Source organism: Heloderma suspectum, chromosome W (genome assembly GCF_057233095.1).
Source record: "Heloderma suspectum isolate Gila_16-S chromosome W, 16-S_ref, whole genome shotgun sequence".
Classification (NCBI taxonomy): Eukaryota; Metazoa; Chordata; class Lepidosauria; order Squamata; family Helodermatidae; genus Heloderma; species Heloderma suspectum.
Window position 1 is genome coordinate 47,159,790 of NC_139475.1, and position 72,089 is coordinate 47,231,878.

The 72,089-nt window shown below is 48.0% G+C and overlaps 1 pseudogene; it reads right to left on the reverse strand.

Moving 5' to 3' along the window:
- Positions 1 to 3,244: 3,244 nt before the first annotated feature.
- Positions 3,245 to 59,244, reverse strand: LOC146333985 (calcium/calmodulin-dependent protein kinase type IV-like; annotated as a pseudogene).
- Between the last annotated feature and the right edge of the window lie 12,845 nt (positions 59,245 to 72,089).

Below are 72,089 nucleotides of genomic sequence, written 5' to 3' on the forward strand. Positions count from 1 at the left end.
CAGAAAATAGCTTTCTTGGGGCTTCCCTTGTGGACTTTATTAAATACGGGTTTTGAACAGGCAATGGAGACTATCAAGCAGCGCGTTGCAGATATTGAGAGACAAAGTGACCTCAATAGTGCCCCAGAATTCTATCTCAGGGAGGACTACAGATACATCGTAACAGCTGCACCCTATCTGGAACACCTGGAACTGCATAAACATAGAAGGGCATTTACCTTGGCCTGCCTAAATGGACTCCCCTCAGCAGTTTTGAAGGGACGGTACAAAAAGATTCCCTGGTCAGACCGCCTCTGCCCCTGTGGCATGCAACAGATAGAAACTACAGAGCACGTTTTGCTGTGGTGTATACCTTATAGAGATATTCGTGCCGCACTCATCTCCCCACTGATGAATCGCTTTCCGGGACGTACAGGACAACGATATGCCTCCATATTGCTGTCTGACACTAATTCGACATTTACATATAGTGTCGCCAAATTTTTTGCAGCCGTGATAGGTGTTCGAAGAAGGATGCTGAGGGAGGTCGGACTTACCTAGCTGGGTGAAAGACAAAGTCTGGGGAGTAATGCCATCCACCCAGTATGGCTGATATGCGTTACATTGGTACTACACTACGTTGAAGTGTCTATTAACTTGATTGGGGATATATGGCAGATAATTTTAATGTCCCTTTTTTGGGCTGGTCTTTGACCGTAATAAAGTTTCTTTCTTTCTTTCTTTCTTTCTTTCTTTCTTTCTTTCTTTCTTTCTCCCTTCCTTCCTGTCTGTCTATCTATCTATCTATCTATCTATCTATCTATCTATCTATCTATCGATCATCTATCTATCTATCTATCTATCTATCGATCATCTATCTATCTATCTATCTATCTATCTATCTATCGATCATCCATCTATCTATCTATCTATCTATCGATCATCCATCTATCTATCTATCTATCGATCATCTATCTATCTATCTATCTATCTATCGATCATCCATCTATCTATCTATCTATCTATCTATCTATCTATCGATCGTCTATCTATCTATCTATCTATCTATCTATCTATCTATCTATCGATCATCCATCCATCCATCCATCTATCTATCTATCTATCTATCTATCTATCTATCTATCTATCTATCTATCTATCTAATGCAGATAGGGAGACATTTTTCTCCCTTTCGAAATACTAGAACCCAACGGGATCCTCCCATGAAGCTGATTGGTGGAAGGTTCAGGACAGACAAGAGGAAGGGCTTCTTCACACAGCACAGAGTTAAACTGTGGAACTCGCTACCACAGGATGTCGTGATGACCACCCATTTGGATGGCTTTAAAAGGGGGTTGGACACATTCCTGGAGGAAAAGGCTATCACTGGCTACTAGTCCTGATGGCTATGTGTTACCTCCAGTAGCAGAGGCAGTGAGCCTAGGTGCACCAGTTGCTGGGGAACATGGGCGGGAGGGTGCTGTTTCACTCCTGCCCTGCGTGCGGGTTCCCAGTTGACAGCTGGCTGGCCTCTCTGTGAACAGAATGCTGGACTAGATGGACCCTGGGTCTGATCCAGCAGGGCTCTTCTGATGTTCTTATGATCTTAAGGGCAGATTTCAGTTGAACATGAGGAGGGATATCTTGAGGGAAAGAGTGATTTGACCATGGAACCAATTATCTAGGGCAAAATCCAACATGAGTCCTACTTAGAGTAAATCCATTGAAATGTACGGGACTTATGTTAGTCATGACTAACTTAAGTTCCATTTATTTCAATAGGTCTACTCTAAGTAGGACTTGCATTGGATTTTGCCTTTTGGGAGGAGGTGGGCTCTTCTTGGCTGGACATTCTTCAAATGGAGGCCCGGTAGCCATTTCTTGGGGAGTTCTGGGTTTCTTGTATAGAGCAGGGGGTTGGACTTGGGGTGGCCAGATGCAAAAAAGGACAGGATTGTCCATCTTTGCATCTGGCCACCCCAAGTTCTCCACAGCTATGCAGATGGGCAAAGCTATGGAGAAAGAAGCTTGATTGGTCCCTTGCATCTCAAAAGCTCTCCCCCACTCTGCCTCCAAAACTACAGGTAGGCTCCTTTCCTTTCCCCACATGTGCTCAAAACCATAAATTGGGCATTGTGTAGACAAGTGAAGACATGAGTGCCCCATGACAGGACCCGTACTGTCTAGTGCAGCATATGTCAAGCCTCTGATCACAAAACCAGAGGCACTCTTCCCACCTGCAGCTCCCCTCCTCGCAAAGGGAGGTGCCAGAGTCAGGCAGAGAAGATGGATAATGTTGCTCCATCTTGACTTGAATGCTCCAGCGACATCCAGTGTAGAGACGGAATGGAGTTATCTGATCGGAAGGAGCCATTCTTCACGCAAAGATACAACAGGGAGCCTTCTCTCAGGTCATTTCGCTGTGTCCCCGCCATGGAAGCGATGGAAGGATCATTGCATCTGGTGCACAGGCATGGTGGAATCCACCTGCCCTTGGAAGGAGACAAGGCATGGCCTGAGCAGGGGATCATTCAGAGAAGCAGCAGGCAATGTCCTCTGGTTTTTGATGCGGGGAAGGTGGAGGAATTTTGGGACTCCCAGGAGACTGTTGTTAATTAATTTATTCCTTCTGGCATGCTAGTGGTCTCTCAGGGGCAGAAAGAGCTTGGAAATGACTGTGTTCATGGAGTAGCAACTCATACCTCCAGAATAGACAGGATCTAAAGCTAAGGCTACATTCAGGGAATGGACCCTTTCCTGTGGGAGAGCCCGGAAAGCCACTCAGAACAGACAGCACTGGGGTAGATGAACCAAGGATCTGACCTGGTAGAAAATGCTTTTGATGTCGTGCAATGGTTGTATTCAGATTTCTTAAATGGCTCTGCCTTCCTTCTTCATGGGACTACCAGCACGGGATTTTCAAACAAGAAACAGTTTTGCTAACTGTTTCCTTAGCTACCAAGTGTGGGGTTTTGTTTTTCCTTTCTTAAATGTTCTGGAAAGACGACTTTAAAGAGGGGAGGATTACTCTGTGGAGCGGGACAAACTGCTCTTCAACACGCAGGAGTCTTTGTAAGCAAAGCTACACACTACAACATTGCTTCCTTGTAACATCGTCAGCTAGCTTTCAATATAGGTTGCTCCTTCGTCTGAATGCTCTCTCAATCCGGCAGGTGGCTTTCAGTATTATGATTATTATTTCACCTACCTCTGGTGAGGATAGACTCAGCCTCTGGAAAGAGCAAAGCACCCATCTTTAGAGGGGTTAACTTTTGCAGCTGGAGCCGTTGAGCATCACTGCCGGGGTAAAAGGACTCTTGTTTTGGAAGCTGTCGAGCTTTTCCACCTTGGCCGAAGGAGCCCTTGCGCAGGCGTCTCACATGCTGGACCTGGAGGGTTTCTTCTTGTAAAGTTCATCTTCAGGGACTGGAGTGCTCTCTGCTCCCTGAACCAAGCATGGTTCTTTGGAGGCAGCCTGGTGACGCCCATTTCTGGAACTGTTGTGGTGGCCATGGTTGCCGAGACGGCTGGAGGCCACCACGGCCTTCATCGCAGCCTGTGTGAAGCAAATTGAGAAGACGGGACATTTGTTAAAATATGTATTTCTCATTTTCATTAATTTCGCTCCCTCTAATTGCAAACTTGGGTGGTTGAGTGCCAATGGGAATGGAGCCAAAGCAGCAGCACCGAGAAACAGGAGGGAGACATCTGCATGCCAAGGTTTGCAGACGAATGAAAAAAAAAAAACCCTAAGGGGGCAAAAATCCAAAAAAGCTGGTTCAGTAGTCACAGGATGTTGAGTGCCAGTTAAAACAGAAAAATGGAAAAGGTGTCAGGTGGGGAGGGTGGAATTCCTTGCCTGAGTTCTTCACAGCAGCCTCCCTCAACCTGGTGCCCTCCAGATGTTCTGGAAGAGAACTGCAAACATTCCTGGCCATTGGCCATGCTGGCTGCAGCGGATGGGAGTCAAAATTCAACATCTGGAGGGCCCCAGGTTGGGAAAGGCTGACTTACATTATGGCTGGCTGGTGGGCACTTTGAATGGGAATGTTCCTGCTTGGTTGAACATAGCAGGAGTCACTGTTCAGAGCAAGACTCCTGATCTGGATGTCCAAATCCAGAACAGAGACTCTCGGAAAGACACAGTGGAGAGTCTCCTGAAGAGACCTGATCCTGTGCCCATATAAAGACACTCAAAACTTTCAAGTTCTGAGTCCAGCATATGGAAGCCATAGAGTTGCATTCCAGCTCCCATCAGCCCCAGACAGCATAACCAATGGTCAGGGAAGATGGGAGTTGTAGTCTGGATGGCACCAGCTTCCTTAATCCTGCTCTAAATTGGCCTAAAAAGGAAGAAGTAATGTAGCTTATAAAACAGCTCATATCAATGTTATTATATTATAATTGTTATAATTATAATATAATAAATTGATTAATTAATTGTTATAATTATAAGAGGAGGAGGACTATATCAATTAATTGTTAATTAATTATAATTAATTAACTGTTGATTAATCAATTGTTAATTAATTGTTATAATTAATTGTTATAATTGTTAACAATTAATTAACAATTAATTATAATTGTTAATTATTTAACTGTTAATTAATTATTTAACCGTTAATTAATTAATTATTTAATTAATTATTTAACTGTTAATTAATGAACAATTAATTATAACAATTATAATTGTTAACAATTAATTAACAATTAATTAATTGTTATAATTATAAGAGGAGGAGGACTATATCACTGTTATTATATTATAATTGTTATTATTAATACTAAGAGGAGGAGGACTATGTGAGCCACCTTGAGTGCCTTGCAAGAGGAGAAATTGGGATATAAATGGAGTAATAGTAATAATAATAACAATAATATAATGCCATTAGCCTTCTTCAACAAGAAGTGGCTGTAAAGCAGAGGGGAGGAACCTCTTTCAGCCCATGGGCTGAATTCCATTTTGGACAAGCTCGTAGAGGTCCTATTCCAGTGGTGGGTGTGGCCAAAGGTAAATGGGTGTGGCCAAAGCAAGGGGTGGAACAAAGGCAAAAGGGGTGCAGCTTTGCCTGGGCAATTATAGTGTTCCCTGGCTTTGGCTTCCCCACCCCAGCTCTGAATTCTGGCTCCCAGTTCTTACTCAGCAACAGAACCCTGACACAGGCTTGGTTTTCAGAATCGGAGCATGCATGCCCTCCCCAGCTCCAGCCCTGCCGCACATCCCTTTCAGCCATTACCTTCAGCTTCTGCCGGGCGTTGAACTCCTGCAGTTTCTTCTGCGCGCTGTCCATGTAAGCAAACTTGGCAGCTTTGCCGGTGACCCAAGGGTGCTCCAGCGTCTGTTGCACCATCAGCTTCTTCCGGGGATCCAAAACAATCAATTTCTGAACCTGCAAGGGCCGGACATGGAACAGCGTGACGAGGCTGAGCGGCCACGAATGGGCAACTTCTGGATGACCAAAATGGGCTCCGTGGCTGGAGAAACGTCTCTCCGGCCTCCAGCTAGAGGGAGAGGCACAGATTTAATTTGGACACCGCTGGGAGGCTTTAGCCTCAAGTGGTTCAACTGGGATTCAGCCAGGGTGGCTGGGTGTGAGGGTTACTCTTCAAGCTGGAGCAGAGCTAGGGTGGCTACTTGGGAACCAAAAGAGGACATGCATCACCCCCAAAGAGAGCAAAAAAGAGGACCGCTGTGCATCAACAGTGCAGATGCTAATGTATATGCATAGATGCAAATTTAGAGACAGTGATAACTTCCCAATTATCCCTTCCCGACCATCTGCTCCCATCGGTAGTACATGCCCTGGTCTCCTCTCGTCTAGACTACTGTAATGCACTCTACGTGGGGTTACCCTTGAAGACGGTTCGGAAGCTGCAGCTGGTACAGAACGCGGCGGCTCGCCTGATTAAAGGCAGCCGCCGGCGAGATCACATCACTCCAGTGCTGAAGGAGTTGCACTGGTTACCAGTTGTTTTCCGGGCCAAATTCAAGGTGTTGGTTTTGACCTTTAAAACCCTATATGGTTCCGGCCCAGCCCAGCTCAAGGAGCGCCTCCAGCAACACCAGACAGGCCGCTTAACAAAATCAGCCTCGGATGGCCTCCTCTCTGTCCCATCAGCCAGGACAGCTAGACTGGTGGGGACGAGGGAGAGGGCCTTCTCTGTGGTGGCCCCCACTCTGTGGAACTCCCTCCCTAGGGAACTCCGCCATGCCCCCTCTTTAATGAGCTTCCGTCGTGCATTAAAAACATGGCTGTTCAGGCAGGCATTTGGGGTGGGTTAGGGTATTTTAGAAAATGTTTTTACTGTAGAATTTTATTGTTTTAAACTGTTTTATTGTGTGTTGTACATCGCCCAGAGTGGCTGGGTGACCAGCCAGATGGGCGATTAATAAATTTAATAATAAATAAATAAATAAATAAATTTAAATACAAACACATCTCATCCTGGTGGGGAAAGTTTGGAGCCAGGAGACCAGTTGTGCCTTTGCTGTGGATGGGCGGCTTCAAGGCCCAGCTCGCCCTTCCAATGGGCCTTTATCTATAAACTGGACTTGGACTGGACAGCCTTTCAGAACAGTGAACGGTCCTCTGGCACCCCTTCAAACAGAGGACTGTCCTCTGCAAAAGAGGACACATGGCTACTTTTCTCAGAAGTCATTTTTTCTCAGAAAATGTCTGGGGTTTTTCTCTTTTTCACCCCCAAGAAAAAGATGCCGCTTGGCAGAATTCTCTCTGGGTTTTCTCCCCATTTGATTTTGTGGGGTGGGGTGGGTGGGTGGGGGGCTTCCATTTCCCTCTCTCTTCTCAGGATGCCCAGGAAGGAACTGTGCCAACCCCAGGGCATTGTGGAGGGTGCAAACTGGGAGCCGGGTGGACGGAACAGTTGCTGCTGCTGTTGCTGAAAACAAACATCAGAATTATGATTTGGGGGGCATCTAATACTCCACCCCTCCTTGGGGTTTGGCCAGGAACCAGCAGATACGAAATAAAACAAGATCTGGCAAAAGGGCAAGGGCGGAAACAAAGCACACACTAAAGCAACCTCTGAGTAGGGGTGTCAGAAAAACCTGCGACGGATTCAAATGAGTTTGGATTTTTACTGATGGATTCCTTAGCAGACCAGGTTTTTCGAAGTCATGCGGATTCTATGGTCTTCCGGACCATTTTTTCACTTGGGTGGGGGGTGGGGGGATTTGCACTAAGGCACATTAGTGCTCATGCTACAATGATCCCGCTTCAGTGATACAGTCAGAGACAGGGAGCATTTTGGAAGAGGGTTTAGCATCGGGTTATATTTCATTATCTGAACAGTGTTTCTCGACATAACTTGCAACCCAGGATACTTGTATTTTATATTTTGCCCAAGAACCATACGGATATTAACCCACCTCCAGGATGTCCTGTTGTATCAGGCAATACAGTTTTGGAACCACTTTCCCAGGATACCAATTTTTTTTTTGAAGCTTTTCATACCACAAACACATTCATGTATACATGATTCCTCTGATTCTATTAGCAAATTGGGGCAATTTACTAATGTAGATCCAAATGATATTCTGGTGACCATGGATATGAGGTCTTTGTATACGAACAGTCCTCAGGACCAGGCAGTGTTGATTATAAAAAAAAGACATTAGATAGAAGAACACATAGGCATCCTCCCACACATTTCATTTCTTCGTTGGCTGAGATCACACTTCAGAAGAATGATTTTTCCTTTAATCATAAATTGTACTGGCAAAGAAAAGGAGTAGCCGTGGGTTCTACAATGGGACCAGAAGTAGCTATGCTCTGTATAGGAGAATTTGAGATGAAATACTTTTGGAGAAAGCTGTCCAACAGTGAGATACGGAGGGCCACCTGAGCGTCCTCTCTGGCACTGTGGAGCCCGCTCTGCTCCCTGGTATATTAGGGAGCTATGGTCAATGAAACAGGCTGGACATTGGCTAGAACACAAAAGGCGCAAGACTTGAGTGAAGATGACTGAGCATGCTCTAGAGCGCATAATCATGTTTTCTGTGTGGTGGTGTGGGCAGCAAAGAGGCTTACTTTGCTGCCTCCATTGCATCCTCAAGTAGCCATCCAGCGGAGCTCTTTCGGGTGGTCCGGGGGCTGTTAACACTCTTCGACGTGGTTATGGGACTGAAGCAGCCTTGGTTGCCCTGATGGATGACTCCCCCATTTTCTACTATAACTTTGGCACAGACAATTCCCACATAGGGCTCCCAGCCTCTGAGGCTTATCTGGAGAGGCAGCCCTGATTGCAAGCAACTCCCATCTATTTAGCCTAGCCCAGGGAGAAGCAAAACTGGGGAACATGGGTGGGAGGGTGCTGTTGTGCTCATGCCCTGCTTGTGGGTTCCTGGTCGACAGCTGGTTGGCCACTGTGTGAACAGATTGCTGGACTAGATGGACCCTGGGTCTGATCCAGCAGGGCTCTTATGTTCTTAAAATCATAGAATCATAGAATAGTAGGGTTGGAAGGGGCCTACAAGGCCATCGAGTCCAACTAGGGATGGCAGAGAATTCCGCCACGGATTCCAGGGAGGCCGGATTCTTTAGAATCTGACCCCCTGGAATCCGTGGTGGAACGGCCTCCTGCCCCCCCACCCCCCACGGAATCCCCTCGGGACGGAACTTACCTGGGGCGGATGCGGCAGCGGCGGCGGCTCCGGCAGCTGGTCTCCTGGCTAGCCGCGGCCAAGCTGCTGTGGACGCCATTGGCGTCCTTGCAGCTGTGATAGGCTACATAAGTATTTACATAGCCTATCACGGATAACCCCCCCCCAAAAAAAAACCCAGCTTAGGAAAATGGCAGTGGCTACAGCGGCCGCCATTTGCGTTCCCTATTTTTCACCATTTTATCCCACGTAAATATTTACGTAGGCTATTACGGCGGAAAAAAAGGGGGAACTCAAATAGCGTAGTGGGAGCCATTTGCGATCCTTTTTTTTCCTCTGTTCTAGCCTACGTAAATATTTACGTAGGCTATTACGGCGAAAAAAAAAGGAACGGAAATAATGCCCACTACGCTATTTGCGTTCCTCTTTTTTTCGCCGTAATAGCCTACGTAAATATTTACATAGGCTAGAATGGCAAAAAATAGGGAATGCAAATGATGGCCTCCATAGCCGCTGCCATTTGCGCACGCTTTTTTTTTTTTTGGCTTGGCGTGATAGGCTATGTAAATACTTACGTAGCCTATCACGGCAGCCTGGCTGGACGCAAATGGCGGCCGCTACGGCAGCTGCCATTTGCGTCCGCAGCAGCCCGTCCACGGCCGGAACTCCGGCTGCGGATGGCCCTGGCCGGCTGCTCCGCGGAGCTGCTGTGGAGCGGAGCCAGCTGGGCAGGATTCCAGGGGGGAGGACCGGATCGCCTCCCCCCCCCCCATCGAGGATTCCGGGGGGAGGGACGGAGAGCCTCCCCCCCCCACGAATCACATCCACAAACAGGTAAGTCACTTTCGTACATCCCTAAGTCCAACCCCCTGCTCAACGCAGGAATCCAAGTCACAGCATCTTTGACAGGCGGCTGTCCAGCCTCGTCTTGAATGCCTCCAGTGTGCGAGAGCCCACCGCCTCCCTCCATAATGGGCTCCACTGTCGTATTGCTCTAACAGGCAGGAAGTTTTTCCTGATGTTCAGCTGGAATGTGGCTTTCTGGAACTTGAGCCCATGATTCCATGTCCTGCAAGCTGGGATGATGGAGAAGAGATCCTGGCCTTCCTCTCTGTGACAACCTTTCAAGTCCTTGAAGAGCACTATCCTATCTCCCTTCAGTCTTCTCTTCTCAAGGCCAAACATGCCCAGTTCTTTCAGTCTCTCTTCACAGGGCTTTGTTTCCAGTTCCCTGATCATCTTCATTGCCCTCCACTGAACCCTCTCCAGTTTGTCTGCATCCTTCTTAAAGTGTGGTGCCCAGAACTGGACACAGTACTCCAGATGAGGCCTAACCAGTGCTGAGTAGAGGGGGACTAGTACTTCCCGGGATTTGGAAGCCATGCTTCTATTGTTGTTGTTGTTCAGTCGTTCAGTCGTGTCCGACTCTTCGTGACCCCATGGACCATAGCACGCCAGGCCTTCCTGTCCTGCGCTCTCTCCCGGAGCGTGCTCAAGTTCATATTCATTGCATCCGTGATGCTATCTAGCCATCTCATCCTCTGCCGTCCCCTTCTCCTTTTGCCTTCAGTCTTTCCCAGCATCAGGGTCTTTTCCAGGGAGTTTTCTCTTCGCATTAGGTGGCCAAAATATTTCAGCTTCAGCTTCAGTATCTGTCCTTCCAATGAGCACTCAGGGTTGATTTCCTTTAGGATGGACTGATTTGACCTCCTTGCAGTCCAGGGGACTCGTAAGAGTCTTCTCCAGCACCACAGTTCGAAAGCATCAATTCTTCGGCGCTCAGCCTTCCTTATAGTCCAGCTCTCACAGCCATACATTACTACTGGGAAAACCATAGCTTTGATTAGACGGACCTTTGTCGGCAAGGTGATGTCTCTGCTTCTTACTATGCTGTCTAGGTTGGCCATAGCTTTCCTCCCAAGGAGCAAGCGTCTTTTAATTTCATGGCTACAGTCACCGTCTGCGGTGATCTTGGAGCCCAAGAAAGTAAAATCTGTCACTGCTTCCATTTCTTCCCCTTCTATATGCCAGGAAGTGAGGGGGCCAGATGCCATGATCTTCGTTTTTTTAATGTTGAGTTTCAAACCAGCTTTTGCACTCTCCTCTTTCACCCTCAACAAGAGGCTCTTGAGATCCTCTTCGCTTTCTGCCATTAGGGTGGTATCGTCTGCATATCGGAGGTTGTTGATAATTCTCCCAGCAATCTTAATTCCGACCTCTGATTCATCCAACCCGGCATTTCTCATGATGTACTCTGCATATAAGTTAAATAAGCAGGGTGACAATATGCAGCCTTGTCGTACTCCTTTCCCAATTTTGAACCACTCGGTTGTTCCATGTCTGGTTCTTACTGTTGCTTCTTGACCCTCGTACAGGTTTCTCAGGAGACAGGTAAGGTGGTCTGGTACTCCCATCTCTTTCAGAATTTGCCACAGTTTGTTGTGATCCACACAATCAAAGGCTTTAGCGTAGTCAATGAAGCAGAAATAGACGTTTTTCTGGAATTCTCTTGCTTTCTCCATGATGCAGCGAATGTTGGCGATTTGATCTCTAGTTCCTCTGCCTCTTCGAAACCCAGCTTGTACTTCCGGTAGTTCTCGGTTCGCATACTGCTGAAGCCTAGCTTGTAGGATTTTGAGCATCACCTTGCTGGCATGTGAAATGAGCGCAATTGTGCGGTAGTTTGAACACTCTTTGGCGTTGCCCTTCTTTGGAATTGGAATGTAAACTGACCTTTTCCAGTCTTGTGGCCACTGTTGAGTGTTCCAGATTTGTTGACATATTGAATGCAGCACTTTAACAGCATCATCTTTTAGGATTTTAAATAGTTCGGCTGGAATACTGTCATCTCCGCTAGCTTTGTTGTTACTAATGCTTCCTAAGGCCCACTTGACTTCACTCTCGAGGATGTCCGGCTCAAGTTCAATGACCGCACTATCATGGCTATCAGGGACATTCAGCTCTTTCCTGTATAGTTCTTCTGTGTATTCTTGCCACCTCTTCTTAATCTCATCAGCTTTTGTTAGGTCCCTGCCTTCTTTGTCCTTTATCATGCCCGTCTTTGCACAAAACGTTCCCTTGAGATCTCCAATTTTCTTGAAGAGATCTCTAGTCTTTCCCATTCTGTTGTTTTCCTCGATTTCTTTGCATTGTTCATTTAAGAAGGCCTTCTTGTCTCTCCTTGCTATTCTCTGGAACTCTGCGTTCAGTTGGGTATATCTTCCCCTTTCTCCCTTGCTTTTCGCTTCCCTTCTTTCGTGAGCTACTTGTAAAGCCTCATCAGACAGCCACTTTGCTTTCTTGCATTTCTTTTTCTTTGGGATGGATTCCCAAGATGTCGACGTTCAATCTTGCCATCTCATGTTTGACCACCTCCAGCTTACCTTGATTCACTGATCTGACATTCCAGGTTCCTAAACAATATTGTTCTTTACAGCATCGGATTTTCTTTTCACCGCCAGACACATCCACAGCTGAGTGTCCTTTCGGGTTTGGCCCAGCCGCTTCACTCTTTCTGGCGCTACTTGGAAATACCCTCTGCTCTTCCCCAGTAGCATATTGGACACCTTCCGACCTGAGGGGCTCATCTTCCGGCGTCATATCTTTTAGCCTTGTGATACGTTCCATGAGGTTTTCTTGGCAAGAATACTGGAGTGGGTTGCCATTTCCTTCTCCAGTGGACCACATTTTGTCAGAACTCTCTGCCATGACCTGTCCGTCTTGGGTGGCCCTGCACGGCATAGCTTATGGCTTCACTGAGTTACGCAAGCCCCTTCGCCACAACAAGGCAGTGATCCATGAAGGGGCATGCTTCTATTAATGCAGCCCAAAATAGCATTTGCCTTTTTTGCAGCCACATCACATTGTTGGCTCATATCGACAACAATTCCAAGATCTTTTCCGCTTGTAGTCTTGTTGAGCCAAGTATCCCCCGTCTTGGAACTGTGCATTTGGTTTCTTTTTCCTAGGTGCAGAACTTGGCATTGATCCCTATTCAATGTCATTCTGTTGTTTTCTGCCCAGCGCTCCAGTCTGTCAAGATCACTTTGACTTTTGTTTCTCTCTTCCAAGGTATTAGCTATCCCGCCCAATTTTGTGTCTTCTGCAAATTTGATTAGCTTTCCCTGCACCTCCTCCTCCAAGTCATTAATAAAAATGTTGGAGAGCACTGGGCTGAGCCCTGTGGTACCCCGCTCGTTCCCTCTTCCCAGTTGGAGAAGATCCCATTGAGAAGCACTCTTTGAGTCCGATTCTGTAGCCAACTGTGGATCCACCGGATCGTTGTTTCATCTCGCCCACTTGGAGCTAGTTTGCTAGTCAGGAGATCATGGGGCACTTTGTCGAAAGCTTTGCTGAAGTCGAGGTATATGATGTCCACAGCATTCCCACGGTCCACAAGGGAGGTGACCTGATCCAAAAATGAGATCAGATTCATCTGGCAGGATTTGTTCTTGACAAGTCCATGTTGGCTTTGAGGACTGGCCCCTTTAATAGAAAGACCATAAACACCCATGGACTAGATGGACCCTTGGTCTGATGGACTAGACCAGCGGTTCTCAACCTGTGGGTCGCAACCCCTTTGGGGGTCGAACGACCCTTTCACAGGGGTCGCCTTAGACCATCACTACGACAACTTGGAAGGGCTCAGCTGGGTGGGTTACAGCGAGCCCGGCGGCTCCGACGGGTCGCGCCGCGCGTCTCACCAGCGCGACGCTTACGATACGCTCAGCTCCGATGGTGAGTGGAGGAGGCGTCGGGCCGACGGCGAGCTGCCGCCCCCGAGGGGGCTTTTCTGCCCGCCCCCGCCGGCTTCTCTCTCCCTCCTCACCCCGCTCCCGTCTCGCCTCGCTCTCGTCTCTTCGCTACACAAAGGCGTCGCTGTTGTGCCCCGCTGCTCCGGGGTGAGCTTGGAGGGGCGCCAGGCGCTGGACGGGACCGGCGGGGTTTCGTGGCAGGCTTCGTGGGTAGGCTCCCTAACAGGCCCAGGGCTTGCCTCCGACCATGTGAAGAGTTCCGGAGACGGGCCTACCCAGGAGGCGAGAGAGGATAGGGATGGGGATGAGGATGAGGAGGTCGGTCTTGAGCCAACCCTTCGAGGTTAACCGTCAAAAGAAGCCCAATATCTTTGGGTAAAATCCAACTAAAGCCCTACTTAAGGTAGACGCATTGAAATGAATGGGACTGACGTTCATAGAATCATAGAATAGTCAGGTAGGAAGGGTCCTATAAGGCCATCGAGTCCAACCCCAAGGTAGTCATGACGGTTTTCAGTCCGGTTCATTTTAATGGGTCTGCTCTAAGAAGGGCTTTAGTTGGATTTTATCCAGAGTTGCCCAATTGCCCAGCTGTGGATTTTGAAGTTATTGCCTGGCTTCCCGCCCCTGTCTTGGCCTTTTACGTAAAGAGAGGAACGGTGTCTCTGAGCGTGTGCAGAGTTGCAGCTGTGAAGAGATGCAGAGTGGGCCTCTTGAGCATGTGCAAAGGTCTTGGGCATGTGCAAAATGGCCCTGTTGGAAGGGAACACTGGAGAGGCAGTCAAATGGGGTGAGTGGGCTATGGGTGTCATTAAGGCTGCAATTAAATGTGTGCTTATGTGGGAGTAAGCTTACTTGAGAGTAAGTCCCTATTGAACTGACAGCGGGGCTCACTTCCTGGGCAGGACCAAGGTATTTGGGTGCCTGAAGCAGAAAATCCAAACATAATTCTTCCTGCTACCAAATTCATGCTAACATGGGACCTGACCCACCAAGACATGCTCCTGCACAAGCCCCATTGAAAGGGCAAGTGCTTTCAGTGTGGGGCACACACAGGGGAACGCCCTGGTGGGTTGTGCGCCAGAGATCAGACCATCTGCCTCCAACTGCTGTGTGTGTTTTAGTTTATAAAGTTTTATAGTAACTTTCAGTTTTTTAAGGGAGCAATGACAGAAAGCAAATGGCAAGATGTGGGGTGAGGGAGTAAGGGAGAAGGAAAAGGAAAAGACCAGGAGGAAAACATAAAGATGCAGAGGGATAAAATCATACCATCAGAGTTGGAATGAACTCTGGTCCAGGGATGGGGAACTGTTCTGGCCCCATGGGCCGGTTTGCCTCCTGGGACAACCTCTGGGGGCAGGATGATGTTGGGGTGGGCTCACTCTCTCCTGAAGCCCCACCTCCTTTCTCCAAAGCCCCCACTCCTGACATCTTTAACTACTCAGAGACATTTTTTAAAAATATGATAAGCGATAAATAAATCTATGAAATAAATAATAAAGAAACAATCAAAGTCTCTTTTTCCATGTGTTGAGAATATGATGAGGTGCTTAGCCTTCCCCAATCTGGTGCCTTCCCAATGTGTTGCACAGCATCTCCCATCATCCCCAGCCAGCTTGGCCAACTGAACAGGCTGGGGATGCTAGGAGTTGTTGTTCAGCACATCAGGAAGGCAGCAGGTTGGGGAAAGTGGCCTAGATAGAAGGTGAGTCTCTTTCACCACAGAGGATGTCTTTCATCCTGCCGAGATCCCTAATCAAGCGGGGAGATACCTAATCAAGGAGGAGGCTCTTGGACTTCCCGACCCAAGTGTCTTATTTTCTGACCATCTTGAATTCCACCAGCTGAGTTCATGTCTGATCTGATGGGTTATGTAAGTTGTAGATGCTGTCTGCTCCTCTCCAGTCCAATACTCCAGTCCCAATTTGGGGTTGTTATATTAAGACTGTTACCCATGCTACACCATGCTTCAAGACAAAATTTCAGTTATTTGTAATTAGAAATAAATATTTCACAATATATAATTACATATTGTTTTTGTGATTAATCACTATGCTTTAATTATGTTCAATTTGTAACAATGAAAATACATCCTGCATATCAGATATTTACATTACGATTCATAACAGTAGCAAAATTACAGTTATGAAGTAGCAACGAAAATAATTTTATGGTTGGGGGTCACCACAACATGAGGAACTGTATTAAAGGGTCACGGCATTAGGAAGGTTGAGAACCACTGGACTAGATGGACCATCTTTGAACTAGATGGACCATCCATAGACTAAATGGACCATCTATGGACTAGATGGACCCTTGGTCTGATCCAGCAGGGCACTTCTTATGTTCTTAAAATAATGGCCCTATTAATAGAAAGACCATAAGCACCCATTACCCTCTCTTGGATACAGCTGCATGGATAGGGGAGTAACTGAAGCCCACTGTAACAGCCAAGATACTGCTCTTGGCTTAAAGATACAGGCTTCCATCCAGGAGTCCGGGCCAGTCAGTATAATACAAAGCTCTCATTAAGCAGTTGGTCTAAAGCACCTTCCAATCTTTATTCAGAACCACGAGGACTAGAATCTTATATTTTTTTCAGGAGAAGGACCGTAGCTCAGTGGTAGAGCCCGTGCTGTGCATGCAGGTTCCAAGTTCAGTTCCTGGTCTCTCCAGGCAGGGCAAGGTTAGACTCCCATTGGAAAACCCAGAGAGCTGCTGCCAGTCCGTGTTGGCAAGATCTGGTGGCTGGGAAGACGTGATGTCTGGGGAAGTGTTCTTGTGTGCATGCAGGAAGGCACGTGCATCAATGCAGAATGGCTTCCGCTTTTGGTAGGACGCAAAATAACTCACCAGATCCTTGGCGTTGAGAGACACTTCATCCCACCAAGGAGAGACGAACTTGTAGTCGCAGTTCAGGATCCGGCTGTACATGTATTGGTTTCCTCTTGGGTCGAAGAATGGTTCAAAACCACACAGCCTGAAAAAACCTGGAGGTTAAGTGGAGATGAACACACAGACACAGACAAATCCATTCAGGCAAATGTGTATCACAGCAATTCTCTAATTAACAAAAGACTCCAGTCAGCTGGAAATACTCAAGGAGTCTTCCCACTGCCTCACTGCATTTATTTATTTATTAATTATTAAATTTATTAATCGCCCATCTGGCTGGTCACCCAGCCACTCTGGGCGATGTACAACATACAATAAAAACAGTTTAAAACAATAAAATTCTACAATAAAAACATTTTCTAAAATACCCTAACCCACCCCAAATGCCTGCCTGAACAACAACATTTTTAATGCATGACGGAAGCTCATTAAAGAGGGGGCATGACGGAGTTCCCTAGGGAGGGAGTTCCACAGAGTGGGGGCCACCACAGAAAAGGCCCTCTCCCTCGTCCCCACCAGTCTAGCTGAGGCTGATCTTGTTAAGCGGCCTGTCTGGTGCTGCTGGAGGCGCTCCTTAAGATAGGCTGGGCCGGAACCATATAGGGTTTTAAAGGTCAAAACCACCACCTTGAATTTGGCCCGGAAAACAACTGGTAACCAGTGCAACTCCTTCAGCACTGGAGTGATGTGATCTCGCTGGCGGCTGCCTTTAATCAGGCGAGCTGCCGCGTTCTGTACCAGCTGCAGTTTCAGACCCGTCTTCAAGGGTAACCCCACGTAGAGCACATTACAGTAGTCTAAACGAGAGGAGACCAGGGCATGTACTACCGATGGGAGCAGATGGTCGGGAAGGAAGGGGCGCAGCCGCCGTATCAGATGGAGTTGATACAGCGCTGTCCGGCTCACAGCTGACACCTGAGCCTCCATGGACAGCTGGGAGTCCAAAATGACCCCCAGGCTGCAGACCTGGTCTTTCAAGGGTAGCCGTACCCCATTCAACACCAGGTCAACATCCCCCAGCCTCCTCTTGTCTCCCACCAAAAGTACCTCGGTCTTGGCAGGGTTCAGCTTCAGCTTATTCCTCCCCATCCAGCCACTCACCGTCTCCAGACATTTGGACAGGGATTCTACGGCCAACCTTGGTGAAGATTTAAACGAGAGGAAGAGCTGCGTGTCATCCGCATATTGATGACACCGCACCCCAAACCTCCTGATGATAGCCCCCAGTGGCTTCACATAGATGCTAAATAGCATCGGGGAGAGGATGGAACCCTGTGGCACCCCACAAGTGAGTGGCCACGGGTCCGAAACCTCCTCTCCCAGTGCTACCCTCTGGTACCTGCCGGAGAGGAAGGACCGGAACCACCGCAATACGGTGTCCCCAATGCCCAACCCCTCCAGGCGGTCCAGGAGGATACCGTGGTCAACGGTATCGAAAGCCGCTGAGAGGTCGAGGAGAACAAGGAAGGCGCATTCACCCCTATCCAGAGCCCTCCTCATATCATCTACCAAGGCGACCAAGGCCGTTTCTGTCCCATGCCCAAGCCTGAAGCCCGACTGAAATGGGTCTAGATAATCAGTTTCTTCCAAGTGTGCCTTCAACTGCACCGCCACCACCCGCTCAATCACCTTGCCCAAAAATGGCAGCTTCGAGACTGGGCGAAAGTTGTTCAGAACTTGAGGATCCAAGGAGGGCTTCTTTAAGAGCGGTCTTATCACTGCCTCCTTGAGGGCTGATGGCATCACTCCCTCCTCAAGGGAGGCGTTCACCATGAACTACTATTCTGGGTGTACCTCCTTCCAATCTGTCTCTTCTGGATCTTGTCACTGTATTGGGTGTGGTTTGATCATTCAGTCATTCCTGACGTAGTTCCCAGTTGTACCCCTGAATGAGTCGGTGGTCTAGGCGAGCCTCCTTCCAGCCAGCCTCCACAGTGGTCCTTTTTCTGCACAGATTTGAGCATTCAATTGCTCCCAATGCAACAAAAACAGCACAATTATCCATTGTCAGAGGAGGCTATTTAATGCCTCTCTGCATGAGTCACTACTCTGCTGTTGCATCCTTCCAAGCAGCCTCCACGGGGAGGATGGGTAAGTCCTCACGACTACAGTTCCCAGAGTCTGAGGACAGCAATACAACTTCCTCTGGTGGAGAGCTGATCCCAGTGGCCTTCCTGGAGACCTAGCTCCTAATGGGTGGAACCCTCGGGATACCTCCTGTAACTGAGCCCTTCCCCTGATCCATAAAACCCAGGATCCTCATCCCCTGAGGATGAGAAGTCAGGATCCTCGAACATGACACTTACACATGCAGGAGGGAATGCCTTTTCTGAGATGAGTCATCCCCCCTTCTTGCACATGCAAGGGGTAATGCCTCTTCTGAGATGAGGAGTCTCCCTCTCTCACATGCAAGAGGGAATGCCTCTTCTGCAGTGAGGCATTCTTCCACTTTTCTCATGCAAGAGGGAATGCCTCCTCTGAGATGAGGCATACTTCCACTTCTCTCACACAGAAAGGAATGCCAATTTGAAAACAATGCCTCCCAAGGCACACACATACCTCAGCTACAAGTAACTTTTTTAAAAAATAACCCACATTCAAATGTAATCCATTGGTTAATCAACAAAACTCATATGATTAATCAACTATGACCTCTTTAACCCTAAGTTAAATGCAATCCATGAATAGGCAGAATATCAATCAACTAAAGATCATTCAGATGCGCAAATGTTTCAGAGGTTGTAGGGCAGGGGTGGGGAATGTGTGGCCCTTCAAATCTTGTTGGACTACAAATCCCATTATCTTCAACCATCAACCATGCTAGCTGGGGCTGATGGGAGTTGGAGTCTCGCAACATCTGGGAGTTGGTGTCTAGCGACATTACTCTGCTTTAGGAGAAAGTATGTTTTCAAGTTCACAGTGCCTCTGCTTCTGCAACATAGCTTTAAAACACAAACACACACCATCTGCCACTTTCTGCTGTCTGTGGTACCAACCTCTTTTCAGTCAGAGAGAAAAAGTAGAATTTGCTTGCTGTAGAATGTTTACTGAAAAGCCTGGAGACTCCATTAATTAAACTTGGCTAGAGACGATGGGAAAAAAACTTCAGCAACAAAAACTAAAAAAAAAAAAAATCCCAATGCAAATCCAATATATTTTGATTGGCTGTGACCACCATCTGCTTCATTTAGGTTAATAATAATAATAATAATAATAATAATAATAATAATAATAATAATAATGGGAAAGGTCAAAGCTAGCTTTGAAACTGTTGCCCTGAGTCAACGCAGATGGAATGACCTGTTCTTACCCTCACTGTATCCGATATCCAAATTTTCCTGGGTTTCTAAACCTGCAATCCCGACTAAATTCCCAGCTTGTATACAGCTTCAGCATGTTGAATGGGGCTGGTTTCTGGAGGGTCTGCCGGTGCATCGTCTCAGCAAACAGGGATCCTGAGATCACGCCGGGAAACATCGATGTCTTTGCAGGGGAGAATGAGCAGGCATCAGAGAGACTTCGTTCCATCCTCTTCTGTGGTTTTAGCTCTGCAAATGCCCACCCTCCAGAAGCTTCCTGTGTTCCAATTTAAACCATCCCTTTATTCAGAACCGTGAGAACTAGACTCTTACTTTGCCTTTAAGAAAATTACTGTAGCTCAGTGGCAGAGGCCCTGCTTTGCCTGCAGAAGGTCCCAGGTTCAATCCCTGGCAGCATCTCCAGGTAGGGCTGGAAAAACCCCTGCTTGAATCCCTGGAGAGCCACTGCTGCCAGTTGGGAGTCGTCAATACAGGGCTGGATGGACCAAGGGTCTGACTCAGGATAAGACAGCTTCCTGGGTGTTCCCCACCCCACCCCACCCCACCCCACAGGATCATTTTCAGTTTCTGAGCCCAGCTGGGAGGAAATGATTTAAAAAGGCACTGGGTGGGGGCACATTTCTAGGGGAAGATTTTTTTGCTGGTGGTGGGGAGGGCTTTCTCAAGGCATCTAGTTGGCTCCTGCAGAAAGCAGGATTGTGGACTAGGCAGGTGAGGGGTGTCAAACTTCAGGCACATGGGACAAACCAGTCCTGCCTGGGTGCCAATTCTGGCCCTCAGGTGTTCCCCAGGTGGTACGTCCACTTTCCCTGCTGATTGTTTTGTGGCTTCCCGGCATTTGCACAGTTTGTCCCCATTCTAAAATGTTGAAATTTATTTTTATTTATGTATTTAAAACATTTCTATCCTGCCCTATATTATTAAGATCTCAGGGCAGCGTATAGATAAAATCAATTTGAGCGGTATAAAACAATAATTTAAACAGCTAAAAACATATTAAACAATTAAACAAGCTAATACCAGTCAAAATCTAAGACAATAAAACAGTTAAAACAATGTGCTAGGGAATGCATTTAGCCCTCAAAGGCTTTGGTAAAAAGCCATGTTTTTACCTGGTACCGAAATGAGACCAATGTCTCCACCAATCAGGCCTCCAAGGGAAGGGCCTTCCACAGCCGGGGGGCCACAATGGAGAAGGCCCTCTCCTACGTCCCACCATAGTGTATGTCTCATACTGGTGGGACACAGAGGAGGGCCCCCTCCAACAGATCTCAGTTCTTGGGCAGGCATATATAGGAAATGCCTCACTTAAGGCTTAGTTACCGGCAGGAAGAGCTTTAAGCTAAAAGATACCCTTGTGGTAGGCCTGATCCAGGCTAGATCTTCTTATGTTCATATGGCTGTGCCCCTCTGGCTTTTTTTGGCAACTAGATCAAAGCCCCCCCCCCCCCAAATTAATTATAAAGCCAAAATGTTTTCTGTCTTTGCTTAGTTGCAGTCCAACTCCATGAGCAGGGAAGGCTCCATTCTACTACTGTCAGCAGTGAAAAGAAAGGGAGTGGTGAAGGAACTAGGAAAAGGATCCCCAAATGTTTTGGGTTGGTGGTGGGAACAGTTGGAGTTGTGACAGAATGTCGTGGGTGCTCTCACAAAGTGGTTGCCATGGGGGCATTTTGCCTGTTCATAAAATGGTTGCCACAGTGGGCATGGCTGGTCATAGACACTTCTTTCTCAGAAGGCAAAGTGGTGAGACAAAATCAAAGTAACTTGCCCAAGAACTTAATGAGTTGGGGTTTGAGCAATGGACACAAATCAAGATAGTGCTGGAGGGCAGAATTTTGCTTTGCAGCATGCTAACTTCCCAGTTTGAAAAAGAACTGTAATTAAAATTAATCTCAAGAAATAAAATAGAAATCAGGAGGGGCAGGAAGCCTGGTGGATGCCAAGAGAGGTGTCTGTGGGCAAACTGGTGCCAACGGTCACTGTGTTGGGAGACCCCAGAACTCGGAGATGAAAGTCTAATTTAAGGGTGGTGGTGACTGGTAGAGAATTGGGAAATCAAACATGAAAAACACAGAGCAAAAGGCGATTTCTGCCTGGTCTGTTTGCAAGACACAGCTTGAAGGGAAGCAAGAGGCATGACAACAGGAGTCTGGTGTCACAGCATGTTAATGTTACTCACAAGATATACGTTTTGATATATATACACATATATATATATACACAAGATATATATACACAAGATATACAAGATATACGCCTACGGACCACATGTCCACTTCTGGGCCGTATGGCGAGCTGTGGAGAATTTCAGGCGCTGAAGGTGTTAAAGAAAACAAAACATGAAATGAAATGACAACCAAGTGGTGCAGACTGCTGATATACGTAGGATTGAATGCAATCCCTCCTACCCCCCACTCCCACCCTGTCTCTCACACTGTCTAGTCATAGAATCATAGAATAGCAGGGTTGGAAGGTGCCTATAAGACCATCGAGTCCAACCCCCTGCTCAACAGTCTGTCGAGTGCGACTTCTAACACAGGAAGACTCATCCCTGCATTTCAGATAACTGGCCGTTATCCTCCACGCTTTCATACCTGCCGCTCTTCGCCGGCGAGAGAAGCACAAGGAGTTGATGCTTCTGTTTGCCTTTGCAAGCTTGAGGATGCGGTGGCAAGCAATGGGGGCATATTCTTAATTTGCCACGTATGCCCGAGAGGGACTTTGAGGTAGAAAGGGGGTACGATTCGGAAAGGCGAGAGGTGCTTGGCTTCCAGGAGGGAATGTTGACCGTCTGAACGGCTTCACGTTGCTAGCTTGTGAGGTCAGACAGCTACCCAAGGCCTAGATCCCAGAGGCCAAATCTGGCCCAACCAGGATTTCTCAGACGGCTACGTCCCTTCCCTGGTCCCATCCCAACCACTGTTCTGCCTGCCCATCACTGGAATGCAGCCCCCAAGAACTTCTCTGAAACGGAATTGAGCCCTCCTGCTGAAAGAGGGTCAACACCCCTGGCAAACGGTGGCTCTCCAGATGTTTTGGCCTACAACTCCTGTGATGTCTCACCACTGGTTATGTTGGCTAAGGCTGATGGGAGTTGTAGGCCAGAACCTCTGGAGGAGAGGGTAGGACCTGAACCGACATGTTGAAATCACAAGGAAGAGGAGGCAGGATAAACGTTACAAAGCGCTTCCCGACGTACGAGCAATTTGGCAGTGGGAGGTGGTAGACTCTCCTTCGCTAGAGGTTTTAGCCTTCCAGGGATGCTGCAATAGCAGATTTCCTGCAGGGGGTTGGATTGGACGGCTTTTGAGATCCCCTTCCAACACTGATTCTACTGCTTGGTTTGTGATGTACATGTGAGCTTGGGTAAAACACTGCAACCCCCCACCCCCAAATCTTGACGTCCCCTATGTAGGACAGCATCAAGTTTCTTTTGGTGGGGTGCTTTCTCAGTGCACACATGTACCCGCCACATGTGAGAGGGGTGTGGGTGTGGTGAGAAGAAAGACAGACATGGACTGAGGGCACCGAGCAATGAAGCCCATCACTTACACTCCCCCACTGATTCCTTTTACACCCCACCAGTTCTCTTCTGCAAACTGTGGGCCCATCAACTGCATTGTGCTTACGCAAGGGAGATTTAGCACTTCCTAGAGGAAGCCCCGAAACAAGCAAAAATCAATGCTTCTTTGGGGAAGGAGGCAGGTCGTTGGAGCTCCCTTATGCACGCTCCGCTGACATGCCTCCTTCCTGAAATGAGCATTTCCGCTAGTTTTGGGTTATCCCAGACATGCTAAATCCCTGTTTTGCAAGCGATGGGTGCGCCTTGCACAAAGAAATTGGCGGGGCATAAGAGAATTGGCAGGGGGGTAAGCACCCCATTGGATTCTGACCCAAATCCAGAATTTTTCTTTTAAAATAAAACAGTTGGTAGTGTCCAATGTTAGTTCTACTGAGAGATGACCCATTGATATGAATGAGACTTAAGTTAGTCAAGACTAACTGAAGTCCCATTCATTTCAGTGGGTCTACTCCAAGTAAGATGAACATTGGATACTATCCTAGTGGAAGATTCCTAAGGCATTGATTTTGCTTTGGGAAGGAAGGCCCCAACTCCAACACACACAATGGGGAACCAGACAGAACACTCGAGGGTACTCTCAGGTTCTAGGGATGGCGCAGGTGTCCGTTTCCATTTGGGAATCCAGCAGAACTGCCCCTGCCCGCACCCCTGAGCCTTGCTCACTGAGCCCCTGCCGCTGCTTGCCCCCTGCCCCCACTCATCAAGCGGCCCGCACTCACCCCAGCAGCCTCATCAAGCTCTGCAGTCGCCATTTTTCAAAAAATAAAATGGCAATCGCAAAATGCGCATATCTGTGTATGTGTGAAAATGAGCATTTTCATGCATACACAAATATGCATATTTTTGCAATCACCATTTTATTTTTCAAAAAATGACGACCATGGAGATCGACAAGGCCACCAGGGTGAATGCGGGCTGCTTGCCGAGCGTGGGAGGGGCTCGAGCGCGGTCCAGGGACTGGTGAGTGGGGACAGGGGCTGGGCGGGTGCCTGGAGAAATGGGACAGGAGGGGGTTTGCACATTCCTATCAGGTTCATCACTGTTATTGACTGTTCACTGAAGACTGAGAAACATTTTGGTTTATTTTATAGGAGGCTCCCAAACTCGTGCCCTGAAGATGAGTTGGACTGCAATTCCCATCCTTCCCAGGCAGCATTCCCAATGGCTATTCCTAATTCAGACGAGCTGGGGACATACCCCAGAGGGCACATAGCACACTTGTTAATCCACCCTTTGTCCTACCTTCCTGGCGGATATGTGCAGGGGTGCTAGGTATCCCTCTCTCCTGAACCCAAGTCATCTTTAGCAACTGTACATTAAACTGGCTGTACTTTCCCGCATCCCTCTTTCACCCCCTTACCACAGTATCCCGGGGTGCCGCACACTGTCTTCATTGTATCCTGCTCGTCGATGATCTTAGATAATCCAAAATCACCTGGAACAAAGCAGACAGACATGGTGTGAGAGTGTGTGTGTCTTTAAGGCCATTTCTCTTCAACCCCATATAGCAGAGGTGCAGAACCTCAGGCCCAAGGAGCAAATCCAGCCTTCCTGGCATCCTGTTATGGCTCTCCAGGGTTCCCAAAATGGCCACGCACCCTTCTCCTGGCCTGATACCTTTCCCTGACCATGATGCGAAAAGACCAATGAGAGCTGGAGATTTCCAATGTTAGTTTCATGCTGTGCACATGCGCAGTGCTGTAGTGGTAAATCTTGATGTGCAGGATGTCATTGTGACATTGTGTATATATACACATGAAGCATAAGAACATCAGAAGAGCCCTGCTGGATCAGACCAAGGGTCCATTTAGTCCAGCATTCTGTTCACACAGTGGCCAACCAGCTGTCGACTGGGAACCCACAAGCAAAGAGCAGAAGTGCATAATGTGGTACCCAATTTATTAGGATCACCACGACTGCAGTACTATGCAGAGTTACCTGGGAATAAACTCCATTGAAATCGGTGTTGCTTACTCCTGACTGCATCAATTCCTTTTGTAAAACAAACACATCGAGCTTTAACCAAAGATCTCCAACCAGCTACAATGGCATGTTAGCTCTGCATATGAAAGGCAAACCATCTTGCAAAGAAGGGTTGCTGTTCAAACTGCTAGCATGAAGGGGGAACTTCATCAAATAAAAGGAAAGAAGCATCCAACCTCAGTTTGATTCTTTGCCTCATTCTTTAAGCCAGGGGAGTTGAACCTCAGGCTCGCAAGCCATATTCAGTTCAATTTAGCCCAAGTCCACCCTTCCAGGCTTCCACAGATGGCCACACTCCCTTTCATTGGCCCCACCCCTTCCTTCAACCACCAATCATTTGGCAGTTTCCCAGCTCTTGTGCATTTTTTCTCCTTTCTCCAAGGTTGAAATGCCACTCCTAAGGCTCAGTGACTGGCAGGAAGAGCTTGAAGCTGAAATATGTAGAGTTTTTGGTCATGCCCCTTTTGCCACTCCCACCACTAGAATGCGGCCCCCAAGAGCTTCTCCAAAATGGAATTTGGAGGTTCTGCACTCCTGCTAAGCAGCTTGGGTTCTGCATATGTGAAGGGAGGCCTGTTCCTATCTGAACTTGCCCATTCGTATCAGAGACCCTGGTCTGGGAGCTCTTTTTCGAGCTGTGGTGGGTGGTGCTCAGAGATGGGGACTTTGAAAGTAGGAGACTAAAGAGAAACGTCACACTTAGTATCTTTCAGGAAAAACGTTGCCCAGCCATACCAATTTTGAGAGGAGCATCTGGGGAGAGATCTGCATACAGGAGATTCTCAGGTTTGAGGTCACGGTGGACCACTCCATTCGCATGCAAGTACTGCAAGAAAACAGCGAGAGAAAAGCACATAAAAATTCCATGGTGCTTTTACTTAGGGTTGCTTCTACACTAACAATTCTGCCTGGAATTGCTATCCATTATTCACTCATATTTTACAGAAAATCCGGCCAGCATTGTTGCCAAATAGTTGCATTCTAGTGTTTAATAAATAAATAAATTTTCTGTGTTGTCTTCATACCTTTTCCCAGACGTGATTTGTGGCAGTTTGGATAGTTAAAATGCTACAGCTGTCCCAGCCTATCCAGTGTGAAGTAGAAAAACCTGTTGTGGTTTTTCAGAGCTACTGTGCCTTTAGCAAATAGCTTACTCCTTGCAATTTCTACTTCTAATTGCTTCCTGTTCAGGGTGGTTGTGTGTATTGTCCTGGCCATGGGCTTCAAACTCTTAATTTAGAGGTGCCAAGATAGTGATAAATCAGACTCAAAGGTTTACTTACAAGGAGTACTTTATTGGGTAACTTAAAGCACAGAGGCATACTCAGTGGTTGACAGCTTCTCTGAACCATGAGCCATTGGGTCAAATGGGTTTTATACCATACATGTCAGCTCAGCAATGAGCAGCATAACAGCAGCAAGCGCCCCTAGCGTGCATTCTCAGCATGGACTAACAGCACTTGGTTCCCAGCAAAGCCACCTGCAGCTTTAAGGTAAACAAACTCTGCTTCTCAGGCACATCAGTGATAAGACTGTTCTCCTCATTAGCTAGGAATGTCCTTGGTGCTGCTTCCCACCCTTTTGACTCATCTGGCTACATCAAGAGGCCGGTTAAGGGAAAACAGCAGCTCTCTGACCAAAGGCAGAGAGCATTATGGATCTAAGCCACTCTAAACTACTAATAGCTTGGTTCAGGCCTGGGGCCTTACATTGTGTCATCATTTATGAATTACACCTGAATTAGTTCCTGTTCATCGGGGCTAGTGGGTGGAGAGCTTTAATTTAGTTACTGATTTTCCCTCACTTTTTCCTTATTTAAAATAACCCTATTTTGTAATAGGGATGGAGGAGAAATCTGCCACAGACTCCAGTGAGGCCAGATTCTTTAGAATCCGGCCCCCCGGAGTCCGTGGTGGAATGGACTACTCCCCCCCCCCTGTGAACCCCAGTCGGGATGGACCCTACCTGGCTCCGGCTGGTCCAGATCTGTCGTCTTTGTTCCGCAGCCATCTGCTGCCAGGCTGCAGATGCAAATGGTGTCCGGCATAGCGGACGCCATTTGCGTCCCTGCCCTTGTCCATGATAGGCTATGTAAATGTTTACATAGCCTATCATGGTCAAGGGCAGGGACGCAAATGGCATCTGCTACGCCGGATGCCATTTGCGTGGCAGCGGATGGAAGTCCGGCTGTGGACGAGCCCAGCCCGTGGCTCCGCAGACTTGCCGCGGAGTGGAGCTGGACAGGGAGGATTCCAGGGGGAGGGACGGATCGCCTCCCCCCGGCAGACTCCTTCAACAGTCTGGTAAGTGGGTTTCGTACACCGCTATTTTGTAGTTAAAAACAAACAAAAACGAGAGATAATTAAACAGATCCATCTGCACAGACCAGGAATTAAGGGGCAATTCATCACTAATACTGTGTTGAACAGGAAGCAATTATAAGCAGAAGCAGTAAAGAGGAAGCTTCTAATTAAAGTTGCAGGGGACCTTTCCTAACAATGACTTACTTGGAAAATATTATAGGTGGGTCTCGGTCATGAGAAAGGGCATCGCTGGATAATATAGTGATAGGTTAAGTGCTGTTTTATTTCCACTTCCAAATGATTGAAGAAAAGCCTCAGGATCACTTAAATGTGCTAACACTGAATTAAGCTTTGATACCTGCAGTTAGACCCCTAAATGCTTTGTGACACAGCTGAACCAATTCATTGTAATGGGACTGAACTATGTAGGAAGGAATTCTGCTCTGTTCTAGAAGGCTTGACTGCAGAGAGCACTCAGTCATTTAGGATATTTCAGTAAAATCAGATCCAGCATGAATGGGTCAGGGCAATGGATTTTTAACACTGGAAAGAATTCAGATCCAGAGATCCAATGTCTGGGAACTGGCCAAATCTGCTTAATTCAGTAGATGCCAAACTTTGTTTTTTTTTACAAGAAGTCTCAGGAAATCCCCAAATCCCAGCAATTTCCTTCATCAACTCGGCTGTGGGTCACCTTAATCCTTGACTGTGGGGTAGTGTTTCCCTCCTGCCTGGAGAGGTGGACCCAAACTCCCTGTCTTCAGCAGAGGAAGTGATGGGCTACTTTCCTTTACTCTCTCACTGTTTTTTGTTTGTTTGTTTTTTAATAAAAACCCTCAGTTGACTTGGAAACCATCTTCCACTGACCTTCCATACACAGAAACTGTGACCCACTTCATATTCTGTCTGTGTTGGTGCTTTTATATTTATTTTAGTATTTTTTTTAAAGAACAACCCTCTCCCTTTTATCTCCTACTGTAATTTAGATCACAGGAAACAGCTCCCCCTCTCCCCCTAAAAAGACATTGCTGCAATTTCTTTCATGTCCACTTTGATTTTTAAGCTTCCTATTCCCCAGGGGCAATTTTCCCCATTAACCTGATGGCTGAGGCTCTTCTGTATAACCTTGCATATCTAGCCTGGAAACCCTGTGCATTGCAAAGAATTCTGGGATGTCCTCTAAGGAGCATACCTAGGGCAGGCCTGCACATCAGGAACACGACTCAGAGTTTCCTAAGTGTGTGTTTGCAGTGGAACGCTAATGTGTGGTGGGCGCAGCCACTTATGTGTTGCCAAAAGGGAGCGCACAGATCTGCATAACTTTTGCACATGATCACTTAAACCTCCCCTCCCTGCATGCTGTGAACCTCATAACAATCACCCCTCTTGCGGCTGTAGTTAATTAGAGAAAAATAAGGGCCCAAAGTGGCATACATTAAATATAACGTGCAGTTTTGGATGGAGAGAGCTTCCATCTTTGCACATCTCCCTCCTTCCCTTCTCTGCGCATCTCCCTTCTTTCTATATTTCCTTCTCCTCTACACATCTCTCTCCTTCCTTATGAAGGGCTGTGCCAGGTTTTATACAGCCTCCAGCATCACCTGGTTTCTCTCCAGGTCAGCTGATCAATGGTGCTGGAGGCAGCTTGGAGCTGATTGGTCAGATGGCAGTGCTGTACTCTTAGGAGCAAGGGTGTGTGTGCCAACTATTAACCCTCGGAAGACTAGGTTATCTTGCCCCTCTGCAAAAACCCTGCCTCTCTGCTCACCCTTTCTTTTTTTTTTTTGCCTTCCTCCCTTTTTCTTCCTCAGAATACTGTAATGTTGGAAACTGAAGATTTTGATTATGTTGTTGTATTGTTTATTTCATTTATAAAAATAAAATAAAAATAGATTAAAAAAAAAGACTGCCTGGGTTTTAAGACCTTCAGGAGAGGCTCTTTTATTGATCCCATTGCCATTGGAAGTGTCACCTTCTTACGTCCTCCCCCTTCTCAATCAACACACTCCAGGAAACAAGGCTTCAGGCTAACACTACTTTATTAGTTAACAACTCGCTTCTTTACAAATGCAGATTCTAGGAAACCCTCAAACTGCAATGAAACTGCTAGGAATGTACGAAAGTCACTTACCTTTCCACGGATTCTGGGCATGAACGTCTCGGCCAGACTTGCTTTGCAAGGATGCCTCTCCCTTGGGGTAGCTCCCTCCTATGCTGTCTTCCACAAGTGGCCAACCTGGCGGAGCATCTGAGCCCTGCCCCTAATTCTTCCCACTTCACTCTGCGACGGACTCTGGCATCCCTCAAGTCGCGCCCCTCGCCCTCCTCCTAAACTTAAGTTCTCATGGGGGAGGAATGGGGGAGCTGTTCAGCCTGGGCCATCTGTGTGTCAAGGTCCTGGGAAGAAAGTCTCACCATATCTGGGCTCACTAGGGAGGGTGCCTCCCTCTGTTCTTGCTGTTCCCATTCTGATTCCGAATCTGAGCTACCAGACATCTCCACATGCTCAGATTCATTCCTGACCGGAAGCACGTCTGGTAGGGATGCGAGACAGGACCTTCTCAGTGGCTGCTCCCAGGCTCTGGAACTCCCTGCCGAAGGGAGCTAGGTTGGCTCCCTCTCTGTTCTCTTCTGCAGAGAGACCTTTGGAGTTAAGCTGGTCTGTTGCAGAAGAGTTTTTTTTTAATTGGTTGGGTGCTGTCTGTTTCTTTTTGTCAGGGTGGACACTGAGCCCATGGAATCCCAGAGTAGTTCTGATTCTGAGGAAGAGGAGTCGCTCCTGGGAGAGGAGCGCGCTCCTCTTTCCCAGGGCCCACAGCTGACGGAGATTCCTCCCACCGGCATTCCTAGCTTAGATAGCAGTCCTGGGAGTGACAGAGCGTGGGAAGCAGACTTGATGGACGTGCGATGCTGACGCAGAGAGCGGCGCCAAATGGAGGGCGCAGAAAGGAGGCGCAGTGCCCGGTTGGCGCGCAAACAACGGCTGTGCCCAGAGGATCCAAGGGAAAAGGGGAGGGACTCTCCCTAGCCCTTAAGTTCAGGGGTCTGCCAGTAATTCCCTTTCAAACGGGGACCAACTGTTCCAACGTAGGGCATAGGTACTCTGCTGCTCAGATCTAGTTGCTACCAGTAGAGTTGTTAAGTTGTAAAGGAGGAATAAAGCTTTGAAAAGAATCCCTTTGTCTGTGTCTGGACTTGGCTACTGGATTAGACTGAGAGAGGCCACCAAGGAGCCCTTGACACTTTTATTGCTGTGTCTTTCATTGTGTTTTCAATTTATTTGTTTCATATGTGATGTTATTATTATTGTTGTTGTTGTTGTTGTTTTTAATCTAGATTTTGTTTTCGATTTTTGGTGAAAAGGCGGGATAGAAATGATCAGATTTCATTGTTTTAAGTTTCCTTTTGTGAACCACCCAGACAGCTTTGGCTGTTGGCTGGTATAGAAATGTAACTAACTAACTAACTAACTAACTAACTAACTAATTAAAATAAACCCTTGAATGGATGCGGGCCAAAAGACAAGGCCTCAGAGCCATCTACGGAAACTCAAATATCGAACGGGAAAGGTGCAACTTACAGAGACGGCATCTAGGATCTGTTTCACCACATGTGCTGCGTCCCGCTCACTGTAGAAATCCCTCTCAACAATCCTGCAGAAAAAGGATAGCGCAGAAATTTGAGGACTGCTACCTCCCCACTCCCAACATACACACACACACACTACTAGCTGTCAGGGGGTCCTAGCCGGCCTCTTTCAGTCTACTCCAGTAGCCAACTCCAGACACAGACAAAGGATTCTTTTCAAGGCTTTATTCCTTTTACAACTTAATAACTCTATCACCAGCGACTAAGCTATGAACAGCAGAGTAACCTATGCCCCAGGTTAGAAACAGTTGGTCCCCATTTGAACGAGAATCACTCGCAGACCCTGGACTTATGGGCTAGGGAGAGTCCCTCCCCTTTTCCCTTGGGTCCTCTGGACGCGACCGTTGCTTGTGCGCCAAATGGGCGCTATGCCTCCTTTCCACGCCCTCCATAGCTCGTTGCTCTTTGCGTCTGCGTCGAGCATCCAGCCAGCCCTCCTCCTGCGCTCTTTCACTCCCAGAACCGCGGTCTATGTCTGGAATGCCAGCAGGAGGAATCTCTGCCAGCTGCAGGGCCTGGGAGGGATGAGCGTGCTCCTCTCCCACCAACGGCTGTTTCTCCTCAGAATCCGAACTGCTCTGAGCTCAGTGGGCTCAGTGTCCACCCTGACACTAGCCTACCTACAAATCCTACGGTCTTCCTAATGTTCGGGATGAACAGAATTTAAGATGGAAAAATGAGGAACGGAGATAAACTGAAACTGATTTGTCCATTCCTACCTCCTCTATTCCTTGTCTCCAGCATTTGGTAACCGGGGTAGACCATGCCTGTGTGTGGAGGTTCCATTTTGCTATTGAGATAGACCTCTGTAAGAAGAGCCCTGCTGGATCAGAGCCAAAGTCTAGCTAGCCCTGCCTCCTGGTTCCGAAGGTGGACAGCCAGATGTCTCCAGGAAGCCCAGATGAACTCTTTTTTTGTCTATGGAGTCTAGTACTTGAGGTATACTTCCTCCAGACATGGAAGCTCCAGTTAACATTTTTGTCTTCATTTGTTTTTAATTTATTGCAAATTTAATACTTTCCCCCCTAAACTGCCCTCACAGCCTGTCGAAGAGTGGAGTAGACCTCAATCCCCTCAACTAACTAACTAACTAAGATGGCAAAGAAATAAATTGGGCAAAAGCCATCCTCTAGGAATGTATACTTATAAGAGCATGACAGGATCCCTGCTGGATCAGGTCATAGCTCCATTTAGGCTAGCATTTCTTTGAGACAGACTACTGTGGTTGCTGGAGGCTTATTTTATTGATCGATTAGGTTTGTATATGACCCAACTGGCAAACGTGGTGGTTTACGATCTGAAACCCAAACAACAACAACATTACCAATAAATAAATAAGGATAATAATACAATAATACAAGTATCAAAATCAGACGACAGTAAATGTCAAAAACATTTAAAATATTAAAAACCTTGATGAGCCAGCAGTAAATAAAGCAGCAGATTAAAGCTTAAAGGCCTGCTTAAAGAAGAAATTCTTAACCTGGCATCTACATATACAGGAAAGATGCCAGGTTGATCTCCCTGGAAAAGGTGTTCCACAGACTAGGGAGCCGCTACAGAGAAGGCTCTTTCCTGGTAGCCAACTGGCACACCATTGTGGGCAGCAGCACTCAACAGCCTCCGAAGGTGATCTTAACAGCTCAGCAGGAGTCTGGTGGCTCTAATGTTGGTGAGGCTGTGAATCCATTCTGGGATGCCATTCCAGTCAATTCAGCACCTTGGATAGCCCCTTTAGCATTCTGGCTGGTTCTGACTGGAATGGATTCACAGCTGCAACAAAATCGGAGCCACCAGCCTCCACTGGGGAGAAGGTGCTCCTCCAGGGGGTCCGATTTTGATCTTGTAATAGAACCTCCAGAAGTAGACCCTTTGTTGGATCAGACCAGCATCCTGCTTCTCACAGTGGCCAACCTGATGGCTGTGGGAAAGCCATCAACACAGATGAGCCTTCTCCTATTGCTTGTCCCCAGAAGATAGCATTCCGAGGTAGACTGCAATTGCATACTGAAGCTCCATTGAGCTACTATGGCTACTAAGGCATGGAGGGAACAGTCCTTTCCTGTTGCTGTTCTCCAGCAAATCAGCACTGTACCCCTTGTGAACATGGAGAATCCATCGGGGTACAATGATCATTAGCTAGGGATAGGCGAACAAGCAACGTTTGAGCTCACCAAGATATTCAGAACATCAGCTCACTCCTCGTCTCTCGATTTGTGCTCATGTCTGCACTCGCTGTTGGTTTGGCTCAAACGGGAAATGTGTGCAACTGTGGCATTGTTCTGTGCAACTTTGACACTCTATAGCTGTTCATTTTGCACAATTTCCCCATTTTGTGTGGAGAGGAAAATTGTGCAAAACGAACAGCTATAGATTGTGTGAAAGTCCCCCCCACCCCAAATCCCAAATTTGCACACAGGCTCCTATATGCTGTTTATACATTCAAGGGTCTCGTGTAGCTGTCTCATCCTTCTAAAGATAAGGGGGTTGTGCCTTGATTTTCACAGAGGAGCTGAGAAACTCCTTCTCCCATGGTGGAATATTGGGGCACTGTTGTCATGGAAAGGGTGATTCATTTCCCAGCCTGTGATACTTTGAGTAGGGCTGTGCATAGAACCCAGATCCTCCTCGGTGGCTGCTTTGGGGCTCCCGAAGTGGGCCCAATTTGCTTTGGGTTGATTCAGGGCCCCCCTGACCCACTTTGGCCTCCAGAGCCAAAGCAGGATTTGGGCATCCGAATGCTGCTTCACCCCTCCCCCAACGTGCTGCTCAGCCCCCAGTTCCTTCCTGGGTCCTCAGGCTGCTAGCTGTCTCATTGTTCTGGGGTGGGGTGGGGTGGGGCTCGAAGCGGTGCACAGCCCTAGCTTTGAGCATCTTCAGAGAGGAGGGAGGGAACTATATAAACATGCTAAGAACAGACCAATTTGGTCTCGCTCCAAGGGGGAATACCCATGCTACCAGTTTGGAGAATTTGCCAGTCGGTGGGGTGGCATCTCATGTGCACACAATCAGCTGTGACAGAGGATTACTCCCGTCAACTGAAGGGACATGAGCTTTCTTTGTATATTCCTTCGGCCTCCACATATCATCTGTGTGTACTGAATAAGCTGTTACGCTGATCCATTTGTGATTTGTCTCACTTTAGCAACCACAAATCTGGTTTGTTTGGGACCTAAGTGAATCAGGATCCCATAAATCAATACACTCCGCCCTGGAATATATTAAACATGGGCAAAGTGCCCCATGTGCAAAGTGCTTTTTTATAGGGATGTGTGAACCAGCAAAAGGGGACCTCTGCAAGGTTCTTCAATTTCCAACTTGAAGCTCATTCAGACTGCAACTTTGTTGTCATTGTGCATTAATATGCGCATGCATTTTCTTGCAACATTCCCCCAAAATGCACACACATCAATTGTAGGCACTTTTGTAAGCCCCCCAAAGAGCTTTGGCTATTGGGTGGTTTAGAAATGTAACGAATGAATGCAGTTTGGAAAATACAATTTTTTCTCCCATTGATGAAAATGTGTTCGGGCACATTTTTCAAAAGTATGCATTTTTCATGCACGTTTCCCACATGTACCCATTTTTGAATGCATGTTTTTGTTCCACAAATCATCTCGCAAGGATGGAAATGCGTGGACCTCAATCACAGACTGCATTCAGGTCCTGGAGGCATGAACTGGGTAAGTTCTGGTCAAAAACAAAGTGAATCTAATTTCTCATACATCCCTACTTTTTAAAACCACAGCCTTTCTGAGAGAGGAAAGAATAAGAGGCAGGGTTGTTGGAGGTGACAGGGCATTCATAGAATCATAGTACAGTAGGTTGGAAGGGGCCTATAAGACCATCGAGTCCAACCCTCTGCTGAAATCAGAGCATCCCTGACAGATGGCTGTCCAGCCTCGTCTTGAATGCCTCCAGTGTCGGAGAACCCATGACCTCCCTAGGGAATGGGTTCCATTGTCGTATTGCTCTGACAGTCAGGAATTTTTTCCTGATGTTCAGCCAGAATGTGGCTTCCTGGAACTTGAGCCCGTTATTCTGTGTCCTGCACTCTGGGAGGATAGAGAAGAGATCCTGGCCTTCCTCTCTGAGACCACCTTTCAAGTACGTGAAAAGTGCTATCCTATCTCCCCTCGGTCTCCTCTTCTCAAGGTTAAAAATGCCCAGTTCTCTCAGTCTCTCCTCATAGGGCTTTGTTTCCAGTCCCCTGTTCATCTTCGTCGCCCTCCTCTGAACCTGTCCAGCTTGTCTGCCCCCTTCTTAAAGTGTGGTGCCCAGAACTGGACACAGTACTCCAGATGAGGCCTAACCAGTGCTGAGTAGAGGGGGACTAGTACTTCCGGGGATTTGGAAGCTATGCTTCTATTAATGCAGCCCAAAATGGCATTTGTCTTTTTTGCAGCCACATCGCATTGTTGGCTCATATTCAGCTTGTGATCTACAGCAATTCCAAGATCCTTCTCGCTTGTAGTGTTGTTGAGCCAATACTACAAGCATTGCTTCTAAGAAATACACTCCAGGGCCTCCTTTCTGTTGAGAGGGCAAGCAGATTTTTTTTTGGTGGTGGTGGTGGTGGTGGTGGGATATATCTTAGGGAACTTAAAGAGGGCAGCATAGGGAGTTTGGCAGTGATGTCTGAGATGACTGCTATAAAGGAGTCAACCCACGACAACCCTGTCCTTGCAGCAGCTCTGACACAAATTATTTTCCTTTCCCCCTCCTTCACTCCTTTGCTCCATTGTCACCTTTTATAAGAGTCTGCCAATTAAACAAAGACCTCTTGCTGGTTACCTGTCAAATAGCTCACCACCTGTCACCAGCTCCAGGATGAGGGCAATCTCCGTGGGGGTCTTGAAGATCTCTTTGAGCTTGATCTTTAAAAAAAAAAAAAAAGAGGGGAAGGAGGGAAGAATGTATAACTTTGGGACAGACTCATCCACAAATGAGAAAAAGAAAAGAACGAGAGCCCGGGATTTCCAATGTTTGTTACTTGGTGCACATGTGCTCAGTGCTGTAGTGGTAAATAGGGTTTGTTGGAGAATTCCGCCATGGACTCCAGTGAGGCCAGATTCTTTAGAATCCAGCCCCACGAAGTCCATGGCAGAACGGAGTACTCCCCCCGCCACCCTGCGAAACTTCCCCGGGACAGATCCTACCTGTTGTAGGCCGTCTTCTGCCCTTGTCTGCAGCTGCGAATGGCGGCCCTGGTCTGCAGCCACCCTTTCCCTCACTACTTTAGCCGTGATAGGCTACATAAGTATTTACGTTGCCTATTACGGCAAACAGCAAGGACACAAATAGCGGCCACTACGCCATTTGCATCCCTGCTCTTTTCGTGATAGGCTACGTAAATATATACATAGCCTATCATGGCTAACACAGGAACGCAAGTGGCGGCCGCTATGGCAGCCGCCATTTGCGGCCACAGCCTGGTAGTGGATGGAGGTCCGGCTGCGGGTGGCCCTGGCTGGCAGCTCCACGGACTCACCGTGGAGCAGAGCTGGCCAGGGAGGATTCTGGGGGGAGGGACAGATCACCTCCCCCCCACCACAGAGGCCCCGCAACGGAACAATGTAAGCGATTCATACATCCCTAGTGGTAAATCTTGATGTGCAGGAGGTCATTGTGACATTAGGTATATATACTCAAAGCACAGAGCAGAAGTGCATAATGTGGTGGCCAGTTTATTAGGATCACCACAACTGCAGTCCTATGCAGAGTTACTTGTGAGTAAGCTCCATTGAAATCAGTGGTGCTTAATTCTGACTGCATTGATTCATCTTATAAAACAAGCACACCGAGCTTTAACTAAAAACCTCCAGCCAACTCATATGGCAAATGTTAGCTTTTCATTGGAAATGCAAACCAGCTTGCAAAGAAGGGTTACCATGAAGCTGCTAGCATGAAGGGGGAATCTCATCAAAGGAAAGGAAAGAAGTGTCAAACCAGTGATTGATTCTTTTCTGCATTCTCTGTGCCACTTTTATCTCAAAAGGTCCCTGGGCTTACTCTGTGTCTGAGAGGGCCCTAGTAAAGAAACTGATATCCCTCTTGGCTTGTGTCAAAGGTGGGCATGGTGGGGCAGGGGCCCCACCACTCCGCAGCAGGGGCCCACTGACAAGATCCCCCTGGAGTTTCCCCTCCTCTTCTCCACTGCAACCTGCTTGTTCACTTGCCTCTTGCTCTGGTTCAGACAACAGTGGTGGTGAAGAGCAGGAGACGTCATGGCCTACTTGCTCCTTGGCTCTCTGCCTGGCCAGCAAGCAAGTGGGAGCAAGGATGAGGAAGAGGAGGAGCAGCAACAGCAGCTGGTGACCATGGTGTTGAGAAGGGAGTCTCATTGAGGGAGGGGACTTATGGACGGTGTCTTGCCCAAGGGGCCTCCAAAACCCAGAACCATGGAGCAGAAGGCTATCAATGGCTACTAGTCCTCATGGCTCTATACTACCTCCAGTGTCAGAGGCAGTGTGTCTGTGTGCAGCAGTTGCTGGGGAACGTGGGTAGGAGGTTGCTGTCACGCTCATGTCCTGCTCATGGGTTTCTGGCCAACGGCCCACACCCGAGCAGGGGCCTACTGATCAGAGCCCCCTGGAGCTGCTCCTCCTCTTCCCCATTGCAACTTGCTTGTTCACCTGCCTCTTGCTCCAGCCCAGACGACAGGTGAGGAGGAGGAGCAGGAGATGCCACGGCCTGTTTGCTCAGTGGCACTCTGCCTACCAAGCAAGTGGCAGTAATGATGAGAGAGAGAAGGAGGAGCAAGAGCAGCTGCTGACAATGACAGGGAGAAAATCGACTCACTGAGAGGGGGCCCATTGAGGGTGTCTTCTCCAAGGGCCCTCAGAAACCTGGGGCCCACACTGGCAGCCTAGCTCCTCTTTAGCCAGTGGGTCTTGGCACACTTACCCAGTTGTCATGGCAGCACTCCAAGCATTGCTGGGAAACGGTTTGGACACCCATTTCATTTCATTTCATGGGAACATCGGGGCCTGCTCTAGTTGGACCCCCCCTCCCCAGGGCTACTGCTGCCCATGGCCCTGTGGGGAAGGAGGAGCTTGCCAAGAAAGCACAAATCAATGGCCATCCTCTGTCCAATGACACGCCAACAGCCAAGAAAGCTCTGTCTGGAATTGAGCCCCAGCTGGTGTCAACTGCTGGGCATGTTTCAAATTGTTTTGTCTCGTTGGTTGTCTCCCCTTCTCACGCCTCAGTAGGGATGTCAAAGAAATTCGCAACAGAACCAAACAAGTTTGGATTTTGATTAATCCAACTGGTGGATTCCCTAGTGGATCATCCCCCCCCCCCCCTTGGGCGGATTCCACTGGCTTGCAGGCTGTTTTTCGAACTTTCCCAATTTGGGGCACATTTTGTCATCAAAAAATATGCAGAAAATTAAGAAGAACTGGCCAAAATGCACGTTACCTCATAGGCTAAAGCATGAACATTCACATTTGGGGGGATTTTACACATTTTGGGGGGATTTGTGTGCATTTGCACAAGTGCGCATTTTCGCATGTGTGCATTTTTGCAAGTGCGCATTTGCACAAACTGGGGGGGGGGCAATCTAATTCCTTCGATGGGTGGAATGCAGAATGAAAGGCTTCTGAAAATCCATGAAACACAGATGGAATGGATTTCATCCCTACGCCTCAGCCTCCAGACAGTTGGGTTCTGAGACCCAAGGGAGCTGAGGATTGGCCCATGTGGACCAGAAGCAGGTCTGTGGTCTAAAACGCAGAGAGGTTAGAATTCCAGAAAGGAGCCAAGGTTGGGCACCTCAGGCGCAGTGGCCAAATCAGGACCCCTCAATCTGGCTGTCTTTGGTCTCCCCTTCACCCTGTCCCCATCGCTTTCCTCCTACCATTGACTTTTTGGTGGTTTCTGGGCTTTTCTGCAGTTTATTTCCCCATTCTCAAAGGTTGAAATGCCTCTCCTGAGGTCCAGTTACTGGCAGTAAGAGCTTTAAGCTACAATATGCAGGTACGTTTGGCCCTGCCCCTTTTGCATTTGGCCATGCCCACCTCTGGAATGCGGCCCTCAAGGGCTTCTCTGAAATGGAATTCAGCTTTCAGGCTGAAAGAGAGGCCCAAAGGGGACCAGCAAGGAGTGGTGGTGTCACCGGAGGCACGGCCGGGAATCCCTTCCAAGTTTGCTCCCTCCCAAAAGGCCAGGGCAAGGCAGGGGGTGCCCCCAAATCTTATCCCTGGTGTCAACAGCAGCAGGCCTCAGGCCACCAAGCCAAATGTGACTCCCAGCAGGATTTAACCCCCTTAAATACTACGTGGATTGTCCTACTCACAATATTTGGGTGCGAGAGCTTCAGCAAAACACCAATTTTGGTTCTGATTATTTTCTTGTCAATCTGAAGACAGAATTTTTATTTATTTGTTTGTTTGTTTGTTTAGTTATTTATTTATTTATTAAATTTATTAATCACCCATCTGGCTGGTCACCCAGCCACTTTGGGTGATGTACAATAATAGAAACAGTTTAAAACAATAACATTCTACATTAAAAATATCATATTTCTAAAAAATACCCTAACCCTTACCCACCCCAAATGTCTGCCTGAACAACCACATTTTTAATGCGTGGCAGAAGCTCGTTAAAGAGGGGGCATGGCGGAGTTCCCTAGGGAGGGAGTTCCACAGAGTGGGGGCCACCACAGAGAAGGCCCTCTCCCTCGTCCTCACCATCCTAGCTGTCCTGGCGGATGGGACAGAGAGAAGGCCATCCGAGGCTGATCTCGTTGAGCGGCCTGTCTGGTGTTGCTGGAGGCGCTCCTTGAGATAGGCTGGGCCGGAACCATGTAGGGTTTTAAAGGTCAATACCAACACCTGAATCTGGCCCAGAAAACAAGTGGTAGCCAGTGCAACTCCTTCAGCGCTGGAGTGATGTTATCTTGCCGGCGGCTGCCTTTAATCAGGCGAGCTGCCACATTCTGCACCAGCTGCAGCTTCCGAATGGTCTTCAAGGGTAACCCCACGTAGAGCACATTACAGTAGTCTAGATGAGAAGAGACCAGGGAATGTACTACCGATGGGAACAGATGGTCAGGAAGGTAGGGGTGCCGGTGCTGTACCAGATGGAGTTGGTACAGTGCTGTCTGGCTCATGGCTGACACCCGAGCCTCCATGGACAGCTGGGAGTCCAAAATGACCCCCTGGTCTTCCAAGGGTAGCCGCACCCCATTCAACACCGGGTCGACATCCCCTGACCTCCCCTTGTCTCCCACCAAAAGCACCTTGGTCTTGTCAGGGTTCAGCTTCAGCTTGTTCCTCCCCATCCAGCCACTCACCGTCTCCAGACATTCGGACAGGGATTCCACGGCCAGCCCTGGTGAGGATTTGAACGAGGGGTAGAGCTGCGTGTCAGCCGCATGTTGATGACACCGCAACCCAAACCTCCTGATGTTCGCTCCCCGCGGCTTCACATAGATGCTAAACAGCATCAGGGAGAGGATGGAGCCCTGTGGAACCCCACACGTGAGTGGCCACGGGTCCGAAACCTCCTCTCCCAGTGCTACCCTCTGGTACCTGCCGCAATACGGTGTCTCCACAATGCCCAGCCCCTCCAGGCGGTCCAGGAGGATGCCGTGGTCAACAGTACCAAAAGCCGCTGAGAGGTCGAGGAGAACAAGCAAGGAGCATTTGCCCCTATCCACAGGAATGAAAAGAACTTGTGATTTTAGGTCATTCCCACCAACTCAAACACTGCTGTTTCTTACCAACAGGTGGGTGGGGCAGACAGCTAAGTGGTTAGAGCCCCTTCTTTGAAGGCAGAAATTCCCAGGTTCGATCCCTGGCATCTCCAGTTAATGAAAGATCAGGTAGCAGGTGAGGAAGAAGGCACTGTATGTCCTAGGGTGGTGTATATGGTTTCCCCCTCTCCCATTTTATCCTCACAACAACCCTGCAAAGTATGGTTATGCTCAGAGAGGGACTTCACGGCTTGAGTGCCATTTTTGGTAGAAAGGTGGAATACAATTAGGGACGCTGGAGAAATCCGAGACAGACTAAAATGAGTTCGGATTTCTAAGAATCCAACCCGTGGAATCTACTGCACACTGGCCGCCTCGGATCATTTTTAAACTTTCTCGAAAAGTACACCAATTTATTCATTGCAGAATATGCATGTTTATGTGGAGACATATGCCATTCTGAAAAATATACGCAGGGGAAAGTTGAGCGGAATGGGGGACAATATGCTAAACGTTATGTACCAACATAAATTACATACATTGTGGCGAAACCTCGAACGGATTTTTTTGTGCATTTTTCTGCACACCGAACCACCCCCTCCCAAACCTGTCTGTGAGTGGGGGCTGGAATGAATGACAACAGACAATCTGGGAGACGCACATGGGATGGATTTCACAAAATCCAGACATCCTTAGCTACAAGTCAAGTAAATAAATAAATGCATACATGAATGGCGGAGCTGGGATTTGAACCTGGGTCTTGTTGTTCAGTTGTTAAGTCGTGTCCGCCTCTTTCTGACCCCATGGACCATAGCACGCCAGGCCTTCCTGTCCTGCGCTCTCTCCCGGAGCGTGCTCAAGTCCATATTCATTGCATCAGTGATGCTATCCAGCCATCTCATCCTCTGCCGTCCCCTTCTCCTTTTGCCTTCGATCTTTCCCAGCATCAGGGACTTTTCCAGTGACTTTTCTCTTCGCATTAGGTGGCCAAAATATTTGAGCTTCAGCTTCAGTCTCTGTCCTTCCAATGAGCAGTCAGGGTTTATTTCCTTTAGGATGGACTGATTTGACCTCCTTGCAGTCCAGGGGACTCGTACAGGTTTCTCAGGAGACAGGTAAGGTGGTCTGGTACTCCCATCTCTTTAAGAATTGGCCACAGTTTGTTGTGATCCACACAGTCAAAGGCTTTAGCGTAGTCAATGAAGCAGAAGTAGACGCTTTTCTGGAATTCTCTTGCTTTCTCCACGATCCAGCGAATGTTGGCGATTTGATCTCTAGTTCCTCTGCCTCTTCAAAACCCAGCTTGTACTTCTGGTAGTTCTCGGTTCACATACTGCTGAAGCCTAGCTTGTAGGATTTTGAGCATCACCTTGCTGGCATGTGAAATGAGCGCAATTGTGCGGTAGTTTGAACACTCTTTGGCACTGCCCTTCTTTGGAATTGGAATGTAAACTGACCTTTTCCAGTCTTGTGGCCACTGTTGAGTGTTCCAAATTTGTTGGCATATTGAGTGCAGCACTTTAACAGCATCGCCTTTTAGGATCTTAAATAGCTCAGCTGGAAGACTGTCATCTCTGCTAGCTTTGTTGTTAGTAATGCTTCCTAAGGCCCACTTGACTTCACTCTCGAGGATGTCCGGCTCAAGTTCAGTGAACGCACTATCGTGGCTATCAGGGACATTAAGATATTTCCTGTATAGTTCTTCTGTGTATTCTTTCCACCTCTTCTTAATCTCATCTGCTTCTGTTAGGTCCCTGCCTTCTTTGTCCTTTATCATGCCCGTCTTTGCACAAAACGTTCCCTTGAGATCTCTGATTTTCTTGAAGGGACCTCTAGTCTTTCCCATTCTGTTGTTTTCCTCGATTTCTTTGCATTGTTCATTTAAGAAGGCCTTCTTGTCTCCCTTGCTATTCTCTGGAACTCTGCATTCAGTTGCATATATCTTCCCCTTTCTCCCTTGCTTTTTGCTTCCCTTCTTTCCTCAGCTACTTGTAAAGCCTCATCAGACAGCCACTTGGCTTTCTTGCATTTCTTTTTCTTTGGGATGGATTTCGTTGCTGCCTCCTGAACAATGTTACGGATCTCCGTCCATAGTTGCTCAGGCACTCTGTCTATCAGGTCTAATCCCTGAAACCTATTCCTCACCTCCCCTGTATATTCACAAGGGATAGGATTTAGGACATACCTGAATGGTTTAGTGGTTTTCCCTATGTTCTTCAATTTCAGCTGAAATTTTGCAAGAAGCAGCTCATGATCTGAGCCACAGTCAGCTCCAGGTCTTGTTTTGACTGACTGTATGGAGCTTCTCCATCTTTGGTGGCAAAGTACATAATCAGTCTGATTTCGATATTGACCATCTGGTGATGTCCATGTGTAGAGTCACCTCTTGTGCTGTTGGAAAAGAGTGTTTGCTATGATCCGTGTGTTCTCTTGGCAGAACTCTATTAGCCTTTGTCCTGCTTCATTTTGTACACCAAGGCCATGCTTGCCTGTTATCCCGGTTATTTCTTGACTTCCTACTTTAGCATTCCAATGCCCTATGATGAAGAGGACATCTTCTTTTGGTGTTAGTTCTAGAAGGTGTTGTAGGTAGAACCGATCAACCTCAGCTTCTTCGGCCTCAGTGGTTGGGGCATAGACTTGAATTACTGTGATGTTGAATGGTTTGCCTTGGATTCGTACTGAGATCATTCTGTCGTTTTTGAGATTGTACCCCAGTACTGCTTTTCCCACCCTTTTGTTGACTATGAGTGCTACTCCATTTCTTCTAAGGGATTCTTGCCCACAGTAGTAGATATGATGGTCACCTGAATTAAATTCGCCCATGCCCGTCCATTTTAGTTCGCTGATTCCCAAGATGTCGATGTTCAGTCTTGCCATCTCATGCTTGACCACCTCCAGCTTACCTTGATTCATTGATCTGACATTCCAGGTTCCTAAACGATATTGTTCTTTACAGCATCGGACTTTCTTTTCACCACCAGACACATCCACAGCTGAGTGTCCTTTCGGCTTTGGCCCAGCCGCTTCACTCTTTCTGGCGCTACTTGGAAATTCCCTCTGCTCTTCCCCAGTAGTATATTGGACACCTTCCGACCTGAGGGGCTCATCTTCCGGCGTCATCTCTTTTAGCCTTGTGATACGTTCCACGGGGTTTTCTTGGCAGGAATCCTGGAGCGGGTTGCCATTTCCTTCTCCAGTGGACCACATTTTGTCAGAACTCTCCGCCATGACCTGTCCGTCTTGGGTGGCCCTGCACGGCATAGCTTATGGCTTCACGGAGTTACGCAAGCCCCTTCGCCACAACAAGGCAGTGAGCCATGAGGGGTGAACCTGGGTCTTCCCAGTCTTAATTCGACACACTGACCACTGCCCCACAGTGTACTCCAGGGGGTAGATCCCAGAGTTTGGCGGCACCCCTGCGTATCATAGGATATAATCCTAGATGGGTATTGAGGCCACTGTGTCCAACCCCCTGTTCAGTTCAAGAATGAAGTTTAAAGCATTCCTGACAGATGGCTCTCCAGTCTCTGCTTGAAAACCTCCAGGGACGGAGATCCCACCACCTCCCTAGGAAGTTGGTTCCATTGTCTGACTGCTCTGACTGTTAGGAACTTTTTCCTGATGTTCAACCAAAATCTGCCCTCCTGTAACACCAGCCCATTATTTTGTGTCCTGCAATTTTGGGCAATAGAGAACAGGTTGTGGCTTCTTCTGTGTCACAACAACCCTTTAGGGACTGGAAAAGTGCTATCATCTCCCCCCCTCAGTCTTCTCTTCTCAAAGCTAAACATGCCCATCTTTCCTCGTAGGACTCAGTTTCTAGTCCCCTGATCAACTTTGTCTCCCTCCCCTGAGCTTGTTTATCAGAATCCTCCTTAAAGTGTGGACATGCTATTCAAGGCGAAGTCTGACGAATGTGGAGTACAGCAGAACTATTTCTTCCTGTGATTTAGAAACTATGCTTCTGTTGATGGAACCCAAAATGGCATTTGCCTTTTTTGCAGCCATGTCACACTGCTGGCTCACATTTAGGGTAGGAGCAGGCAGCCCACTTCTCTCTCTCTCTCTCCCCCCCCCCAAAGAGAGAAATTGGATTTACACTCACCGTCTTCTTCAATATTTTGGCTGCATACTGGACTTGAGTCCCTTTCTCTTCACAGCTGTACACCACTGATGTGGCACCCCTAAACAGACAAGAACAGGAAGAGATGGTTTCTTACACTTGCCCCAGATTGAGACTAGAGTAGTACTATTTCACTATTCTCCAGGAAAGGAGATCATTACCTTGTCGTGGTGCTGGAGCTTGAGCACCTCAATGACGCCATGAGCTAAACCGTGAAGGGACACCCAAGACAGGAAGGTCATGGCAGAGAGGTCAGACTAAATACGATCCCTGGGGAAGGAAACGGAAACCCACCCCAGTATTCTTGCCGTGGAAACTAAATGGATCAGTACAACCAGGGATACGTCAGTATACCATCTGAGGATGGGACTCCCAGGTCGGAAGATGTTCAAAATGCTACTGGGGAGGAACAGAGGATGAGTTCAACGAGCCCCAGATGTGATGACGCAGCTAGCTCAAAGCCGAAAGGACAGCTAGCGGCCGACGGTGCTGGCGGTGAACGACGAATCCGATGTTCTAAAGAGCAACACACCATAGGAACCTGGAATGTAAGATCTATGAGCCAGGGCAAATTGGATGTGCTTATTGGGGAGATGTCAAGGTTAAATATAGACATTTTGGGTGTCAGTGAACTGAGATGGCCTGGAATGGGCCACTTCACATCAGATGACCACCAGATCTACTACTGTGGACAAGAGGACCACGGAAGAAATGGAGTAGCCTTCATAATTAACAATAAAGTGGCTAAAGCAGTGCTTGGATACAATCCAAAAAATGACAGAATGATCTCAATTCGAATTCAGGGTAAGCCATTTAACATCACAGTGATCCAAATATACGCCCCAACCACAGATGCTGAAGAAGCTGAAATAGATCAGTTCTATGAGGATCTGCAGCACCTATTGGACAATACGCCCAAAAGAGATGTTATTTTCATTACAGGAGACTAGAATGCTAAGGTGGGTAGTCAAACGACACCTGGAGTTACAGGCAAGCATGGTCTGGGAGAACAAAATGAAGCGGGACATAGGCTGATAGAATTTTGCCAAGACAACTCACTGTGCATAACAAACACTCTCTTCCAACAACCTAAGAGACGACTTTATACATGGACTTCACCAGACAGTCGACACCAAAATCAGATTGACTACATGTGTAGCCAAAGGTGGCGGACATCTATGCAGTCGGTAAAAACAAGACCTGGAGCTGACTGTGGCTCAGATCACGAGCTTCTTATTGCACAATTTAGCATCAGACTAAAGAGAATAGGGAAGCCCCACAGATCAGTTAGATATGAGCTCACTAATATTCCTCATGAATATGCAGTGGAGGTGAGGAATAGATTTAAGGGACTAGATTTAGTAGATAGGGTCCCGGAAGAACTATGGACAGAAGTTGGCAACATTGTTCAGGAGGCGGCAACAAAAAACATCCCAAAGAAAAAGAAAACCAAGAAGGCAAGATGGCTGTCTGCTGAGACACTGGAAGCAGCCCAAGAAAGAAGGAAAGCAAAAGGCAACAGTGAAAGGAGGAGATATGCCCAATGAAATGCAAAATTCCAGAGGTTAGCCAGAAGAGGTAAGGAATTATTTTTAAACAAGCAATGTGTGTAAGTGGAAGAAGATAATAGAATAGGAAGGACAAGAGACCTCTTCCAGAAAATCAGAAACATCGGAGGTAAATTCCAGGCAAAAATGGGTGTGATCAAAAACAAAGATGGCAAGGACCTAACAGAAGCAGAAGAGATCAAGAAAAGGTGGCAAGAATATATGGAAGATCTGTATAGGAAGGATAATAATATCGGGGATAGATTTGACGGTGTGGTCAGTGAGCTAGAGCCAGTCATCCTGAAGAGTGAGGTTGAACGGGCCTTAAGAAGCGTTGCTAATAACAAGGCAGCAGGAGATGACGGTATCCCAGCTGAAATGTTTAAAATCTTGCAAGATGATGCTGTCAAGGTGATGCATGCCATATGCCAGCAAATTTGGAAAACACAAGAATGGCCAACGGATTGGAAGAAATCAACTTATATCCCCATACCAAAAAGGGAAGCACTGAAGAATGTTCAAACTATCGAACAGTGGCACTTATCTCACATGCCAGCAAGGTAATGCTCAAGATCTTGCAAGGTAGACTCCAAATTGCCAATATCCGCTGGATAATGGAGAAAGCCTGGGAGTTTCAGGAAAACATCTATTTCTGTTTTATTGACTATTCTAAAGCTTTTGACTGTGTGGATCATAACAAATTGTGGCAAGTTCTTGGTGGGATGGGGATACCTAGTCATCTTGTCTGCCTCCTGAGGAATCTGTATAACGACCAAGTAGCAACGGTAAGAACAGACCACGGAACAACGGACTGGTTTAAGATTGGGAAAGGAGCACGGCAGGGTTGTATACTCTCGCCCTACCTATTCAACCTGTACGCAGAACACATCATGCGACGTGCTGGGCTCGATGAAGCCAAGGCTGGAGTTAAAATCACTGGGAGAAACATTAACAATCTCAGCTATGCAGATGATACCACTTTGATGGCTGAAAGCGAGGAGGAGCTGAGGAACCTCATGACGAAGGTGAAAGAGGAAAGTGCAAAGGCTGGGTTGCAGTTAAACCTCAAAAAACCCAAGATTATGGCAACCAGCTTGATGGATAACTGGCAAATAGAGGGAGAAAACGTGGAGGCAGTGACAGACTTTGTATTGCTAGGCACAAAGATTACTGCAGACGCTGACTGCAGCCAGGAAATCAGAAGACATTTACTTCTTGGGAGGAGAGCAACGACAAATCTTGATAAAATAGTGAAGAGCAGAGACATCACACTGACAACAAAGGTCCGCATAGTGAAAGCAATGGTATCCCCCGTAGTAACCTATGGCTGCGAGAGCTGGACCATAAGGAAGGCTGAGTGAAGGAAGATAGATGCGTTTGAACTGTGGTGCTGGAGAAAAATTCTGAGAGTGTCTTGGACTGCAAGGAGATCAAACCAGCCCATCCTGCAGGAAAGAAAGCCAGACTGCTCACTTGAGGGAAGGATATTACAGGCAAAACCGAAGTACTTTGGCCACGTAATGAGAAGACAGGACACCCTGGAGAAGATGCTGATGCTGGGGAAAGTGGAAGGCAAAGGAAGAGGGGCCGACCAAGGGCAAGGTGGATGGATGATATCCTGGAGGTGACGGACTCGACCTCGGGGGAGCTGGGGGTGGCGACGGCCGACAGGAAGCTCTGGCGGGGGCTGGTCCAGGAAGTCACGAGGAGTCGGAAGCGACTGAGCGAATAAACAGCAACAATTTCACTATCCAAAAATCAGTCAATAATTATCACTAACAACCCGCCCTAGATCCATATATAATGGTGAAATCATACATTTAAATTGTCCCAGTTCATCTTTTGCCCCTATATTTGCCTTTTGTGGGCAGCTGCCTGATTCAAATGGTGTCAGTGTGAGTTGCTAGTGTTGTCACACTTCAGGTGTCAGCTCCTTGCCCAAACCCCAGGTCTTTAGGAGTTCAATTGTAGGGCCAAAGCAGACAGGATGAGAACCACATAATTAGTAATTGTAGTGATGAAAGGGTGTGTATGTATGTCTCTATCCTGATCAGGAAGGGGGAAATCCCTTCTCCTCCTACTGTGGTCCCAATCCTCTTCCTGTCTCTCCTGTTGCTTTTATTAAACATAATAATCCGGCAATCACTAATCAGTCAGGCAGTCACTAATCGATCAGGCAATCACCAATCAAGCAAGCAATAATCACCAATCAATCAGGCAATCACTAATCAATGAGGCAATCATTATTCAATGAGGCAATCATTAATCAGTCAGGCAGTCACTAATCAATCAGGTAATCCGGAGATCACTAATCAAGCAAGCAATAATCACCAATCAATCAGGCAAACAGACAATCCTTAATTGTATGAGTATTGACCCATCCTTTGACTCTGCCCTTCCTCCCTCATTGCCCCTTATGCCTGGATGACCTCTGTGTGTTTCCCTCCCTTACATCCATCATATCCGCCCTCAAAATCCACCTTTTCTGGGCATCCATTGCAACAGCCTGCTAGTCCCAACACCCTCTTAGTAACTAAGCCAAAGGACACACCATTTCCCTCTCCTTCCTCTGTGGTGTGCCCTGTGTCTCCCTGGACATTTCTGTTTGTGAAATGTCCAGGAAGAAGGTATCTGGGAGAAGGATGACTGAATCAGCAATTTCTAGTCCATGTCACTTTTGCCAGGATTTACCATAAGTCCATCTCATCCCATTTGCACATTAATCTGCATATTTTTTTAAAAGGAAAACATCCATGTGAAAACCCACTTTTTGATATGTATTCAAATAGTCTTTATAAAGGTCTTTTCTCTCAAAGTGTGCACATTTTCTCTCAAAAATCACATTTCTAAATGAATGCACCATCTCTCCAAAGCAAGTGCATTTCCAAATGATTTTGGATACATTTTTGAGCCAAGAACTGCATCGGAACACACAGAAAGCACAGAAAGGGGTGGATAATCACATTCTGATACATGCATCAGTTTGGAAGGCTGTGGATCAGTTGAGCTTGTATCAGAATTTGCAAGGATTGAATTCTTCAGCCTCCCTATTTCAGCAAAGTGCATATACGTGCATGTGTGCGTAATAATGAGACAGAAGCCATGCTTTACATTTGGCTGCTGCAGACTTTCAGCATAGACGAGGAGTGGGCTGAAGGTAGATTTGGATCTGCTGGAAGATCTCTGGGTCATTTGCAGTCTCCTTGCAAGGATTTCTGACTCCTAATTATTTAACAATAGCAGCAAATCAACTCCCAACCCCCTCTACTGAAATGAAAACAAAAACATGAAGGTTAACAGGAGTGGATTTGGGGGCAGAAAACTGAGCTCCATTCAGTTGTGATACTCAAAACAAATTGCCATGCTCAGATTTATTTAATTCTAAGTGTATGTCTTTTGCACCAGTCTCCAGGTGGATCATAGGGTTCATGTAAAAATGAATTAGATCTTGCAAGTAGGGATATACCAATTTTATTAAATCCGTTCCGTCTGTGTTTCATGGATTGTCAGGCGTCTTTTGTTCTGCTGTCCTCTCATTGACAGACTTGGATTCTTTAAACAAGAATTTAGTTCTACTATGGTGAATTAGTTAGTATTCAAGTGCACATTAGTGCTAATGTGAATTAGAGCACTAATGAGAATTGGTTAGTGCGCAAGTGTGCATTAGTGCTGATGTGAATTAAGTAGTGTGAAAGTTTGCATTAGTACTAGGGTGGATTAGTTAGTGCACAATAGTGCATTAGCACTAATGTGAATTAGGCAAATCTCCCCTAGAAGTGAACAACCAGTCTGCAAGTTTGCGGATCCCCATGGCTTGGAAAAAGCCGGTTCCCTGCGGAATATCCAGGTCGGATTCATAGAACTCTAAACTCATGTGAATCCAATCCATTGTGGATTTCTCTGGCATCCTTAGTACTTGCAAGCATGAAGTCTGCCCACCATTGGCATAAACCATCTGTGATGACCTCTGCTAGCCTCAGGAATCAACACACCCTATAGCACAGAAGACTTCTCCCCCCCGGCCCAAGTGAGGTTCTGCCTTGCCTTTAGTAAAACAATTTTAATTAAAATCGAAATATTAAAGAGCTTTAAACCTTTAAGCAGCTTTGAAAGACTGAAAGGCACCATGCTGCTCTGACCCAGATGCCCCCTCCCCACCCCCACCCACGTTTGCCTCCCTCACTTCAAAGAAAATCGGCAAATTTGTGTTTACAGAGAGATTACATCCTGATCATCATGGACTGACAGGAGAAGCTCTCTTGGGGTCACAGGAAATAGCTTTGGTCATGTGCATCCCTTTAGGGGAATCTGGTTCCTTTTCTTCATGCTGTGAGGGATAGTGGGTCCAGTTAGGGTATCCCCCCTTCACCACCAACAGGGACGTAGAACTCAGTGAAATGTCAAAGTTCTCCAAATTCCACCTTGAAGCTCCTTTCAGCTCGTGTCTGTATTGGGTGGTGAGCATTGTTTTGGGTCTTTGCACATGAAAATCCGTGTGCACCCCCCCCAATGTATGTGTCAATTGTGTGCATTTCCCAAATGCACGCATTTCCCTCCCATTGATGAAAACATGTTTGCGTGCATTTATCAGATGTACCCATTTTATGCCGTGCAATTTTGCACACAGAAGGTGCCAGGTCAGGACCTCAACATCTCCAGTTAGAAGGGTTGGGGTACCAGGTAGTGGGCATGTGACCCTTCTCTCCCCTAGAGGGATGCTGCCAGTCAGAGTTAGGGATGTCCATCACTGGGAAGCCCAGTTCTTTTTTGGCTCAGCAGAGTTCCGCGGCGTGCATAACACACTGTGAATCTGTGAACCAAGCTGCGGGCTGTTCCCATGGGGGAAGATATGGGGGAGGGGGGGCAAAGCTAGCAGTTTGGAAAACCCCCACTGTTATCTCCGATCAATGATAGGAGATAACGGCGAAGCTAGCAGTTTGGGAAATGCACAGTGTTTTCTCTGATCAATGATAGGAGATAACAGCAGAGTTTCTCCTCCCCGCTAGCCTTCAGGGGCAGCACTTCAGGGTGGGGAGGGGCCTAACTTAAGGCCCCACAGGCCACATGGGCCAGCCTGGAAGGCCATATTGGCCCGCAGAACAGAGGTTCCCCATTCCTGCTTTACACAATACATTCTTGATGTGCCTTATGGTGCCCTTATCACAATGTGCTTACTCCGAAACATACAGCTCATTCAAGCAGTACAGAGGGTACCAGGGGGTGGGCACAAAAGCAGGCACACAGTGAAGTAACGTTAGCCCCAGACCAACAACATCCTGGGGGCTGCTCCCACCCCGAAAACTAAACAAATCCTCTCAGTGAAGGTCACCCCCACTGCTGCATCAGCAGGCTGTGGGGAGCCAGTTTATTTGCTCGCTCTTGCTAACGGCACAGGAGCCTTGATGGGGTGAAAGAGTTGGCAACTCTCCTCTTAACGACACCTCCCCAGCGACAGCTTAGAAAACACTGAGATCCTTATACGATGATTTAAATAGCAAGCATCATGGCACAGCAGTGTCCACACCGCAGATGTTTTCTCTTGCTAAGAATAGCCCTGCTTTTGCTGTTGGCTCCTCCAAACCTTGTTAACGGCAACAGCAGGTGGATTGGAGAACAAAATTAGATACATCCATCTCCACTTTGCCCCCTGCCCCCGCTCCTTTGCAGCTTCCTTATTGCATTTCTGGGGGAGCCTGTTCTCAAAACAAACACCAGCTTTTCTACTTTGATTGCAGACCACTGACGAAACTTCTGCACAGGGCTGGTGTCAGGGTGGACACTGAGCCCATGGAATCCCAGAGTAGTTCTGATTCGGAGGAAGAGCAGTCGCTCCTGGGAGAGGAGCGCGCCCCTTTTTCCCAGGGCCCGCAGCTGACAGAGTTTCCTCCCACCCACATTCCTAGATTAGAAAGCAGTCCAGGGAGTGACCCAGCACCGATAGCAGACTGGTTGGATGCGCGGCGCAGATGCAGAGAGCGGCGCCAAATGGAGAGCGCGGAAAGGAGGCGTAGCGCCCGGTTGGCGCTCAAAGAACGGTTGCGCCCAGAGGATCCAAGGGAAAAGGGGAGGGATTCTCCCTAGTCCTTATATTCAGGGGTCTGCCTGTAATTGCTTTTCAAACGGGGACCAACTGTTCTAACTTAGGGCATAGGGATGCTGCTGCTCAGATCTAGTTGCTACCTGTAGAGCTGTTAAGTTATAAAAGAAGAATAAAGCTTTAAAAAGAATCCCTTTGTCTGTGTCTGGACTTGGCTACTGGATTAGACTGAGAGCCCTCCAAGGAGCCCTTGACAGCTGGCATCCAGGGTAGGCATGGATGAGCACTTGCAGATGGCCTGCATCCTAGTGGGGGCCTGCTGATAAGTCCCCCCCTGGAGTTGTTCCTCCTTGTTGGCACCGCAACCTGTTTGTCCACCTGCTTCTCGCTCTGGCCCCAGACAACGCTGGTGAGGAGTAGATGCCCTGGCCCGCTTGCTCCCTGGCTCTCAGCCCATCTGTCATGTCCCTTCGTCCTCCCCTTTGGCAATCAACACACTCCAGGAAACAAAGCTCCAGGCTAACACTAGTTTGTTAGCCAATGACTAGCTCCCTTACAAATGCAGATTCGAGGAAACTCTCAGACTGCACAGAACCAGCTCATCCACACATCTACGAATCTCAGTAGAGGAGACGAAGTGGAAGTCAGAGAAGTTGCCAGCAGTCTGGGCAAGAACTTCTCAGCCAGACTTGCTTCACAGGGGTGCCCCTCCCTCAGGGTGGCTCCCTCCTATGCTGGCTTCCACGAGCGGCCAACCTGGCGGAGCGTCTGAGCCCCGCCCCTAACTCTTCCTGCTTCGCTCTGCGACAGACCCTAGCGTCCCTCAAGTCGCGCCCCTCGCCCTCCTCCTCCTCCGAAACTTAAGTTCTCATGGGGGAGGAATGGGGGAGCCGTTCAGCCTGGGCCATCTGTGTGTCAAGGTCCTGGGAAGAAGATCTCCCTGACTCTGGGCTCACTAGGGTGGGTGCCTCCTTCTGTTCTTGCTGTTCCCATTCCAATTTCGAATCTGAGCTGCCAGACATCTCCACACGCTCAGATTCATTCCTGACATGGTCAAGCAAGCAAGTGGCAGCGATGATAAGAAAAAGGAGGGGGAGCGTGAAAGTGGGGTTGAGACGGGAGTCTCACTGAGCGAGGCAGGGGGCCTATTGAAGTTATCTTGCTCTCTGAAACCTGGAACTGACACTGCTTCCGCAAATCAATTTTGGATCATGGACGTTGAGGGTCTAGGGTTTCGTTTGTTTGGACAGCGCAGAAAGGATGTTAAATGAGAGAATGGTGTTGATTTGCATGGACTGGCAAGAGACTGGCAAGAGGGTGGAAAAGACTAGGCATGGGGAGAAATGTGTATTTTAATACCAATGTACCTAATTTCGCAATTTTGCACTTTCGAACCACACTGTGAATGGAAACACAGTTATCCATCAAAATTCACACATCTCTGAATTTTGCAATTATTATGCTCCAATCAAAAAATGCATACAAGAATGTGTCCACTGGGGGGAAATAGGACTTACAAATGCAGTATATTAGGAAAATTGGTTGACACCCCCCCCCCCCCCAGTATATTAGGCAAAACTGCACACGGAAATACATGTATTCGGAGAAAATGTGTACAAAACGTTTATGACTTTTCACACAAATGTAAAAGATGATTTAAGATGAAGTGAATAATAATGATATGCTTTCATCCATCCTGGATTGTCTTATGGTTATGGTTGTTTGCTTGAGCTTGCTTCTTTGAAGTTCTTTCAGATATATGTTCTCTTATGTACATTGTCTGTTCATGTGTTTTTTATGCAAATTGATTTTAATCTCTGTGTACTGTATTTTTAATGTTTTTAATCTTGATAAACTGCCCAGAGAGCTTTGGCTATGGGGCGGTATAGAAATGTAATAAATAAGACATAATAAATAATAACTTAAGACTGGAAAAATGAGAAGATGAGAAACAGAGAGAAACCAAAACAGATGGATTTATCCCACCCTAGGAAAGACTCAACGTTTCTGGGGGACTGGTTTGAAGTTAAGGCAGCAAACCTCTGCACACTTCCTCGGAAAGGAGCCCCAATGGACCCAATGGCAATGCTGACCCAGTGTGCAGCTGCTGTGGAAAAAGCAAATTCCATGTTGGGGATCATTAAGAAAGGAACTGAAAATAAGGATGCCAAGATGCCCCCACGCAAATCGATGGTGTGCCCACATGTGGAATACTGAGTACTGTTCTGGTTGCCGGACCTCAAAAAAGATTTTGTAGAGCTGGAAAAGGTGCGGGAATAAGGTGATCCAATTGCCAAGGGCCCAGCCCCAGCAGGGGCCCACTGACAAGAGCTCCCTGGACTCACTCCTCCTCTTCCCCCTTGCAACCTGCTGGTTCACCTGCCTCTCGCTCCGGCCCAGACAACAGTGGCAGTGAGAAGGAGGAGCAGGAGACTCCCCTTTGGGGTTTTGGGGGTAATTTTTTTTTTCCAAAAGAAATTACAAAAACACATCAATATTGATTCAAAATCCCTCCCCGATCCCTCCCCCCGCTTGAGCAGTTTCAGGATTCTTCTTCTCTTCTCCTTTATTTTCTATTTCTGTTCCAGGGTAGTATATTAATTAATCCTGTTTCATTCCTTTATTTTCTTCTTCTTTTCTTGAGTCCCACAAATGTCTATAAGCTTCTACCAAGGTTATTCTATTCGATCCTTTCCCCCCCACCCCCCATTAAATCTATATATTTCCACCAGTCCTTCTTGAAGGTATCTCTTTCCTTTGTTCCTCTGTGCACTCTTAACTTCTGTATCAACTTTTGATTTATTGCTATGTCCCAGATTTTCTTTTTCACGAAGGTATGGTCAGCATCCGGGCTGTCTTCAAATTACTTGCAATTAATTGCCTCCCAGCTATCAGCAACAAACCAATTAATGTGTTCTTTCTTGAATCTCTCCATTTTCTTTTACAAACATATTCAATAAAGCTAATTCTGGTGTTTTACAAATCTCTCGATCAGTCATTCTTTCTATTTCTCGAAATATCTTGTCCCAGAAAATTTCTAACCCTCCTACATTCCCGCCACATATGTATTTGGGTACCGTTAATTCCACACCCTCTCCAACACAAAGGGGATAAATTCTTATTCATTTTTGCTAGCTTCACTGGCGTCAAATACCACTTCTGAACCAACTTTAGTGCACCTTCTTTTATTTTCGTGGATATTGTTTGAAAGGGAAATCTATCTAAAAGTTGTTTCCAGTCTTCTTCCTCTAAGGAGATGTCACTGTTTCTTTGCTCTCTGGCTCTCTGTGTCTCATGCAAGCAAGTGGTCAGAGTGATGAGGAAGAGGATAAGAAGAAAGAGCAGCTGATGAGAATGGCAGAAGGCAATGTATTAAAGGTATTTGTTTTAGGATTGTTTCAATGATAATGTTATTTTAAATATAGGCCTTTATGATTCCTAGCAGCCTTGAGTGCCATTTCCTGGTAGAAAAGTGGGATACAAATTAAATAAATACATTAGGAAATGCATAAGAACATAAGAGCTGTGCTGGATCAGACCAAAGACTTCTTCACACAGTGCATAGTTAACCTATGGAACTCACTACCACAGGATCGTAGTGAGTTCCACCAATTTGGATTGCTTTAAAAGGGGGTTAGACAAATTGCTGGAGGAGAAGGGTATCCAGGGCTACCAGTTGTGATGGCTCTGTGCTACCTCCAGTACCAGAGGCAGTGAGCCTGTGTACTCCAGTTGCTGGGGAACATGGGCAGGAGGGTGCTGCTGCGCTCGTGTCCTCCTTGGTCCCGGTCGACAGCTGTTTGGCCAGTGTGCGAACAGAATGCTGGACTAGATGGACCCTTGGTCTGATCCAGCAGGGCGCTTGTTCTTATGTTCTTAAGGTCCATCTAGTCCAGCATTTTGCTCACATATAAGGCAGACTCACTGAAAGAGCAGGCTCATTGACGGTGTCTTGCCCAACGGCCCTCAAAGAACCCTGGAGCCAGCACTGAAATGGCATCAGGCTTCTTCGTCATGGACACCCATTTCAGCGCTAGGGGAAACTGAGGCTTAGAGAGAGACAGCTTTCTCAGGCAAAGGGCTCATGCACAGACTTGCCTAGGAGCACAGTCTCAGCTCTGAGATTCTAGTAAGAAAAGCGGCTGAACAGTTTAATCCTATGCATGTTCACTCAGTTACTCAAATAACTGTGCAGTTTTAGACATTGGAAACAACAACCACAACCCAAGACGGTCATCGTGAGGCTTATTACGGAGAGCAAAATGTTGCTACCAGCCCAGCACAGCACATCACATCACGATAATCTTTATTTTCCTGAAATTTACTAGGGCTTGGGGATTTATAAAAAGGACAACAGGAGACCTGGCAGAATACTTTATTTCTCTTATTTCTCTGCCCTTTAGCTACCAAGAAAGCTTCATTGGGCTGATCAGTTTTTGAGGAGGAACATTAAAATCAAATCACAATGGCTTTTAAGGGTGACGGATGAGCATTGGCAGGAGAAACTTGGAGAAAAGCAGTGGGAGGACAAGTGGTAATGGAGAAAGACAATCAGAAAGACCAGCGTACCCCACAACTTTTCACTATGGGGGAGATATTTGTTTGATTCACGTTGAAGGCGTTCAATGTAATTTGTGTTTCCCAAACCTAACACGCAAACTGAAATGCAGTTATGCTGACCAGTACCAGGCATGAAATTGTCTGGTCCAAATTTGTATACAAATGTACCCAGATCGGCCCTCCTGAACCTATGTGCAAAGTGGAACGGGCTCGCATCCCCAATTCTGCACATCTCAGAATGTTGCAATATAGTTTGCAACTCAAAAGAATGCACAGGTCAATGCGTGTATTATGAAAAAGGCTTATGTTAGGTGGAATGTACATACAAAGATGCATTGTGATAGGGAATAACCATTTGCAAAAAGTGAGCATGCTAGGAAAAATGCATGCAACAATGTGTGTGCACAAGTGTGTGCACATTTTTGTGTCAATTTCTTTTGGGCGAATTCACAAACTGGTACAGAGGCAGGCCGGAATGGACTTAAAGCTGGGAGAATGAGAAATGGAGCAAAACTGAACTGGACCAATTTGCCCAACCTTTGCCAAACCCCCATCTGGCTTACTGACCGTCCATCACAGCTGCCTGAATCAGACAGCAGCATTATCCAAAAAAGAGAGAGTCTGTGGCACAAAAGGGGGCAAAATTTTGTTCTACTTGTGCTAATTCACATTAGTATTAATTCACATTAACAAATACACATTTGCGCATTTGCGCAAGTGCATATCAACACAAATGTGCATTTGCTTGGATGTGAATTGGCGCAAATTCCTTCCCGCAGTGGAAAACAAGGCTGCAAGTTTGCGGAACCTGCCTGACCCAGAAAAAGCTGGTCTAGTGTGGAATCCGCAAGTCTGATTTATAGAAATTCCAGCTCCATCAATGAGCAGACGATGGAATGAAAAATGCCTTTTGCAAAACATAAATGGGATAGAATTAACCAAATCCGTACATCCCTACTTGTAACACCTATTCATCTACTAAGGCATACACCACAACCACTGCCACGCATTGCTGAAGTCTTTGTTCTGTCTGTTGTAAATGTTCATTTATTCACCAGTGGCTTGTCCTGCATCCATTTAAAAAGATACAAGATGCTTCTTGTTTTGGGGGCTTAAATATACGCAAAAAAAGAGAGAGGGGGTGTCATTCTGTGATTGACAGTTCAAAAATCAGCCTCAGTGGCTCTGCAGGGTGTGAAATCCAAGCTGCACACCATGTGGCACGCCAGGATTCATGTGCAGATGGTGGCATGCATATGCACTCAAACCGGGAATACAAACCCACGTTGCTTGACAATCGTTGGGAGTTTTAGTCCAACCCATATGGAACCCATATAATCATAATCATAATGCAGATGATGGTTTCCTGGCTGTTAATAGATCCAGTTGGAGTGGTCACTTCTAGCCTGGAAAGCCCAGAGTCAAAGTTGATAGCCAGAAATCAAATTTTGTGGTCTAAGAAACGGGAAATCCTCACAGAAGACGCAGATCAGAAACCCAAGTAGCTTGGCTTGTTTCTAATTGTATGACCTCCATGAGAGCAATCCAGTATCAGCATCTTGCCTGGATGTTGCCATTCCTTAGCTCTCCCCGCAAACAGAAACCTCACATCTCCCTTTTGAGAAAAGAAAATAAAGCCGAATCTGTGGGGAAGGGGGCCCTAGTGTATGAGTGGGTGGGGTGGGGCGGGGTGGGGTGGGGCGGGGGGGCCCTCCCCTATTACTCCAGCTCAGGATGAAGCCTGTACCTGAAATACCCCCCCCCCTTATTTACCCTTTGCCTCTGTCTCCCTCCCTCCCTCTCTTTGGTTTTCTCTCCTGTGTTGAGTATTGGACTGTAAGGTCTTTGGGGCAGGAATCACCCCTTGAATGTCCATGCCATGCACATTGATAGAAGAATAAGAATAATATTTTGTTTTATTGATTTACTTCATTTCTATTCTGCACAACAGCTGAAGCTCTCTGGGCGGGTCACAAAAACTGAAACCACAAGGTGCAGCATAAAACAATATAATAATAATGATGATGATGATGATGATGATGATGATGATAGCAGCAGCCAGAAGGAAATGTAAAGCCTTACCTGCCCAGTTCTGGGGCCATGAGGTAGAAGTCCTGTAGGGTCAAATCCCTCCAGGAGCCCTCGATCCAAAATTCATCCCCTGTAGGGTTAGAAGTGGGCATCCTTGGGGCAGATACTCAATTCTGTTCTGGAGACAAAGAAGCTGTCCTTTGCTTGGTCTCCCTTCCTCTTGTCTTACAATATCGCAGGTGGGCAAAGGGAGAGAGGTGAAGATGGAGAGAGAGGGGGGAAAGAAAACCAATTCCCAGGATTATCCAGAAGGATCAGAGAAACATGCCTCGATCTTCTGGCTCCATCGGAGCACATGAAAGGGTGGCTGGTGTGCCTCTGCTCAGCTGGTTGGTTGCTCCCACGGTGGACAGATCTTGTACACTCATGGCTCGAAGCTCACAGATGCCTCCTCCTTGCAAAATCATGTATGTGTGTGTTTGCCTTTAAAATTGGCACTCCAGGCTAAAGATCGGCTCATGGGGGAGACGATCGCATATCTTTCTCTCGCCGGAGTCTGCATTCTGCTCCTGCTAAGGTGCTGGTAGGGATGTCAGAGAATTCCACCACAGATCTCAGTGAGGCTGAATGCCATTGCATTCGGCCCCCCGAACTCTGTGGCGGAATGTCCTGCCACCCCCCGCCCCCCCGCAGATCCCCCCCGGGACGAGACTCACCTGGGGCGGATCTCCCAGGCGGAGGTGGCTCCGGTGGCTCTGGCGGCGGCCAGTCTTCTGACCGGCTGCCGCCGCCGCCATTTCTAGGCTTGTGTAAAAAAAAAAAAAAAAAGAAGACGTGATAGGCTATGTAAAGATTTACGTAGCCTATCATGGTTGGGTGGGTTAAAAACAAAACAAAACCGCATACGCAAATGGCGGCGGCTACGGCTGCTGCCATTTGCATTCCTTCTTTTTACCGTCTTAATCTACGTAAATATTTACATAGAATATGACGGCGAAAATAAAGGGGAATGCAAATAGCATAGCGGGCGCTATTTACGTCCCCTTTTGATTCGCCATTTTAGCCTACGTAAAAATTTACGTAGGCTAAAATGCTGAATGAAAAAGGGATGCAAATAGCGCCCGCTACGCTATTTGCGTTCCCCTTTATTTTCGCCGTCATAGTCTACGTAAATATTTACGTTGTCAGGGTGGACACTGAGCCCATAGAATCCCAGAGTAGTTCTGATTCTGAGGAAGAGCAGTCGCTCCTGGGAGAGGAGCGCGCTCCTCTTTCCCAGGGCCCACAGCTGGCGGAGATTCCTCCCACCAGCATTCCTAGCTTAGATAGCAGTCCTGGGAGTGAGAGAGCGCGGGAAGCAGACCTGATGGACGTGCGACGCTGACGCAGAGAGCGGCGCCAAATGGAGGGCGCAGAAAGGAGGTGCAGTGCCCGGTTGGCGCGCAAACAACGGCTGTGCCCAGAGGATCCAAGGGAAAAGGGGAGGGACTCTCCCTAGTCCTTAAGTTCAGGGGTCTGCCAGTAATTCCCTTTCAAACGGGGACCAACTGTTCCAATGTAGAGCATAGGTCCTCTGCTGCTCATATCTTGTTGCTAACAGTAGAGTTGTTAAGTTGTAAAAGAGGAATAAAGCTTTGAGAAGAATCCCTTTGTCTGTGTCTGGACTTGGCTACTGGATTAGACTGAGAGAGCCCTCCAAGGAGCCCTTGACAGCTTGGTCCCTGTTCCTCTTTTTTTTTTCTCCTCTCTCTCTCTCTTCTCCTGTTGCGTTATGGAGGGTGCCGGGGACCCAGCGGTGCAAGCTGTGGCGCAAGAGAACCAGATGCTTCGTGATCAGATGGCTCGACTGACGGCTGCCGTGCAGAATCTACAGGCTGCGGTTCAACCCCCTCCACCTCCGATTCCCCCCCGCCGCAAGTGCCCGGTGGCTTTGCCAGAGAAGTTTTCTGGTGTGAAAGGACTTTTTCAGATTTTCAGGGCCCAATCAGAGCTGTACATGCATCTTAGGCCTGAGGATTTCCAGACGGAACAGGTTCGTGTGGGTTTCATCATTAACCTACTGTCAGGCATGGCAGCTAGATGGGCTTCGGGGCTCCTGCTCGCTAATGACCCCCTGCTTGGGGACTATCCAGGTTTCATGACAGCCATGGCCCATTTTTTCGGTGACCCCCTGCGCACGCAGATGGCTTCTTGGGAGATTCGCCACTGCCGGCAGGGCAAGGACTCAGTTTCCAGCTACGTGACAACCTTTCGCTTGCTGATGCAGGATTTACAGCGGAATGATGCCGCGCTAGTGGCTCAGTTTTTGGATGGTTTGAACGACGAGATCTTAGATGAGTTGGCGCGCACGCCCAGCCCGCCTACTTTGGAGGAGCTCATCCAGACCTGCCTTCAGATAGATAGTCGGCTGGAGGGGTGCCGGCAGACCCGGCGGGGTGCCGGGATTTCCCTCCTCCCATTTCCCCACATTTCCTGCCTCCTCCCCCACCCCCCGCTCCGGCGCTGGGGGTGGAGGAGACCCCAATGCAGCTGGGAGCTACCCGAGCCTCACTGCCGCCAGAGGAGCTTGAGCGCTGGTGTGCTGAGCGCCAATGTTTTCGATGTGGAAAGCTGGGGCATTTCGCCAAGACCTGCTGAGTTAAATCCACAGCTCCGCTGTCTCCTCCTCCTCTCCTTCCCCCCTCCTCCTCCTCTCCTTCCCCCTCCTCCTCCTCCTCGTCCCCAGGCCTGACTAGACTGCCCCCCAAGCTTGTTGGGGGCCTCCAGTGTGGGGGTCAGTTCCCCACCGGGTGGGTGCCTTCCCCACCCCCCCACCCTCCCATCTGCTGTTGCATGTTCACCTCCGCTCCTCTCAGTGGGGTGGGGTGGGGTGGGGTGGGGTGGGGTGGAGGCCCTAGCTTTAGTGGACTCGGGGGCTAAGACCAGTTTCATGGATGAGACTTCGCCCTCTTCCACATGATTCCTACCCTGCCCCTTCCTGCCCCCTTGGCAGTGCCAACCATCGATGGGCGTCCTCTCTCTTCGGGCGCGGTGACCTGGATTACAGTTCCGCTCACTCTGCGCGCCCAGTCCCACGTTGAGCAGATTCAGTTTCACTTAGCCAAGGTTCCCTTATACCCAATCGTGCTGGGTGTTTCCTGGCTCTCTAAGCACAACCCTCAGATTTCTTGGGGGCTTCGGCAAGTGGAGTTTGCGTCTCCCTACTGACGGGAGCATTGCCTCCCGGAAGAGGCGCCAGTCCCAGCCCAGGCATTAACCCTTCCCCCCTCCTTGTCTGCTTCTGGCAGTCCTTCAGCTACCGTCATCCTCCCAGAGAAGTATGCAGCGTTTCGGGATGTGTTTGACAAGAAGGAGGCTGACCGGCTTCCCCCCCACCGCCCTTTTGACTGTGCCATTAACCGCATTCTGGGGGCGACCATCCCCGCTGGCCGGCTGTATTTGATGTCGGAGCCAGAACTTAGAGCTCTGCGGGAGTTTTTGGACACAAATCTCAAACGCGGTTTCATTCACCCGTCTTCCTCCACTGCCTGCGCTCCTAATTTCTTTGTGGCCAAACGATCTGGAGAGTTCCGCCCAGTGCATGATTTCAGAAATCTAAATTCGGTCTCCATCCCTGACAAGTACCCCCTCCCCCTCATACCAGAGATGCTGGAGCACCTGGGGCGAGCCAAGATTTTCACAAAGTTGGACCTGCATAACGCATACAATCTCATCCGCATCCGGGAGGGGGATGAGTGGAAGACCTGTTTCAGCACCCGGTACGGAGCGTATGAATACCTAGTAATGCCTTTTGGGCTCGCCTGCGCCCCTCCCACTTTTTCGCGTTTTATGAATGCCATCTTCCAGGACTATTTGGACACTTTCCTCATTGTGTATCTCGATGATTTACTTATATTTTCTGAGGACACCCACGCCCATCAGCACCATGTCTCCGCCGTCCTCCAGCGCCTCCGCGAGAACCATCTTTATGCCAAGCTGGAGAAATGTGCGTTTCACCTAACCTCTTTGGACTTTCTTGGCTACATTATTTCGCCTGACGGTATCAGGATGGACCCTGCAAAGGTCCAGGCTATCCTCTCCTGGCAGGCTCCATCCACCAAGAAGGACTTGCAATGTTTTCTGAGGTTTGCTAATTTCTACAGAAAGTTCCTGCCCAGCTTTGCTCGGCTGACATCTCCTCTCACGGACCTCCTTAAGGGCAGGAAATCTCCTTTTCATTGGACGGCATCTGCCCAACAGGCTTTTGAGGAACTTAAGAGGCTTTCCAGTTCTGAGCCGATCCTGTTACATCCCGACCCGAGGAAACCTTTTGTAGTGCAGACCGATGCCTCTGACTTTGCGGTGGGGGCGGTGCTCTTTCAGCCAGATCGGGAGGGCGGCGGGCTGCAACCCTGCGCCTACCACTCCAGGAAGCGGAACATGTCTGAGAGGAATTATACTATCTGGGAGAAGGAACTGTTGGCCATCAAGTCCGCTTTGGAGACCTGGCGTCATCTCCTGGAGGGGGCGCAGCACCCAGTCTAAGCTAGAACCGACCATCGCAACCTGGAATATCTTCAGACAGCCCGTGCCTTAAACCAGCGGCAGATTAGGTGGTCACTTTTTTTTTCTCGGTTCCACCTTAAGATTTGCCATGTGAAGGCCTCCGACAACCTGCAAGCAGATGCTCTTTCTCGTAAGCCGGACCTCCAGCCAGGGAGTGAGGGAAATCCCCCCACTCTCTAATTCTTCCCCCCCCCCAGAGCCTGGCGGCAGCTGGCGGTACCTCACTCTTGGAAGGAGCTCCTTCACTCTTCAGAGGCTCAGGATGCTTTTGTTCACACAAAAGTGGAGGAATTGGGGATAGCCTCTGTCCCTCCCCCACACTACCCCCTTCTCTTTGCGAGGTGGCCTGCTTTACCATTCCGTCCAGGTCTATGTGCCTTCTAGACCCTTCCGCGAGAAGGTCCTCCATCAGTGCCACGACTCCCCCACAGCTGGGCATTTTGGCGTCGCCAAGACCCTGCATGGAGTGACGAGGGATTTTTGGTGGCCTCGTGTGTGTCAGGACGTCAAGTCCTATGTCGCCTCCTGCCCAACCTGCCAGCGGGCGAAGGCCCCCTCAGGCAAGCCCACAGGCTTGCTTCACCCCCTGCCTACCCCCTCAGGACCTTGGAAACTGCTCTCCCTTGACTTCATCACTGACTTGCCTCCCTCACACGGTAAGACCACTATTCTGGTGGTGGTGGATTTGTTTTCTAAGATGGCCCATTTCATCCCCTGCTCAGGGTTGCCCACAGCCAGGGAGATGGCGGAGCTTTTTTTGGCACATGTTTTCCGCCTCCACGGATGGCCCGAGGGTCTCATTTCGGATAGGGGGGCCCAATTCACTGCCCATTTCTGGAGGGAGCTACTTGTGTTGCTCCATGTGATGCTCCGTCTTTCCTCCGCCCACCATCCACAGATGGACAGTCAGACCGAGCGCACCAATGTGACTCTGGAGCAATATCTGCGCTGTTATGACAATTACCAGCAGGATGACTGGTTTTCCTTGCTGCCTCTCGCAGAATTTGCTTATAACAATGCCTGCCATGCTTCCACCCGCCAAACTCCATTTTTTGCCAATTTTGGTTACCACCTCAAGGCTTTCCTGTCTCCCTCTTCGGTGCCAGCGGCCCAGGACTTTTTAGAGGAGTTGTGAGCGGTACACCACCTCTTACGGGACTCCCTCGAGCAAGCCAAGACAGCCTACAAGGCCTCTGCGGACCGGCGGCACCAGCCGGGTCCGTCTCTGCAACCGGGGGACTGGGTTTGGTTGTCCACCCAATACCTCCCCTCTCACTCACCCTCAAGGAAGCTCGCGCCTTGCCGCACGGGGCCTTTCCAGATTACGGCCCAGATTAACCGTGTTGCTTTTCGCCTGGCTCTCCCCCCCTCCATGAAGATCCATCCTGTTTTTCATCGGTCCTTGCTGTCTAGGGATGTCAGAGAATTTCTCCACGAATCTCGGGGAGGCTGAATGCCACCGCATTCGGCCCCCCGAAATTGGTGGAGAAACGGTCTGCCCCCCCACCCCCCCAACGGGACGGGACTTACCTTGGTCGAATGTCCCTGGCAGCGGCGGCTCCGGCGGTGGCGGCTGCGGTGGCTGATCTTCCGAATGGTTGCTGCCGCTGCCATTTCCAAGTTAAAAAACACCAAAAAACAAGCAAATGTGATAGGCTACGTAAATGTTTACATAGCCTATCACGGCTGACTTTGAAAAAAAAAAAAAGCGCGTACGCAAATAGCGTTGCCATTATTTTCGCCGTACTCTACGTAAATGTTTACGTAGACTACACGTGCCAAAATAAGGAACGCAAATGGCAGTGCCCATAGGCGGTGCCATTTGCGTACGCGCGTTTTCCCCCCCCCCCCCACTCAGCCGTGATAGGCTACGTAAACATTTATGTAGCCTATCATGGCTGACAGCAGGGACGCAAACGGCGGCGGCTATGGCCACCGCCATTTGCGTCCCGGCCGGCCAGGATTCGCAGCGGGAGGGACAGGGCGCCTCCCCACCGGCCAGAATTTCAGGGGGGGAGGGACGGAGCGCCTCCCCCCCACCGCGAATCAAGTTTCGGTTCAGGTAAGGGACTTTCGTACATCCCTATAGGGCATAGGTACTCTGCCGCTCATATCTAGTTGCTAATGGTAGAGTTGTTAAGTTGTAAAAGAGGAATAAAGCTTTGAGAAGAATCCCATTGTCTGTGTCTGGACTTGGCTACTGGATTAGACTGAGAGAGGCCTCCAAGGAGCCCTTGACATACGTAGATTAAGACAGCCAAAAAGAAGGAACGTAAATGGCGGCGGCCATAGCCGCCGCCATTTGCATACGCGGTTGTGTGTTTGTTTTTTTTACCCAGAGCTCCCTGTGGCCGGAAATCCGGCTGCGGACGGCTCTGGCCTGGCCGGGCCAGGCCTGGCCGGCTGCTCCGCGGAGCTGCCACGGAGCACAGCTGGCCGTTCGAGGATTCCGGGCGGAGGAACGGAGCGCCTCCCCCCCCGACCAGGATTCTGGGGGGAAGGACGGAACGCCTCCCCCCCCATCAATATAATCCATGAAAGGTAAGTCACTTTCGTACATCCCTAGGTGCTGGGGGTATCATCAACTTTCCAAGCAAATTGCTTCCTCCATCTTTTCTCGACACTCGGGCGGGTTGCCTTAGAAAAATCAACCCCGTGGAGTAGGACAGGTCAGGCTTCCCTCTTGCCCTGAGCTGCTAAACAAATCCGCCTTCCCTTCAATGCCTTCTCTTTTAGACCGTTGCAAATACTGTTAGGCGACGACAACACGGCAAGGAAACTTCTCCCTCCAGCTGCCCTTTTCCTTTCCTTTCTGCTCCTTTCAGTCTGGGATCCTCCAACATGATCCATAGACCAAGCGATTGTGTCCAAAGATTTGCTCCACCTCAGGGATTTGGCCCTCTTTGCTTCAGCCTAATAATACTTCCAATAAACAATAATGTGGTTTTTAAAAAAAGAACAATCAGCATTCAGATGTCATCGTTTTCCAAATCTAGAGAAGGCTCGATCAGCAAAAGGAGTTTCACATTTAAAAGCACAGATTTCCCTCTGGTGTGCTCCTCTGTTCTTTTGGGTGATGCTCAGAAGATAAAGCCACACCCGAGAGAGGAAAGATCCTGGTGTCCTCTATTTGAGAAAGTGTAGCTTTTCAGCTCTGCCATCCAAACTTGGCTCTCTCCTGCCGTCTTATGGATCTTGAGTTTAACTTCAACCTTCTCCAGCAAATTGAGCCAAACACTGCTGCAAAATGACAACTCAGCTCTTCATGACTGTGACGGGCAGCACAACGGAGCAGCGTAGCTGTGCCTCCTGAAAGGGGTGCTCTTGTTCAGGGTTCCAGCAAATGATGGGCCAACTTATTTATTCATTATTTGTTTATTTATTTGTTACATATACATCCTGCCTTTCCTCTAAGGAGCCCAAGGTGGCTTACATCGTTCTCCTCCTCTCCATTTTTATCCTTACAACAACCCTGTGGGTTAGGCTGAGTGTCAGTGACTGTCCCAAGGTCACCCAGTGAGCTTCATGGCTGAGTGAGGATTAGAACCCAGATCTCCTGAGGCCCAGTCCAACACTCTAACCACTACACCCCGCTGGCTTACCCCAGAGGAAACTGTAGTTTGCTCGTCAAGTTATGAATCTCAGATGATGGCTCTTCATTCTCTCTAAGTCGAATTGTTGCGTGTGAGCATCAGCAAAGTGCATCTTGGGAACAGGACTATAGCATCATGATGTCATGCATCACTATGTGATGTTCCCTTCTCTGATTGGTTGTTTTTCACATTCCCTGCTGTTTACCTTACAGTCGGTACGGAGACGCACCCAGGTCTAAAATAAATGTTCCTGTTGCTCTTTTTTCCAACATGATTAGTTTGTTGAAGGATTTCACATCCAGACTTTTACATGGGTTGACTTTGGGAAACAGTAACAGAAGGGCTCAAGTGTCAGGGTTCTCTTTTGCCCCTGCTGTAAACTTCAGAACTCAAATCAAAACACAGACAAGGGGCTTCAATTCTTGGCTTTCACTCCACTACTTCAATGGGTCATACAGATGCTAATCGTCAGTGACTCACAGTCTACAAAGGAAATGCCTTCAGGGAGTTCAAAGGGAAGTTACGAAGGTTGAAAGCTGCCCACCAAGCTGCCCACCGTTTGAGAAAAGGCGGGCACGCTTTCCGAACTTAAGGGGGTGGGGGGGAGGTCGCTCTCTCTCGTGAGGCCTCTAAGCACCGCTGTTCACGCTGGGCCAATCGGGCAGACCGTCTAAGCTCCACCCCAGCCATCTCCCTCTGTGTCTGCCCTCTCGTCCAGCTGGGCCTTTGAAGCCTGAGGAGTCTGTGTCTCTATCTCTGGACAAGCCTGAGAAATTTCCTCCTCTACCTCCTGCAATTCCACTTCAGAATCTGAGCCACTGAACCACTCCCTGTGCTCAGAGGCAATCCTGACATCAAGTGACATCACTCCATGAGGTAGAGCATTGCAAATGGGACGTTTCTATTTGCTGCAGGACATAAAGGGTTAAACCAAGCAACATCAGGGCACTCACAGAAATGGCGGCATTGCGGTACTTAGTCATGCAGGCTGCACACATGCAGAAAATGAATATCAACTCATAATCAGTTTAAATAACAAAAATACTCAAGGTCATTGGATAGTCACCCAGGCTCGGTACACACAAGGACATTACAAAAATCATAGAGTCTACCAACGAACCACCTAAATTTGAGTTTAAGTGGCGTCATTAGCTCCAGCCAGTTGTCACCCCCACAGTACTCACTTCCATCTCCTGTCCCAGGTTTCCATTTTTCTTTTCCAGCTGGCAGTTGACTTTGCATAGCTACTGAACATGCTCAGATCTCACTTGGCCTGTTTTTGGTTGGTTTGTTTTGCCCCCATAGGTTTTCTTTTTAAAAAGTTAGAATCATAGAATCATAGAATAGGGTTGGAAGGGGCCCATAAGACCATCGAGTCCAACCCCTTGCTCAGTGCAGGAATCTAAGTCAGAGCATCCCTGACAAGTGGCTGTCCAGCCTCGTCTTGAATGTCTCCAGTGTGGGAGAGCCCACCACCTCCCTAGGTCATGGGTTCCATTGTCGCCTTGCTCTAACAGTCAGGAAGTTTTTTCTGATGTTCAGCCGGAATCTGGCTTCCTGTAACCTGAGCCCATGATTCTGTGTCCTGCACTCTGGGATGACCAAGAAGAGATCCTGGCCTTCCTCTCTGGGACAGCCTTTCAAGTACTTGAAGAGCGCTATCCTATCTCCCCTCAGTCTTCTCAAGGCTAAACATGCCCAGTTCTTTCCGTCTCTCCTCATAGGGCTTTGTTTCCAGTCCCCTGATCGTCTTTGTTGCCCTCCTCTGAACCCTCTCCAGCTTGTCTGCATCCTTCTTAAAGTGCAGTGCCCAGAACTGGACATGGTACTCCAGATGAGGCCTAACCAGTGCTGAGTAGAGGGGAACTAGGACTTCCCGGGATTTGGAAGCGATGCTACTATTAATGCAGCCCCAAAAAGCATTGGCCTTTTTTGCAGCCACATCGCATTGTTGGCTCATATTCAGCTTGTGATCGACAACAATTCCAAAATCCTTCTCACTTGTAGTGTGGTTGAGCCACGTATCCCCCATCTTGTAACTGTGCATTTGGTTTCTTTTTCCTAGGTGCAGAACTTGGCATTGATCCCTGTTAAATTTAATTCTGTTGTTTTCTGCCCAGCACTCTTCTATGCTATTGCAAACCTTGGGGGCAGAGAAACCACACCAACACCTCACTTTTTTTTCCCAGTAGCCCCGTTTTGCCTACCATACTATCAGCATTCGTCACCCGTGTTCGCTATTCAGAGTGACGATTGGTGTAAAAGAGAGTACCCAAAGAGGTTTATGGCAGCTTTGGCACAAAGCAACATGACAGCACAATAGAACTATCAGGGGGCAAAACCCAGCCTAAAATCTAAGTTCAGAAGAAGAAGCCCTACTGGACTGGAGCAGTAGACCATGTAACCAACAATCTGTTTCTCTCAGAGCCCAACTTGATGCCTCCAAGAAGCTTGTAAGCAGGGCAGGAAGGCAAAATCTTCCCCTTATTGTTTGCACTGATATTCAGAGCAAGGGATGTATGAACATTTCCAGCCACGGTTTCTATTGACATTTCGTTTTTTAAAAAGCGCAATTTAAATAAGGTGTTTTAATCTTTTTCTTCTTTTACTATTTTATCTTCCATGTTCACTGCTCCAATATTTGTTTTAGATATGGAGTGGTATACAAATATTGTAAATAAATACATAAATAAATAAAAATGTCATTTTTGCTCGCAAAACATGTGAGCATGCCCCATTTGAAGCTCCAAACATGAGTGCCAGTGGGAGCACATGACTGCCGAAACTATTTGTAAATTGTCAAATACATGCTTGTGTTGGTCTCATTCCCAATTCCTGGTTCGATTTGTGCAAAGTTCTTCCTTGGACTGAATCAGCCCCACTTTAGTCCATGGAAAAAAGTTGCGCAAATTGGGAAATTTGCAAAAATTTGGGGGAAATTTGTGCAAATCTCCCATTTGATTGCTGCTTGATTTGCTCAGGTTTCCCATCCGTGCAGAGTGATTGCAAACATGAATGGGAATTGGGAACAAGTTGAGTGCCAAGATGATGTTGAAAGAATCTGGGTGATATCAAACATTGCTGTTCAGAGCTATACTGTCTCTGGACATGGATGCTCCATTGAGTCAGCATGGCCAGTCATCCTTGATAGACTTTTCCTCCATGGATTTGTCTAATCCCCTTTTAAAGTCATGCATAATTGATCCCTGGAGGTGTTTTGGTAGCTGTGAGGGACCTTCTTGCATTGAGCAGGGGGTTGGACTGGATGGTCTTATAGGCCCCTTCCAACCCTACTGTTCTAGGGTTCTATGATTCCTTGCACTGTGGAGGGATCTGACAAGGGGCAACAGCATGACCTCCCCAGGCTGTGCAGAGGAGGGCAGCACTGGCTCATGAGCCTCCTGTCCAATGGGGGGATAGTTCCTTCTAGGGATGTGTTCTGTTCAGCCTTGGTCATGATGAGGGCTTAGCATTACTGGGTGCTGGGGAGGTCTGAGTTACAGGGTTCCACTATGAGTCAGATGTTTACCAAGGTTTGGGGGCAAGGCAGGTTTCTCAGAGGCCAGTTTCTGGGTCCGGAAGCCAGAGAAGCTGGTCTGTATGTTGCTCCAACAGTGATGGAGCAGATCAAGACAGAGCCTTAAGTAGAGGAGTTGGCTTCTTTTAGATTGGCCCTGCCTCCACACCAGCTGTGCCCTTTAAGAGAAAAGTGGCCTGGTCTGTTTTAGTAGCAGTGACACAGAGATGGCTTTGGCAGTCTAGACTCTTCACAACAGCAGTCCTCATTGTCTGGGGATGGCAATGCAACCTCATCTAGAAACAGGGAGGCAGGTCCCAGGGGTCTTCCTGGGGAACTGAGAGCAAGGGAGGTAACACCTTTCTGTAACCAAATACTCTTTGTGGACCATTAACTCAGGAGCCTCTTCTTCTGAGGATGAGAGGTCAGGATCCTCTGAGGATGAGGGTTTGGGGTCGTGTTCCATGACAGGATGGTTCCTGCACTCAGTCATCCCCACTCTCTCTTGTCCACAGGACCCTTGTTTTAGACTAGAGCCTTTGACACCTGCCTTTGAAATCTATTCACCTCCCCAGACACTATCATCCACACAGGCCATTCTGCCAAATGAAGCATGGCGGGTGACTCCAAAGGGCAGGGCCTTTTCAGTGGTGGCACCTCATGTGTGGAATGCACTCCCCAGAGAGGTCTGACTGGCACCTACATTATGGTCTTTTTGGTCCTAGGTGAAGACCTTTTGATCCCCCGCACCAGCATTTTTAAGAACTGTTTTTAGTTCTTTTAGGTCACATGCCTTTCATTTTGCTGCTGGCTTTACTTTGGCTTTAGGTGCTGGAGTGTTTTTACTAGTGCTGTGCCGACAATTTCTTCCACATTTTTTCCCCAACCCTTCTCGTTCAATTTGATAGACGAGAAATGGCTTTCGAAAAGGAATTCAAAGGAAGAGAAATTTCGGAGAAACATTCAGGGGTGGGGTTTGGGGATCATGTGCTTACCTTACTCACGAGGTGGCTGAGGAGTGTGCATGAGCATCCTGTCATTGTAGAGTAATCTCTGTGGCAGCCTGTGGCCTCCTCGGCTTCCCACACTTTAGTTAAAGCCATCATGAGGAAGACATTGTGAGGCAATTCCTCCCATGGGGCTTTTCCAGTTCAGGAAGCCTGGGAGGCTGCAGAGCAACGGAAAGATGTGTAATAGAGAGAGAAAACACATGCGGCACCCTCAGCCACCTCACAGGGATTAGGTAAACTCAAAAATACCTTAGCCTTACCAGTCTGCCCTCGGGTCTGGTGGTGCTGCTGCTGAATGCCAGGTCGGCCCAAAATAAGACCTCCCTCATCCA